Source organism: Tachyglossus aculeatus, chromosome 11 (assembly GCF_015852505.1).
Source record: "Tachyglossus aculeatus isolate mTacAcu1 chromosome 11, mTacAcu1.pri, whole genome shotgun sequence".
Lineage (NCBI taxonomy): Eukaryota > Metazoa > Chordata > Mammalia > Monotremata > Tachyglossidae > Tachyglossus > Tachyglossus aculeatus.
The window spans coordinates 20,598,647-20,670,735 of NC_052076.1; the positions used below are offsets into that span (position 1 = coordinate 20,598,647).

At 47.8% G+C, this 72,089-nt stretch overlaps 1 long non-coding RNA gene and 1 other non-coding gene across 2 annotated transcripts; both read left to right on the plus strand.

Moving 5' to 3' along the window:
- Window positions 1-8,629: 8,629 nt before the first annotated feature.
- Window positions 8,630-29,063, plus strand: LOC119935201. The gene is made up of 3 exons (XR_005453111.1): window positions 8,630-8,702; window positions 28,350-28,447; window positions 28,949-29,063. It is a non-coding gene; the product is annotated as an uncharacterized LOC119935201 (long non-coding RNA).
- A 3,131-nt stretch (window positions 29,064-32,194) lies between these two features.
- Window positions 32,195-32,332, plus strand: LOC119935338. The gene has a single exon (XR_005453224.1). It is a non-coding gene; the product is annotated as a small nucleolar RNA SNORA7 (small nucleolar RNA).
- The last annotated feature ends 39,757 nt before the right edge of the window (window positions 32,333-72,089 follow it).

Consider the following 72,089-nt stretch of genomic DNA (forward strand, 5'->3'; position numbering starts at 1 on the left):
CCCATCTCATAATCTAAAACTTATAAATCTTTATAATTTTAAGGGGAGATACATTTTTTTCCATGTAAAAATTAGCCTTTGGGTAGAATGAATAATTCATCAAGAGAAAAATGTCTGTTTTCAGACCCTTTCCCATACTGAACCGCGGAGTTTGGTAAGAAGTGCAAAGTTCGCTGAGAAAGTATGACTATAAATGGCTGTTCATAACTAAGTATTCTCATGGTGAACCTGCTTTATTTTAGATGGGACTGAATGAACTGGGCTTTAGCCAGACCCTTGAAAATGAATATTGTAGGAAGGAAATTTTTCGAACAGCATTGTCCTACCACACTCCTCTCTGGGCTACGTCGAATACAGCCTTGGCCTAAAGTATGAACCTGGGAATTGTGGGTAAGCAGTTGAGAGATGCCCGGGTTGCCGCCTTCCTTTCTCCATGCCCTCCTCTCGCTGTCTCCCAAAAGTTTTCTGTGTTGTTTGGGTTGCTTCTGTTTGTGGACGTGGCAGGGACCGGTTTTGTCACCTGCCTCCTCACTAGAATGGTTCGTCGTCCTGGGTGAACGGCGAGCGGCCGGGCCTCGCTCATTTCCGATGTTTGGAAATCCAGCTTGTCGGAAGAAGGTAAGCACAGGCCGGGGGCTGGACTCCCAGCTTCCACTCAGATGGCTGCTACCGCAGTTGGAGCCTGTGCTCACCTCATGAGAAGGGAACCCCATTCAGGTCAGTGCTTTAGCGTAGTGCCACAGGAACACTTTGGCTTGCACACTCAAGGCCCTCGCCTTGAGGGTCTTTAGAAGGAGCGTGGCCTATTGGAAAGAGCGTGGGCCTGGGAGTCAGAGGACCTGGGTTCTAATTCTGCCTTTGCCAGTTACTTGCTGTGCTTTCCAGCCTTGGCTTCACAGACTCTGTCCTCTGCCGGTTCTCCCCTTATCTCTCCGACCGTTCATTCTCAGTCTCTTTTGCGGGCTCCTCCTCCCCCTCCCATCCCCTTACTGTAGGGATTACTCAAGGGTCAGTTCTTGGTCCCCATCTGTCTCTCTACACTCACTCCCTTGGTGAACTCATTTGCTCCCACGGCTTCAACGATCATCTCTATGTGGAGGACACCCAAATCTACATCTCCGCCCCTACTCTCTCTCCCTCCCTCCAGGCTTGTATCTCCTTCTGCCTTCAGGACATCTCCATCTGGATGTCTGCACACCATCTAAAACTCAATATGTCCAAGACTGAGCTCCTTATCTTCCCTCCCAAACCCTGTCCTCTTTCTGACTTTCCCATCACTGTTGACGGCACTACCATCCTTCCCATCTCACAGGCCTGCAACCTTGGCATCCTCCTCGCTTCTGCTCTCTCATTCACCACCCCCCCACCTCCAATCCATCCCCTAAACCTGCCGGTCTCACCTCCACAACATTGCCAAGATCTGCCCTTTTCTCTCCACCCAAACCACCACCTTGCTGGTTCATTCTCTCCTCCTATCCCGACTGGATGACTGCATCAGCCTCCTCTTTGACCTCCCTTCCTCCAGACTCTCCCTGCTTCAGTCTATATTTAAGTCTTCTGCCCGGATTATCTTTGTACAGAAATACTCTGGGCCTGTCACTCCCTGCCTTAAAAATCTCCAGTGGTTGCCTGTCAACCCCCGAATCAAGCAAAAACTCCTCACTCTCAGCTTCAAAGCTGTGCATCACCTTGCCCCCTCATACGTCACCTCCCTTCTCTCCTTCTACAGCCCAGCCCAAACCCTCGGCTCCTCTGCCGCTCACCTCATCAATGTGCCTCGTTATCGCCTGTCCTGCCGTCGACCCCCGGCCTACATCCTCCTCCTGGCCTGGAATGCCCTCCCTCCACACATCCGCCAAGCTAGCTCTCTTCCTCCCTTCAAAGCCCTACTGAGAGCTCACCTCCTCCAGGAGACCTTCCCAGACTGAGCCCCCTTTTTCCTCTCCTCCTTGCCCTCCCCACCTCCTTCCCCTCCCCACAGCACTGGTATATATTTGTACAGATTTCTTACTCTATTTTACTTGTACATATTAGCTACTTTATTTTGTTGATGATGTGCATATAGCTATGGTTTTGACACCTGTCTACATGTTTTGTTTTGTTGTCTGTATCTCCCTCCTAGACTGTGAGTTGGTTTGGTAGCGACCGTCTCTATATGTTGCCGACTTGTACTTCCCAAGTGCTTAGTACAGTGCTTTGCACACAGTAAGCACTCAGGAAATACGATGGAATGAATGAATGAATTTGGAGAGTCCAATAAGGCACTGGGTCACACAGCAGACAATTGGCGGAGCTGAGATTTGAACCCATGACCTCTCACCCCAAAGACCATGCTCTTTCCACTGAGCCACGTTGCTTAATCTTAATGGGAATTAAGATTATGAGCCCCATGGGCAACTTGGACTATGTCAAATGATGATTACCTGGTATGTACCCAGGGTTCAGAACTCTGCCTGGCCCATAGTAACCAGTACCATTCATTCATTCATTCAATCGTATTTATTCATTCATTAATTCATTCCATTGTATTTATTAAGTTCTTCATCAGTGCAGAGCATTGTACCGAGCGCTTGGGAGAGTTCAATACAACGTTGGGCAGACACATGCCCTGCCTACCTCCAATTTAGACTGCGCCCTATGTGGGACCCAGACTTGGCTTAACTATTATTATCATCATCATCATTATCATCACCATCATCATCATGATTCTGAGCCCCACACGAGAGAGGGACAGTGTCTGACCCGATCATCAGATAGGTGCAGTGCTTCTCCCACAGCCTGAGTTGGAGAAAAAGCAGGGATCGAATCCCTGTTTTCCAGATGAGGGAACTAAGGCTCTGCTAAGTGAGGTGATGATGATGGAATTTGTTAAGCACTTTGTGTCCAGCACTATTCTAAGGGCCTGGGTAGATACAAGCTCATTAAGTTGGACGCTTCCCTGTCCCACAGAGGTCTCACAGTCTTAATCCCCATTTTACAGATGAGGCTACTGAGGCCCAGAGAAGTAAAGGGACTTGCCCAAGGTCACCCAGCAGATGAGATAAAAAGCCAGAACCTCTGACTCCCAGCCTGCAGTCCTTTCACTAGGCCAACTGTGGGTTATGTTGCTGGTGATTCAATGCGTAGACTTGTCCATCTTATCATTCAGAGGTTTTATCAAACCCCTACATCACCCCAGTCGAAATCAACCAAGAATTGCCCCAATAAAATCAGCCTGGAGGTTCAATTATACATAGACATTAATTTAGGATTGATCTCCATTTTGCAGATGAAGTGATTGAGGCCCAGAGAAGTGAATGGACTTATCCGAGGTCACCCAGCAGACCAGGGACAAAGCTGGAATTAGAACTCAGGTCCTTCTGACTTCCAGGCCTGGGCTGCAGCCTCTAGGCTTCACCGCTTCTCCTGATAGAGTATTCCCCTTCCTCCCTCTAGCCCCAGGGTTGTTGGCCAGACTGGGAATGGAGCTCAGTTCCTCTTCAGCCTGGCTTCCTCTCTCTTTTTCTTCTAATTCTTAGAAATGGCATTTCTTCAGCGCTTACTTTCTCAGGCACTCTTCTAAGCACTGGAGTAGTTACAAGATAATCAGGTAGGACAGTCAGTCATTCGTATTTATTGAGAGCTTACCATGTGCAGAGCACTGTACGAAGCACTTGGAAAGTACAGTTCAGCAACAGAGGCAATCCCTGCCCACAATGGGCTCACAGTCTAGAGGCAGGGATACAGACATCAAAAATCAGTAAATTGGCATCAGTAGCATCAATATAAATAAATAGAATTAGAGATAGGTATAAACATCAGAACAAGTAAACCAAGTAAAACAAGTAATGATCAATCATTCAGGCATATTTAGTAGGTTCTTCCTGTGTGCAGAGCACTGTACCGAGTGCTTGGGAGAGTCCAATATAGCACTGGGCAGACCTGTTCCCTGCCTACCTCCTACTTAGGCTACACCCCATGTGGGACACAGACTTCATTTAATTACTATCATCATCGTCACTATGATTATGAGCCCCACACAGGACAGGGACTGTGTCCATCATCAGATGGATACAAGTGCTTCTCCCACAGCCCTAGTAGGAGAGAAAACAGGAATCGATTCCCCTTTTACAGATGAGAGAAGTAAGGCTTTGCTAAGTGAGGTGATGATGTTGGTATTTGTTTTGCAGTTAGTATGTGTCAAGCACTGTTCTAAGGGCCGGGGTAGATAAAGGCTCATCGAGTTGGAAACTTCCCTGTCCCACAGAGGTCTCACAGTCTTAACCCCCATTTTACAGATGAAGGTACTGAGGCCCATGAAGTGAAGTGACTTGCCCAAGGTCACACAGCAGACATTTGGTGGAGCTGAGATTAGAACCCAAGTCCTCCGACTCCCCGGCTGGTGATCTGCACACAGTAAGCCCTCAAGTGTGACTGATTGATTGGCTGCTTTTTCCACTAGGCCATACCCCTTCCACCACATACTATTTAAACATCAATCAAAGATATTTATTGAATGCTTATTATGTGCAGGGTGCACTGTACTAAGCACTTGGGGGAGTAGGATGCAATAGAATTAGCAAGAAGTTCACTGTCCATAAGGAGCTTACAGTTCGGTATCTAAAAAACCATCTTTTTGATTATACAAATTAATCAGGTAGGAGACTCAGTCAGTCACTTGTATTTATTGAGCATTTACTGTGTGCAGAGCACTGTAGTAAGCACTGGGAATGTCCAATTCTGCAGCAGAGCGAATCCCTGCCCAACAAGGGTTTACAGTCTAGAAGCAGGAAGACAAACATCAAAAACATACTTGTTTTTGGCATCAGTAGCATCAATATAAATAAATGGAATTAGAGATAAGTGTACACACCAGAACAAGTCAAACAAGTAATGGTAGATCATTCAGTCATATTTATTAAGTTGTTCCTCTGTGCAGAGCACTGTACCGAGCACTTGGGAGAGTCCAGTACAGCGCTGGGCAGACAAGTTCCCTGCCTACCTCCTACTTAGACCATGCCCCATGTAGGCCACAGACTTTGCTTAATTGTGATCATCATCATGATTATGATCATGAGCCCCACATGGGACAGGGACTGTGTCCAGCTCAATCATCAGACGGCTACAGTGCTTGTCCCACTGTCTGAGTACGAAGGACAACAGGGATCAAATTCCCGTTTCATAGATGAAGTATCTAAGGCTCTGTTATGTGAGGTAATTATGATGGTATTTGTTATACCCTTACTATGTGTCAAGCACTGTTCTAGAAATGTAAATCAAGGGAATTATAGATATGTACCTACATCCACAAGTGCTGCAGGGCAGGGCCGGGTAGAGCAAAGGGAGAGAGTCAATGTGGGGTGGGAGGGAGCTGATGAAAAGGGAGGATTAGTCGGGGAAGGCCTCCTGGAGGAGCTGAGCCTTCAGTTGGCCTTTGAATCAATCGTATTTATTGAGCACTTACTGTGTGCAGAGCACTGTACTAAGCGCTTGGGAAGTACAAGTTGGCAATATATAGAGACGGTCCCTACCCAGTAGTGGGCTCACAGTCTAGAAGGGGGAGACAGAGAACAAAACAAAACATATTAACAAAATAAAATAAATAGAATAGATATGTACAAGTAAAATAGAGCAATAAATACGTACAAACATATATACATATATACAGGTGCTGTGGGGAAGGGAAGGAGGTAAGGCGGGGGGATGGAGGTGGGGGAGGGGGAGAGGAAGGAGGGGGCTCAGTCTGGGAAGGCCTCCTGGAGGAGGTGAGCTCTCAGTAGGGCCTTGAACGGAGGAAGTGAGCTAGCTTGGCAGATGTGGGAAGGGAGGGCATTCCAGGCCAGGGGGATGACGTGGGCCATGGGTCGACGGCGGGACAGGCGAGAACGAGGCACGGTGAGGAGATTAGTGGCAGAGGAGCAGATGGTGTGGGCTGGGCTGTAGAAGGAGAGAAGGGAAGTGAGGTAGGAGGTGGGGAGGTGATGGAGAGCCTTGAAGCCGATGCGTAGGTTGATTGGTAGCCACCGGAGATTTTTGAGTAGGGGAGTAACATGCCCATAGCGTTTCTGGACAAAGACAGTCCGAGCAGCAGCGTGAAGTATGTATTGAAGTGGGGAGAGACAAGAGGATGGGAGATCGGAGAGGAGTCTGATAGAGTAGTCCTGACGGTATAGGATAAGAGCTTGAACGAGCAGGGTAGTGGTTTGGATGGAGAGGAAAGGGCGGATCTTGGCAATGCTGCAGAGGTGAGACCGGCAGGTTTTGGTGACGGCTTGGATGTGAGGGGTGAACGAGAGAACGGAGTCGAGGATGACACCAAGGCTGCGGGCTTGTGTGAAGGGAAGGATGGTAGTGCCATCAACACTGATGGGAAAATCAGGGAGAGGGCAGGGTTTGAGAGGGAAGACAAGGAGTTCATTCTTGGACAGGTTGAGTTTTAGGTGGTGGGCAGACATCCAGATGGAGATGTCCTGAAGGCAGGAGGAGATGCGAGCCTGGAAGGAGGGGGAGAGAGCAGGGACAGAGATGTAGATTTGGGTGTCATCAGTGTAGAGATGATAGTTGAAGCCGTGGGAGCGAATGAGGTCACCAAGGGAGTGAATGTAGATCAAGAACAGAAGGGGACCAAGCACTGAACCTTGGGGAACCCCCACAGTAAGGGGATGGAAAGGGGAGGAGGAGCCTGCAAAAGAGACTAAGAATGAACGACCGGCGAGATAAGAGGAGAACCAGGAGAGGACAGAGTCTGTGAAAACAAGGTCGGATAGCTTGTTGAGGAGAAGGGGGTGGTCCACGGTGTCGAAGGCAGCTGAGAGGTCGAGGAGGATTAGGATACAGTATGAGCCGTTGGATTTGGCAAGCAGGAGGTCATTGGTGAAGGGGTCATTTGAAGGGGGGAAGGGTGATTGTTTGGCAGATATTGGGCTCTTCCCTGTCCCATATGGATCTCACAGTCTTAATCTCCATTTTACAGATGAGGGTACTGAGGCCCAGAGAAGTGTGGTGACTTTCCCAAGGTCACACAGCAGACAACAGGCGGAGCTGAGATTAGAATCCAAGTCCTCCGACTCCCCGGCTGGTGATCTGCACACAGTAAGCCCTCGATATATGGGACTGATTGATCAGCTGCTTTTTCCACTAGCCCCTTCGCCCACATATCGATTAAACATCGGTCAAAGGTATTTGTTGAATGCTTACTATGTTCAGAGTGCACTCTACTAAACACTTGGGGTAATGGGATGCAATAGAATTAGCAAATAAGTTCCCTGTCACAGTCTGGTGTCTAAAAAACCAGCTTTTTGATTTTCCTATTTCCGCTGAATAGAACTTCAATATTTTTGGCTTTATAAATGCAACGAATGTGAGGCAGGGAAGACACATGAGAAGGTTTGCCTTTAGGAACTGGGATTTTGCGGCTCTTCTTCCACTCAGTTTGTTCCTTAGCAGATAGGGCAAGGGCCCGGGTGTCGGGAGGACATGGGTTCTTTTCCCGGCTCTGCCTCTCATCTGTCATGAATTGATTTCTATTAATGTCCGTCTCCCTGTCTAGACTGTAAGATTGTTGTGGGCAGAGAATGTGTCTATCATATTGTTCTATTGTTCTCCCCCAAGTGCTTAGTACAGTGCTCTGCACGTCGTAAACGCTCAGTAAATGTGATTGACTGACTGAGGAGGACAAAGGGCAAGTCACTTTATTTCTCTGGGCCTCAGGGACCTTATCTGTAAAGTGGGGATTAAGATTTTGAGCTGTATGGGGAACCTGGACTGTGTCAAACCATGAATACCTCGTATTCAACTAGTTTTCAGAACAGTGCCTGGCCTGTAGTAACCAATACCATTCATTCAATCGTATTTAAGTTCTTTCTCAGTGCAGAACTCTGTACTGAGCACTTGGTAGAGTTCAATACAATGGTGAGCAGACACATTCCCTGCCTACCTCCAACTTAGACTATGCTCCATGTCTTAACTATTATCATCCTCATCATCATTCTCATCAATATCATCATTATGATTCTGAGCCTCAGACGAGAGAGGGACAGTTTCCAGCCCGATCTTCAGATGGGTGCTTGTCCCACAGCTAGAGTAGGAGAGAAAGCAGGGATCGAATCCCCGTTTTCCAGATGAGGGAACTAAGGCTCCGCTAATTAAGGTGATGATGATGGTATTTGTTAAGCATTTACTGAGTGTCCAGGTCTGTCCTAAGGGCTGGGGTAGATACAAGCTCATTGAGTTGGACACTTCCCTGTCCCACAGAGGTCTCCCAGTCTTAATCCCCATTTTACAGGTGAGAGTACTGAGGCCCAGAGAAGTAATTTGCCCAAAGTCACCCAGCAGACGAGTGAAGCCGGGATTCAAAGCCAGAACCTCTGACCCCCAGGCCTGCGTTCCTTCCATGAGTCCAACTGTCATTTATGTTGCTGGTGATTCTGTGGGCAGACTTTTCAGTCTTTACTTATCTTTGAGAGGTTTAATCATACCCCTAGATCACCCAAACCCAAAGCAACAAGAATTGCCCCAATAAAATCATCCTGGGGGTTCAGTTATAAATAGGCATTAATTTAGGATTGATCTCCATTTTACAGATGAAGTGACTGAGGCCCAGAGAAGTGAAGAGACTTATCCAAGGTCAGCCAGCAGACCGGGGACAAAACTGGAATTTGAACTCACATTCTTCTGACTTCCAGGCCTTGGGCTCTACCAGCTAGGCCTTGCCGCTTCTCCTGGTAGAGTATTCCCCTTCCTCGTTCTAGCTCCAGATTTGTTGGCCAGACTGGGAGTGGAGCTCAGTTCCTCTTCAGTCTGGCATCCTCTCTCTTCCTTGTGTTTCTTTGAAATGGCATTTCTTTAGCGCTTACTCTTTGTCAAGCACTGTTCTAAGCACTGAAGGAGGTACAAGTTAATCCGCTAGGATTGTCAGTCTGTCGTATTTATTGAGCACTGAATGTGTGCAGAGCACTGTACTAAGCCCTTGGGAGGCCTTCCCTGACTAAGCCCTCATTTCCTCTTCTCCCACTCCCTTCTGCGTCACCCTGACTCGCTCCCTTTATTCATCCCCTCCTCCCGGCTCCACGACACTTATGTCCGTATCTGTGATTTATTTATTTCTATTATAGTCTGTCTCCCCCTCTAGGCCATAAGCTCTTTGTGGGCAGGGAATGTGGCCTTTTATTCTATTGTACTCACCCATGCGCCTGGCCCAGTACTCTGCACACAGTAAGCCCTCCATTAATTTGACTGACTGATTGGATTTTCAGCCTGGTTCCCTCCCTCCCTCTCTTTCTTTTAAATGATGTTCATTAGGTGCTTACTCTGTTTCGAGCACTGTTCTAACCACCGGAGTGGGTACAAGCTAATGAGGTTGGGTACAGTTCCTGTGCTACATGGAGCTTACAGTCTTCATCCCCATTTGCCAGAAGAGGCTCAGAGAGGTGAAGTGACTTGCCCAAACAAGTCACAGCAGATAAGTGGCTGAGCAGAGCTTTGACCCCAAGTCCTCTGACTCCTCAGATGGTCATCTGCACACAGTAAGCCCTCAGTAAACATGACTGATTGCTCAGCTGCTCTTTCCACCCTTTCCCCACATAGTGGTTAAACATCCATCAGAGGGATTTATCGAATGCTTACTAGGTGCAGAGTGCACTGTACTAAGCCCTTGGTTGAGTACAATACAATAGAATTAGCAAACACATTCCCTGCCCATGAGGAGTTTACAGTCTGGAGTCTAAATAAACCAGCTTTTTTGATTTTCCTATTTCCGCTTATTAGAACTTGAATATTTTTGGCCTCATAAATGTGACAAATGTGAGACAAGGAAGAGAAATGAGAAGGTTTGCCAGTAGGAAATGGAACATTCAGGGTTTTTTGCTGCTCAGTTTGTTCCCTAGAGGCTATGGCACGGGCCTGAGAGTCAGGATGACCCCGTTGTACTCCCGGCTCTGCCGCTCGTCTGTAATGTATTTATATTACTGTCCATATCCCCCTCTATGCTGTGTTTATTGTGTGCAGATATTGTGTCTCTTATATTGTTCAATTGTACTCCCTCAAGTGGTTAGTACAGTGTTCTGCACGTAGTAAGCACTCAGGAAATGTGATTGACTGAGGGGGGCATGAGGCAAGTCACTTCACTTCTCTGGGCCTCAGTGACCTCATCTGTAAAATGGGAATTCAGATTGTGAGCCCCATAGCGGACACTGACTGTTTCAAACCATGATTGCTTTGCTTGTCACCCAGTGCCTGGGACGGAGTAAATGATTAACAAATACCATTCATTCATTCAGTCAGTTGTATTTAAGTTCTTCCTGTGTGCAGAGCACAGTGCCGAGCACTTGGGAGAGTCCAATACAATGGTGGGCAGACATGTTCCCTGCCAACTCCAACTTTGACTTTGACCCAGACTTGGCTTAACTATCTTCATCATCATCATCATGATTATGAGCCCCACATGGGACAGGGACTGTGTCTGACCCAATCATCAGATGGGTTCAGTTTATGTCCCACTGGTTAAGTAGGAGTCAAAACAGGTATCGAATCCCCTTTTACAGATGAGGGAACTGTGGCTCTGATGAGTGAGGTGATGATGATGGTATTTAAGAACTTAAAATACGTCCAGCACTATTCTGAGGGCCAGGGTAGATAAAAGGTCATCACGTTGGACACCTCCCTGTCCCACAGAGGCCTCACAGTGTTAATTCCCATTGTACAGATGAGGGTACTGAGGCCCAGAAAAGTTTAGTGACTTACCCAAGGTCACCCAGCAGATGAGTGAAGACGGAATGAAAAGCCAGGACCCCTGACTCCCAGCCCTATGTTCCTTTTATGAGGCCAACTGTTGAATATATAATAATAATAACAACAATAATGACATTTTTTAAGTGCTTACTATGTGCAAAGCACTGTTCTAAACTCTGGGGTAGATGCAAGGTAATCAGGTTGTCCCACATGGGGCTCACACTTTTAATCCCCATTTTACAGATGAGGCAACTGAGGCCCAGAGAAGTTAAGTGACTTGCCCAAAGTCACACAGCTGACAAGTGGCAGAGCAGGGATTAGAACCCATGACCTCTTACTCCCACGCCCGTGCTGGTCCTTCTATGGGCAGACTTTTGGGTCTTCTCATTCACATGTTTTGTCAAACCCCTAGATCACCCCCATTGAAATCAACCAAGAATTACCCCAATAAAATAATCCTGAAGGTTCAGTTATAAATAAGCATTTATTTAGGATTGATCTCCATTTTCCAGATGAGTTGATTGAGGCCCAGAGAAGTGAAGAGACTTATCTAAGGTCACCCAGCAGACCAGGGCCAAAGCTGGATTTAGAACTCAGGTCCTTCTGACTTCCAGATCTGAACTGTAGTCCCTAGGCCCCTAGGTCACTCAACAAGCAAGTGGCAGAGCCCAGGTTAGAACCATGACTCCCAGGCCTGTGCTTTTTCCACTAGGCCACACCACTTTCCATGTCATCGTCATCATCATCATCGATGGTTGAGGGCTTACTATGTGCAGAGAGTGCAATATAAGAGTGGACAGGCACATCATCAGAATTATAAGCAGCGTGGCTCAGTGGAAAGAGCATGGGCTTTGGGGTCAGAGGTCATGGGTTCGAATCCCGACTCCACCACATGTCTGCTGTGTGACCTTGGGCAAGTCACTTAACTTCTCTGCACCTCAGTTACCTCATCTGTAAAATGGGGATGAAGACTGTGAGCCCCACGTGGGACAACTTGATCACCTTGTATCCCCCCAGCTCTTAGAACAGTGCTCTGCACATAGTAAGTGCTTAATAAATGCCATCATCATCATCATTACTGCATCAGTATAATATCCATCCTATTTCCCCTCCAAAGGCTAGCATAAGTGCCTGGAAGAGATCCAGGCTAGAGAAGCTCCAGGGAAGCGTTGGAGGGGTTGAGGGAGAAATTCACCTCAGGGGAACTGAGAAAACCAGGCTTCCCCCAGCCAGTTCTCTCCTATCCCTCCTGCCTCTCTTCTCTCAGGTTTCCCTGGACTGTTTCTTTCCCCCTAAGTTTCCCACTACCCCTGCTCTAGCTGCTCTCACCACAACTCCCACCATTACCACTAATGTACTCCTCTATCCCCTTTATCTGATTGGGTATTTAGATTAGTATGCAAATAATATACGAGGTATGTGTGCATGATCATTTTGGCTAGCATGATCTGAAGTCTTTAATGAAATGCAAGATGTAGTTCCTATTCTTTGACAGCTAGAGGTTCCCGGCATTTGTAGCTGAAGAATATTATTTCATCTTACCATTCTAGAAAATAATTTCTGGAGCTGTGCCTTGCAGAGAGCTTGATGATTTAGTAGTAGAGCTGGTCACAGTAGATTTCAGTGACTTGGTTGACTTAAAGGATCGTAATGATAACTGGGGTTTAAGAGTCCTATTTGGTTTTTCTTGTTTATAACCCGTAGTTCATCCCGATTTACTGCTCCAATCTGAAAGCAGAGAGAATACAGACTTGGAATAAACTATTGGGCTAAATAGCGGCCAAAATACTTTCAGTTGATTGGCTCCAGAAGCTCCCTTTTCTGCATCACTCCTAGAAGTACTCTATTCTGTGACACACTATTAGGGTATTCAGCAGAGGGCACTAGATAGCTATAGACCTGGGGGGATCATCTTCATACAGGGCAAGCAAGTTCAGCTAGACTGTGAGCCGGTTGTTGGGTAGGGACCGTCTCTGTATGTTGCCGAATTGTGCTTCCCAAGCGCTTAGTACGGTGCTCTGCACACAGTAAGTGCTCAATAAATACGATTGAATGAATGAATTTTGTATTCTAGAGTTTAATTCACTGCTCTGCCTACTCTGGGGGCTCAGGAAACACTACAGATGGATGGGTATACTCCTATCTCTGCCAGAAGGTGTATTTTCACCCTGCATTCTGGCTAGAGGACGTTTAGGAAATTAACAAAGGTCCGAGTGACAGCAAGAGCATTTAGAGCGGCAGCACTTTACCCGATCAGAAGAGACAGAGATTGTTGAGCGACGTGTGGTGTTTTCCCTTATCAGTGAGTCACTTGTATTTATAGAACACCTACTCTGTGCAGAGCACTGCACTAAGACCTTGGGAGAGTACAATAGACTAGGTAGACCTGATATTTGCCCTAAAGGAGTTTACAGTCTACTGTGGGAAGAAGAACTAGGAGAGTACAATAGAGTGAGTAGATATGATTCCTTCCCTTATGGTCTTGTGCTTACAGTCTTCAGTTCAATCAGATCAGACACTGTCCATTTCCCAGATGGGGCTCGAAGTCCAAGGGGGAGAGAAAACAGGTATTTAGCCCCCATTCTACAGGTGAGGAAACTGAGGCAAAGGGTAGTGAGGTGAGTTTGAGAAAGTTACTCAGTAGGGAAGTGGCAGAGCTGGGATTAAAACCCAGTTCTCCTGACTCCCAGCCCCATGGTGCTTCCACTCGACCACACTGTTTCTCTACTTGATTAATTTTAATGTATAAACGGGACCTCACCCCCTCTATTCTGTTCACTCATTGTGGGCAGGGAACACGTCTCCCAACTGTTATATTGTACTCTACCAACCTCTCAGTGCAGGGCTCTGCATCCAGTGAGCTCTCAGTAACTACGATGGATTGATTGGGAGCAACCTTATTGGAGGACTCAGAGCTCTGAAGGATCATGAAGGATCAGGACAAACTATTTCTCTTCCCTTATTGACACCCATGCCCATCGTCCCCGTCAGCTCTTCCTTATATTTAACTCCCTTCTCAGGCCTCCTGTTCCTCCCCCTCCTCCTTCCCTCACCCCCAACGATCTGGCCTCCTACTTCATTACTAAAATTAACTCCATCAGGTCTGAGCTCCCCAAAGTCACTCCTCCCCCTTCTCCAACCCCCCCGGCTCTCAACCCTCTCCACTATTCTCCCATCTTTCCCAGCAGTATCCTCAGATGAGATCTCCTCCCTCCTCTCAAGTGCTACTCCGGCCACCTGTGCTTCTGACCCCATTCTCTCTCATCTTATGAAATCTCTCACCCCGTCCCTCCTCCCCTCCTTCACTTCCATATTCAACCGCTCAATCTCCACTGGTTCCTTCCCCTACTGAGCGCTCACCTCCTCCAGGAGGCCTTCCCAGACTGAGCCCCCTCCTTCCTCTCCACGCCCCCCGGCCCTACCTCTTTCCCCTCCCCACAGCACCTGTACATATGTTTGTACAGATTTATTACTCTATTTTACTTGTTCAGATTTACTATTCTATTTATTTTGTTTTGTTAGTATGTTTTGTTTTGTTGTCTGTCTCCCCCTTCTAGACTGTGAGCCTGCTGTTGGGTAGGGACCGTCTCTATATGTTGCCAACTTGTACTTCCCAAGTGCTTAGTACAGTGCTCTGCACACAGTAAGCGCTCAAATACAATTGAATGAATGAATTATGTCCTGTAATTCTCTCGTAACTCTATTCTGCCCCATCCAGCACTCCGCACACAGACACTTAGTAAGCCACACCGGTGGGTGACGACAGAATATCTGGGAGAACCATATTGGCCCTCTACATCGTCACACATGCCGTCCCGACATCCCAACCTTAGAAAGTTGTCTTCGGAAAGGTGTCGTCTCGTGTGAGGGTACGGTGTTTTATTTTTTGTTTTTTTTAAACTCGTATTTGTTAGGCAGTAACTTTCATCATCATCATCAATCATATTTATTGAGCACTTACTATGTGCAGAGCACTGTACTAAGCCCTTGGGAAGTACACATTGGCAACATATAGAGACAGTCCCTACCCAACAGTGGGCTCACAGTCTAAAAGGGGGAGACAGAGAACAAAACCAAACATACTAACAAAATAAAATAAATAGGATAGATATGTACAAGTAAAATAGAGTAATAAATATGTACAAACATATATACATATATACAGGTGCTGTGGGGAAGGGAAGGAGGTAAGATGGGGGGATGGAGAGTGGGACGAGGGGGAGAGGAAGGAAGGGGCTCAGTCTGGGAAGGCCTCCTGGAGGAGGTGAGCTCTCAGCAGGGCCTTGAAGGGAGAAAGAGAGCTAGCTTGGCGGATGGGCAGAGGGAGGGCATTCCAGGCCCGGGGGATGATGTGGGCTGGGGGTCGATGGCAGGACAGGCGAGAACGAAGTACGGTGAGGAGATTAGCGGCGGAGGGTGCGGGGTGGGCTGTAGAAGGAGAGAAGGGAGGTGAGGTAGGAGGGGGCGAGGTGATGGAGATCCTTGAAGCCCAGGGTGAGGAGTTTCTGCCTGATGCACAGATTGATTGGTAGCCACTGGAGATTTTTGAGGAGGGGAGTAATATGCCCAGAGCGTTTCTGGACAAAGATAATCCGGGCAGCAGCATGAAGTATGGATTGAAGTGGAGAGAGACACGAGGATGGGAGATCAGAGAGAAGGCTGGAGCAGTAGTCCAGACGGGATAGGATGAGAGCTTGAATGAGCAGGGTAGCAGTTTGGATGGAGAGGAAAGGGCGGATCTTGGCAATGTTGCGGAGCTGAGACCGGCAGGTTTTGGTGACGGCTTGGATGTGAGGGGTGAATGAGAGAGCGGAGTCGAGGATGACACCAAGGTTGCGGGCTTGTGAGACGGGAAGGATGGTAGTGCCGTCAACGGAGATGGGAAAGTCCAGAAACTTTATGACAGGCACTCTAAGCACTGGGGTAGATACGAGCTAAACAAGTTGGACACAGTCCATGACCCACATGGGACTCACAAATCTTAACCTCCCATTTTACAGATGAGGTAACGAGCAGAGAGAAGTTTTCTTTTCCCCAATAAATGGTCTTTGTTAAGCACTTATGTGCCAGGCACTGTATTATGCACTGAATAGATAGGAACTATTTAGGTTGGACATAGTCCCTGTCCTCCTTTGGGTTCACCGTCTCAATCCCCTTTTTACAGATGAGGTAACCGATGCCCAGGGAAGTGAAGTGACTTGCCCAAGGTCACTCAGCAGTTACATGGTACAGCTGGGATGAGAACTCATGACCTTCTGACTTGCGGGCCCGGGCTCTATTCACTAGGCCATGGTGCTTCTCCTAGGTATTCAGTAATGAAAATTTCACAGTCAACCTAGTTCTCCATGAGTTTAGTTTAAACAAGAGACATAGCACCCTGGGCGTGAGGGACTCGAGCCTTCCTTTGCAAGGTAATTAATTACTTTAAGAAAATGTCGACTTGTTTCTGATTGATTTCCATAGGAATCTTTACTCTTTCATTTTCTAAGTACTTCTATTGCCACTGAGCAAACTTTTTTCCCTCTCTAAACACAAGGGAGTTTCAAATGAAATAAACAAGGAAATGATGTAGAAAGTTTAAAACAATAACTTTGAGAAGGTTGAATGTGGGGTATGCATTATTTTAAATCTCTTTTTAATACTTTTTTTGTTTTTAGAGGTTATTATTATTATTATTATTATCGTTATTAAGTGTTGTTGAGTAGTTTCCGATTCATATAGACTCCACAGATATCCTTTTCCAGAATGTCCTGTCCTCTGCCATAATCTGCAACCTTTCGAATTAATGGTGGCATTTGTTAAGCACTTACTATGTGCGAAGCACTGTTTTAAGCGCTGGGGATGTTACAAGGTGATCAGGTTGTCCCACGGGGGGCTCACAGTCTTAATCCCCATTTTACAGATGAAGTAACTGAGGCCCAGAGAAGTTAAGTGACTTGCCCAAAGTCACACAGCTGACAAGTGGCAGAGCCGGTTCTAATGGTTCTTTCATTTTCATTGTTATGGTTTCTATCCATCTAGTTGCTGGTCTGCCTCTTCCACCCTGAAAAAAAAAAATGTTTGACATCCCGATGCCTCTTATCTTCTGACCAAATGTCTTGCCATCACTGGAACATTCCGCCTGCTGAATGTTTGTATTTATTGAGCGCTTACTGTGTGAAAAGCACTGTACTAAGTGCTTGGGAAAGTACAATATAAACTTAATAATGCTTCATCAGTTCTGAGTACTGGACCAGAGGCAAGATAATCAGTTCCGGCACAGATTAAGAGTTCTGTGTGAGACAGGAACTGAGAAGTGGGGACAGTGGGTTTCTCCTTGTCAGATGAGGTGATGGAGGCCAGAGAAGTTAAGCGATTTACCCAAACTCACACAAGATCCAAGCACGCGCATCATCAGAGTTAAGACCCAGCCGCTGTCTGCCTCCAGTACGTCCTGCCACTAATAGTGGTATAAGTCTCCCACCCCTCTAGGACAGTGCTCTGAAGACCTTAAGTGCTCCATAACTACTCTTGATTATTAACCCAAACAGAACCCACTGGAGCAGAGCCCTGGACTGGAGTGAGAGTCGACAGGGCCCCTGCCTTCAACTGCCTCCCATTGTATTGGCGCTGGGTGTAAGGAGCCAATCTCTCCCCCAACCTTCCCAGCTGTATCTCCTTGGAGACAGAAGGCCCCGCCCCTTCTAAGCCTGGTGCTGTTTTCTCTTTTGCCTCATTGTCATTCATCCTTTAATAATAATAATGGTATTTGTTAAGCAGTTACTGTGTGCCAAGCACTGTTCTAAGTACTGGGGTAGATACAAGGTAATCAGGTTGCCCCACGTGGGGCTCCCAGTCTTAATCCCCATTTTACAGATGAGGTCACTGAGGCACAGAGAAGTTAAGTGACTTGTCCAGAGTCACAGAGCTGCTAAGTGGCAGCCTTAGATCCCATAGAAACTTTGGCTCCAAAAGAGTCAATCTGGTTGCAAAGGATCTTTTCTGAATGCCTTTCTTTTTCCCTGGGGGCATGCTTCAGTGGTGGATGGCCACTCCTCCCCTGGCCCTCTTGCTAATGGAGCTCATCAAAAATGACCTTTTTAATAGAGGATCGGTGCTATTCAGGATTTAAAAAATAAGTAGGCTATTCCATATAGCTCTGAGCAGGATATAGCGACTGTCTTGATTCCTCTCCTCTCTCTGCCCTGACACGTGCACCCCCCTCCTCTACCCCAATCTCCCCCCAAAGCTGTATCTCCATGTAGACAGGGGGCCCCGCCCCTTCAGGGCCCGGAAGATTCTGGGGCCTCCCTGCCCCATCATAATAGTAATGATAGGGATGGTAGGGACAGTTCAGCACTGCCAGACACTGTACTGAGAGGCCTCAGATGGCCCAATCAGCATTTGGGAAGGAGATGGAGCTTGCCCCCCAACACCACCCCGTTTGAACTTGGTGAGTTGGTTGGGGATGTCGCTGTCCAAGCTGCCCCCCCTTTCCTTCTCTCTGAGGGGTTGGAACAACTGATGTCCCCAGCCTTGTTGATGGTGGTGGTGGTGATTGATGGGTGTTGCAGCTGGGAGGTGTTGTGGGAGTGCATGAGGAGGGAGCTGAGGAGAGTGAGTGAGCCCTGACTGGGGAGGGGTTCCTTCTGGTGCTGGAGAAACCATTTGGATGTTGGATTTTAGATGAAAATGCTGAATGGTGGGTGACTGAGGGCTGGGCTGAGCCCAAGTGTTGGGATGGGCAGTCCCTGGAGGGGCCTGGTGGTGAGGGTTGTGTCACTAATAATAGTAGAGAAGCAGCATGGCTCAATGGAAAGAGCATGGGCTTTGGAGTCAGAGGTCGTGGGTTCAAATCTCGGCTCTGCCAATTGTCAGCCGTGTGACTTTGGGCAAGTCACTTCACTTCTCTGTGCCTCAGTTACCTCATCTGTAAAATGGGGATTAAGACTGTGAGCCCCCCGTGGACAACCTGATCACCTTGTAACCTCCCCAGCGTTTAGAACAGTGCTTTGCACATAGTAAGTGCTTTACAAATGCCATTATTATTATTATTATTTTGTGGCTAGATAAACCTCTAGCCACCCTTCTTGTCAGAAGACACCATTCACTAGGGTGAACTTCAACTCTGGATGCAGGTGGGAGGGAAAAGCCCAGTGGGAGACCCAAAGTTAAGACCACATTGTATTGAGAAAGGTTGCCCCTTACTATATTGCCATACTTCATGTTTTTAACCTCTGGTGCTGTTTTCTCAGTATCTCTCATCCCTTAGAAACACTGGCTTCAAAAGAGCCATTCTGGTTGCCCAGGATCTTTTCTGAATGCCTTTCCTTTACCCACAGGGCATGCTAAGCTGGTGGAATGCCACTTGTCCTCTGGCCCTCTTGCTAATGGATCTGATAAAAAGAACTTTAAAATAGTAGAGCTCAGACAATCGGTGTTCTTCAGGATTTAAAAAATAAGTAGGTGATTCCATATGGTTTTGAGCAGGATAAATGGACTGTTTTGAGTCCTCTCCTCTCCCTGCCCTGACACTGCTCCCGCCTGCCCCCCTCTCCCCCCCCGCCCCATCCCACACCTAGACACACACCCAACCCTTCCCTCCCAAGGAATGGGTTTTTGATCAGGAGTTTGACTCTTCTTTGGCCCCTGTTAGATATGGGGATTTGGCCAGGTTAGGGGAAATGGCATTTCATTGGATATAGCTGTTTGGTGAAGGAATTTCACGGAGTAGTAACAATAATTGTGGTATTTGTTGAATGCTTACTATGTGCCAAGGGTCATTAAGGCCTATTAGATTGTCCTGGTAGTGTTGCTTTCTCCTGAGGGCTCATTCTCAACAGTGGGCTGTGAATTGGGGGGCTATGACATTAACTCCTCGGACTGGGGCTCATTCTATGCAAATGCATTCCCCCAAATTGTAAAAGAAACATGCTCTTCCCATCAGTTGCCCTCCTACAAAGGCAGCATCAAATGCACTGTTATGATGAGAGAGTTAACTGGCCAATTAAGGTTGAAAGGACCCCAAATGGCAAGTTGCTGACCTTTGAGGGCAGGGATTTTACCTACTAACTCTAGTGGAATCTTCCAGTTGCCCAATACAGTGCTTAACACAGAGTTGGCCAGTTAAGGCTGAAAGGACCCCCAAATGGCAAGTTGCTGACCTTTGAGAGCAAGGATTTTATCTACTAACTCTAGTGGACTCTTCCAGTTGCGTAATACAGTGCTTGACACAGATTAAGTGCTCAGTAAGTACCGTTCATTGATGGACTGTTGATGGATTGAAGCCTGTCCCTTATAATAATAATAATAATAATAATAATAATAATAATAATTGTGGTCCATTTAAGCACTTAATATATGCCAAACACAGCTGGTGTTGTGTGCCAGAGGATACACACTGCTTCCTGGTTAAAGGCCATACTGCTGTTGCAGCTGTGTTTGTTTTCCTGGTGTAAGTCTATAGCCCTTTTTTATGGTATTTGTTATGCACTTACTATTTGCCAGGCACTGTACTAAACGCTGGGATAGATACCATAATAAAACTATTATTATTATTAAGAGAACTAGGAGACACATTCCCTGGCCACGCGGAGCTTAGAGTCTAGAGGCTATCCCTTAATTCTACATTTTCTTCCTCACGGTTTCCAGCCATCATCAGAGGCATCTTTTAGCGACATCTTTTAGACTGTGAGCCCAATGTTGGGTAGGGACTGTCTCTATATGTTGCCAACTTGTACTTCCCAAGCGCTTAGTACAGTGCTCTGCACACAGTAAGCGCTCAATAAATATGATGGATTGATTGACATCTCTAAGTTATGACACACTTCGTGGCATTGATGTACAATACAGGGTTAACTATTTTCCAAGGTGAGGTTTACACCATGTTATAATATTCTGTTTTCCGCTTTGCTTTCTTTGCATTTCCAGGGTCTCTGTACCCTGCTAGAAGACACTTTCATCCCAAATTGGCCTCGTTTATTCAGAGTTAAATCTCTAACCACTTTGACCATAACCAGTGAGCTGTCACAGCTCACATCTTAGGGGCCTCCTGGGTGCTTTTCATTTGAAGGAATGTGGAAGATGTTGTGATGAGCCTGAGATGGGTTTGGGCACGTACTTCCCAAGCACTTAGTACAGTGCTCTGCACACACTAAGTGTTCAGTAAATATGATTGAGTGAATGAATAAAGGCTGAACATGACTGATTAGACTAATAATAATAATAATAATAATTGTGGTACTTGTTAAACAAACGCTTACCATGTGCCAAGCACTGTTCTAAGCTCCAGGGTAGATATCAGGTAATGAGGCTGGACCCAGAGGCTGTCCCACATGGAGCTCACAGTCTTAATCCCCATTTTGCAGATGAGGTAACTGAGGCCCAGAGAAATGAAGTGACTTACCCAAGGTCACACAGCAGACATGTGGCACCTCAGTCCTTCCTCTGCACCCTAAAACTGGAAACCTGTCCTATAGTAAGTTCTGAGGGGCCTTGTGTGGCACGTCCCAACCCCAAGGCATTCTGGGAGGGGAGGCCGGAGAACCCCACGGCAGACCTGCTCCGTGGCCTCGGGCAAATCACAGACATGGTGGCAGGTAGAACGGCCATTTGTCCAATCTGACCCCTCACCTGATCCGATTCTCAGCCGACCCGGCCAGTGTGGTATGGGTCAGGACTGAACGCCTTCCCGTCCACCATTTTTATTTTCCATGCCCCGCCTCCCTCCGCTCCTTTACTCTGACTGCAGGGTTCCACGGAGCGGAAGCAGTGCCCATGATCCCAGGGACCGGAGAGGGGAATGCCACTGGAGTAATGCCCCAAGATAAAGGCATACTTCCGAGAAGCGGCGTGGTCTTGTGGAAAGAGCCCGGGCCTGGGGGTCCAAGGACCTGAGTTCCAGTCGTGGCTCCACCAAATGCCCGCTGTGTGACCTTGGGCAAGTGGCTCCACTTCTCTGGGCCTCGGTTCTCCTACTTAAACTGTGAAGCCCACCAGGGACAGGAACTGTCTGAACTAATTCACTTGTATCTACCCCAGTGCTTAGAATGGTGTTGAACACACATGTTACCAACTTGTACTACCCAAGCGCTTAGTACAGTGCTCTGCAAACAGTAAGTGCTCAATAAATACGTTTGATTGAATGAATGAATGAATGAACAATAACAAGTAGCCTAAAAAGTGTTGCGTGAAACGTGTGACATCCTGGGCACCAGCACTTAGTATAGTGTTTGGCATATAGTAAGCGCTTTAAAAATACCATTGTTATTATTGGTTGGTACAAGATCTGCAAGGGCAATCAGCGGTTACCCCGGTGGCCAGCCTTAAAGCTGACTCGCCGTTCTTTCCTGTCTTCTCCACCCCTTCCCTACCTTTTCCCTCCAGTCTCCTCAGGCTCCTGGGTTGAGCCCCCTCAAACCTTGGCATCCTCTACCTACTTATTACACCAACAGTCCTTCCCTGGAAGCCACATGGGCCAGAAGCAGGGAGGAGGGGAGCAGTGTGGCCTAGTGGAAAGGGCCCGGGCCTGGGAGGCCAAAGACCTGGGTTCCAAGCCCGACTCTGCCACCCATCTGCTATGTGACCCTGGGCAAGTAACTTCACTTCTCTGGGCCTCAGTCACCTCATCTGTAAAATGGGGGATCGAGAGTGCGAGCTCTACACGGAACGGGGACCTTGTCCAACCCAATTATCTTGTGTCCACCTTGGGGCCCAGCACAGTGGCTGGCACTTAGAAAGTGCTTAATACCGTTGAAAAGCAAACAAAAAGGGAAAAAGAGATGCAGACAGTGGGGCCTGGGACCTGGGGAGGCCTCAGTGAAGAGCTTGAGTTCATTCATTGTTCCATTGATTGATTCATTGGTTCTTATTTACTCAATACCCCCCTGGATGCAAAGCACTGTATTCAGCTCCAGGAAAGCACCGGATGAGCATTAGAACCGATCCTCAAGGAGAATGTGAATGGGTTGCTTGCAGGTGTCTATAATTGAGTCTGCTTTTCCAAATCCTTTTAATGATGGGCAGCTGCAGATCCCCTTATCCTTAATAGCCTTCTGCCTCTTCCTTCCTTGATTCTCCAACCCCTCCCCCTGAAACCCAGTCTCTCCATTAGGTGCCCTTCAAGGGGGGCAAGTGGTACTGGGCCTTTAAAGCCCCAGGGGCTTCTGGGTATTTTTGTGCACCATTTTGTGACCCGTGGAGTCTGGTTCCTGTAGGCGGTTTCCTGAGCTGGGCCTGTGATTATCCCTTGGTTATCTTATCTTTTGCTTATTCATTCAGTTGTATTTTTTGTGTGTTTATGGTGGGCCGAGCATCAGTGCTTATTGAATTGGTGCTAATAGGTTGATTTTGATTGCTCAGAACTGACTTGGGTTGATGGTTTGCGGGGAAAATTTCAGGCTGGGCTAATTGATGTTGACTACATGGGTGAGGGCGTGGTTTGCCGGGGGCTTTGTTTTTTTATGGAAGATTCAGAAATGATGTGGGTATTTACGCTTGCCATACCTGGTGACTTGACTGGGGACAACAAAATATCTCTGGAATAGAGAAAGTTGAGGGGTTGTGATGCTATGAATTCTTTATGCTCTGTGTCTTGAGATGATGTTTGTGTTGGGGGACAAAGGGATGGGGCAGAAACCCTGGGGTGAATAGTTACTGTCTCTGTGTGTGTCTGTCATTGTATCCTCTTCCGTGTGCTCTTGCCAGCCCCTAGTTAGCTAGGATTTTCTACTAAACTATAAGGTCACCAAGGCCACTGTCCTTCCCCGCATGGCACCCTGCACGTGGAATGCGGTAGAATCAATCAATCAATCATATTTATTGAGCGCTTACTTTGTGCAGAGCACTGTACTAAGTGCTTGGGAAGTACAAGTTGGCAACATATAGAGATAGTCCCTACCCAACAGTGGGCTCACAGTCCAAAAGGGGGAGACAGAGAACAAAACCAAACATACTAATAAAATAAAATAGAATAGATATGTACAAGTAAAATAAATAAATAGAGTAATAAATACGTACAAACATATATACAGGTGCTGTGGGGAAGGGAAGAAGGTAAGATGGGGGGATGGAGGGGGGACGAGGGGGAGAGGAAGGAAGGGGCTCAGTCTGGGAAGGCCTCCTGGAGGAGGTGAGCTCTCAGTAGGGCCTTGAAGGGAGGAAGAGAGCTAGCTTGGCGGATGGGCAGAGGGAGGGCATTCCAGGCTCGGGGGATGACGTGGGCCGGGGGTCGATGGCGGGACAGACGAGAAGGAGGCACGGTGAGGAGATTAGCGGCAGAGGAGCGGAGGGTGCGGGGTGGGCTGCAGAAGGAGAGAAAGGAGGTGAGGTAGGAGGGGGCGAGGTGATAGAGAACCTTGAAGCCGAGGGTGAGGAGTTTCTGCCTGATGCGCAGATTGATTGGTAGCCATTGGAGATTTTTGAGGAGGGGAGTAACATGCCCAGAGCGTTTCTGGACAAAGACAATCCGGGCAGCAGCATGAAGTATGGATTGAAGTGGGGAGAGACACAAGGATGCGAGATCAGAGAGAAGGCTGATGCAGTAGTCCAGACGGGATAGGATAAGAGCTTGAACGAGTAGGGTAGCAGTATGGATGGAGAGGAAAGGGCGGATCTTGGCAATGTTGTGGAGCTGAGACTGGCAGGTTTTGGTGACGGCTTGGATGTGAGGGGTGAATGAGAGAGCGGAGTCGAGGATGACACCAAGGTTGCGGGCTTGTGAGACGGGAAGGATGGTAGTGCCGTCAACAGAGATGGGAAAGTCAGGAAGAGGACAGGGTTTGGGAGGGAAGACAAGGAGTTCCATCTTTGACATATTGAGTTTTAGGTGGCGGGCAGACATCCAGATGGAGATGTCCTGAAGACAGGAGGAGATGCGAGCCTGGAGAGAAGGGGAGAGAGCACGGACAGAGATGTAGATCTGGGTGTCATCAGCATAGGTAGAAGGTGCTGAGCTGCTTCTGCAAGACTCGTGAGCCCCCTTACCATTCCCAAGTGGGTGACTGAACTCCTTGTCTTCCCTCCCAAACCTTGTCCTCTCCCTGACTTTCCCATCTCTGTTGACGGCACTACCATCCTTCCTGTCTCACGAGCCCGCAATCTTGGTGTCATCCTCGACTCCGCTCTCTCATTCACCCCTCACATCCAAGCTGTCACCAAAACCTGCCAGTCTCAGCTCCACAACATTGCCAAGATCCGCCCTTTCCTCTCCATCCATACTGCTACCCTGCTCGTTCAAGCTCTCATCCTATCCCGTCTGGACTACTGCACCAGCCTTCTCTCTGATCTCCCATCCTCGTGTCTCTCTCCACTTCAGTCCATACTTCATGCTGCTGCCCGGATTATCTTTGTCCAGAAACGCTCTGGGCATATCACTCCCCTCCTCAAAAACCTCCAATGGCTACCAATCAATGTGCGCATCAGGCAGAAACTCCTCACCCTGGGCTTCAAGGCTCTCCATCACCTCGCCCCCTCCTACCTCACCTCCCTTCTCTCCTTCTACTGCCCAGCCCGCACCCTCCGCTCCTCCGCTGCTAATCTCCTCACCGTACCTCGCTCTCGCCTGTTCCGCCATCGACCCCCGGCCCACGTCATCCCCCGGGCCTGGAATGCCCTCCCTCTGCCCATCCGCCAAGCTAGCTCTCTTCCTCCCTTCAAGGCTCTGCTGAGAGCTCACCTCCTCCAGGAGGCCTTCCCAGACTGAGCCCCTTCCTTCCTCTCCCCCTTGTCCCCCTCTCCATCCCCCCATCTTACCTCCTTCCCTTCCCCACAGCACCTGTATATATGTATATATGGTTGTACATATTTATTACTCTATTTATTTATTTTATTTGTACATATCTATTCTATTTATTTTATTTTGTTAGTATGTTTGGTTTTGTTCTCTGTCTCCCCCTTTTAGACTGTGAGCCCACTGTTGGGTAGGGACTGTCTCTATATGTTGCCAATGTGTACTTCCCAAGCGCTTAGTACAGTGCTCTGCACATAGTAAGCGCTCAATAAATACGATTGATTGCACATCCAGCCCCAATCCACTGGTGACCTTCCCCCTGCCCTCCACTATCCTTCCTTGATTCAACACCATGGGTCGGTCCTGGAAGCGTCGGTATCGTAGCATCAGATTGTGAGCCCCTCCAGGGCAGGAACCGAGACCCGCCAACCAGACAGGGGTGGGGTGGCAGTACTGTTATGCACCCCTTTGTAGGCAGGATTGCGCCGACTTTTGGGGCTTCCCAATTTCTCCACCCCAGGATACGACTTGCCCCTTCACCCCTGTGGGACTCCATTATGACGCCTCAAAAGCCCAGCACTGAGTTGGGGTTCACTAGCCACACACCTGTGGAGGAGACTGGAAGCTCATTTTGGGCAGTGGGATGTGGCTGTCATTAAATTGTACCCTTCCAAGTAGCTTAGTGCTGTGCGCTTAAACAGGACGAACTGACCCGTAGCACCACAGACACAAGTGCCTTGTAGCAGCAGAAGCTGTGTTGTCCACAGTATTCCTTGAGTACTTGGTAGATGTGGAACACTGTACTGAGCACCTGAGAACTGAGTGTCATTCTCGCCTTGAGTTGGAACCTAGTCTGTAGAATGTTTCCAGATGACTCCTCCCCCCAATGCATCATGGTTCCTACTTAAATGGGTGTAATGTATATCTGTTATCTGCCTTGTGATACTGTGCTTGGCCCATAGAAAGTGCTGGATAAATGCAAGTAACTGAAATGGTTGTCCTTAGCAATCAAGGTCTCTCCCCCTATCCTTATCATCGTACTGTGCTCCGACAAATAGCGTTCAGTAAACACTATTGATGTCTTAATGCAATACTGCCATCCTTAACTTTATGTACTCATTTACTCTGTTCTTAATGTCGAACTGCCAATTCGAGCTTACGTTAGGTTCAGCTAGCATTACTCCGTGTACCAACCTCGTATATGCCATTCTGCCTGTGTACCTCAGCTTTAATGTCTGTCGCAGACTGGATGCTTCAACTATCATCTCTACGCTGATGACACCCAGATCTACATCTCTTCCCCTGCTCTCTCCCCCTCTCTCCAGGCTCGCATCTCCTCCTGCCTTCAGGATATCTCCATCTGGATGTCTGCCCGCCACCTAAAGCTCAGCATGTCGAAGACTGAACTCCTTGTCTTCCCTCCCAAACCTTGTCCTCTCCCTGACTTTCCCATCTCTGTTGACGGCACTACCATCCTTCCTGTCTCACAAGCCCGCAACCTTGGTGTCATCCTAGGCTCCACTCTCTCATTCACCCCTCACATCCAAGCCGTCACCAAAACCTGCCAGTCTCAGCTCCACAACATTGCCAAGATCCGCCCTTTCCTCTCCATCCAAACTGCTACCCTGCTCATTCAAGCTCTCATCCTATCCCGTTTGGACTACTGCACCAGCCTTCTCTCTGATCTCCCATCCTCGTGTCTTTCTCCACTTCAATCCATACTTCATGCTGCTGCCCGGATTATCTTTGTCCAGAAACACTCTGGGCATATTACTCCCCTCCTCAAAAACCTCCAGTGGCTACCAATCAATCTGCACATCAGGCAGAAACTCCTCACCCTGGGCTTCAAGGCTGTCCATCTCCTCGCCCCCTCCTACCTCACCTCCCTTCTCTCCTTCTACTGCCCAGCCCGCTCCCTCCGCTCCTCCGCCGCTAATCTCCTCACCGTACCTCGTTCTCGCCTGTCCCGCCATCGATCCCCGGCCCACGTCATCCCCCGGGCCTGGAATGCCCTCCCTCTGCCCATCCGCCAAGCTAGCTCTCTTCCTCCCTTCAAGGCCCTGCTGAGAGCTCACCTCCTCCAGGAGGCCTTCCCAGACTGAGCCCCTTCCTTCCTCTCCCCCTCGTCCCCCTCTCCATCCCCCATCTTACCTCCTTCCCTTCCCCACAGCACCTGTATATATGTATATATGGTTGTACATATTTATTACTCTATTTATTTATTTTACTTGTACATATCTATCCTATTTATTTTGTTGGTATGTTTGGTTTTGTTCTCTGTCTCCCCCTTTTAGACTGTGAGCCCACTGTTGGGTAGGGACTGTCTCTTTGTGTTGCCAATTTGTACTTCCCAAGCGCTTAGTACAGTGCTCTGCACATAGTAAGCGCTCAATAAATACGATTGATGATGATGATGCTTAATAGCAGGGGCCATGTAGCATTGAACTCTTGGAGGTGCTCGTACCATGTTTTTCCAAAGTCAATGCTTCCCCTTCTCGGCTTGTTTTGGGTAGGGCAGGTGTCTGTTACATTAGAAAAATTTATGCTTAGTACAGTGCTCTGCACACAGTAGGATCTCAAATCCTATCAACTGACGGTCTGAGTGACTTAGACTGTGAGCTCCCAGTGGTCAGGGACTGTGTCTCTTACCCCCAGCTGGCCAAAGAGGGGGCTTAATGGGGTGTGGTCTCACTCAAGTCCGGCCAAACTTGAAGTGGGGAAGAGGGACAAGCGTGAAGGAATGAACAGACGGTGCTGGATAGGGCTCATCTCTTCCATGAGGCCTTCCCTGACTAAGCCCTCTTTTCCTTTTCTTCAACTCTCTTCTGCATCGCCCTGACTTACTCCCTTTATTCATCCCTCTTCCCAGCCCCACAGCACTTCTGTACATATCCATGGTTTTATTTATTTATATTAATGCCCGTTTCCCCTCTAGTCAGTAATTTCAGGGCCTTGGCTGCATGAGGAGAAAAGACAGAAGTCCAGCTTATTTCTGCCTCCCTGGAGAAGCTTTCCAGACCGGCCCGCTCAGAGGTGAGACCCTGCGGAAGTGGGTTTGGGTGAGTGTATTGGGGAGGAGGTCTGCAGGGGTAAGACTCTGTCGAGGGAAACCCAGATTGTTCACCCCAAAGCTGGACCCCCTCCCCCCCCAGGCTAAGCCAGCCAGGGCTTCCGCTGCAGGTAGTGTGAGTGACGGCTGCTCTGTTTCTGTCTCAAAGGGGGTCTCCCCTGTGTCTCCCTCTCTGTCTCTCTCTCTGTCTCACTCTCCTCTCTGCTCTCTCCAGTGAGTGTGCAGGGATCAGTCCAGCTGAGGGGTGAGGGCACAGGTGGGGCTGGGCACAGGAGGCAGTACCGCCTGACCTGAGCAGGGGGCAGAGTGAGATTGCCCTGAGGCCTGACCAGGTAATAATAATAATAATGGTCGTATTTGTTAAGTGCTTCCTATGTGCCAAGCACTGTTCTGAGCACTGGGGTAGATACTAGGTAATTAAGTTGTCCCACAAGGGGCTGACGATCTTGATCCCCATTTTACAGATGAGGTAACTGAGGCACAGAGAAGTTAAGTGACTTGCCCAAAGTCACACAGCTGACAAGTGGTGTATCCTAAGACCAAGGAAGGAGCCTGAGCCCCCGATGAGTCATGGGAGACCTGGCCTCCCCAAGGACGTCAGGGTGTGGACAGGATGGTGAGTGTCACATTTTAGGCCTGGGGCTGTTGGGGCTCTGTTTTGGGCAAGTGGGAGGAATTCATGATGTTTATTGAGCACTTAGCTCTGGAGCACTGCACTGCGTGCTTGAGAGAGTGTATAGTGAAGGGATCCTTATCCCCCGCTACAATCCACTGCATTCTTATCATCCACAACTCAGCGCAGTGACCGAGTCCCACCTGGCCCCGGAGTGACCCCTGGCCAGGCTCCTATCCAACGTACAACTTCCTGCTCCCCGGCTGGAGGTCTGGGCTCCCCGTTGGAGAGCCACCCACGCTTTCTCCCCTCCAACGGCCTAAGCTGTAATGGGCCTGCACTTTCCCCGGGGGTGGGCCGGGGCACACCTCATCATCCAATCAATGGTCACATCTGTCCCCAGGAGGCTGTGGCGCAGAATCAGTCGGGTCCGTCAGCCCCCCTGGATGGCCGAGGACTAACCGGCCACTCTTGGGTTTCTACGAGTACTGCACCAGCCCCCACGTGAGGGTGTCGGTGGGCACCAGGCTGTTGCCCCCTGGATTCCCCTTCCCACCCTCTTATCCCATGATTGTATCCCCTTCCTTCAGACAATGCCATTTCTTTCGGGTAGGGGTCAAGGTTCAAACACTGCATCATGGGTGCCACACGAATCTCTGGCGATTCCTGGAGGTGATGGATGTGTGTGCGTCTCTGGTGTGAGAACGAGGGTCAGGACCAGAGCAGGGTGAGGGGACCGCCCCTCTTTGGATGGAGATATGGGTTCTGGAAACAGGGGTCTAGGGTTCGGGACAGATGCTCTGAGAATGGACCTCAAGACCGGGTGTGAAGTCACCTGGGGCCCTTAATTCTATAGACAGGCTTCCTCTGGGTCTGGTCTATCTGGAGTCATCAGCCCTGTCTCTGGCTTCAAGAGGACAGACTCGCCTGCCTGCCCGAGGGGGGTGCCCCTGGGGGAGCGGGGTACAGGGACAGGAGTAGTCGGGGGTGTGTGTGTCTATCTGCATGTATGTGTGTGCGACTGCCATGTCTCCCGGAGGAGCCGAATGATGGGTGGGGAGCATCTGTAGCAAATCCTAGAGTGGGAAGGTGCCAAGTGGTTTCTCTCGGCACACTACCCAAAGAAATGGCACAGTCTGGCCCTCTCCTTCCCTTGTCCTGTCTCCATCCCCTTGGCAGCTTGGCCTCTGTCAGGCCACCTGCATCCACATGGAATAAAATGTCTGTGTTATGCATCCCACCTGAGTCTCCTTGAGCCAGTGGCAGCGGGCCTGCTCCACAGAAGGGTTCTCATTTGGGGGAACCAGCTGTGTACTCCAAACAGAGGCAGCCCACCAGCTTCTAACTTGGAGTTTGGCAGGCTAGAACTCCCACTCCTCCCTCCCCACCCCCAGATCTCATTCCTTTGGTCTCACCCGGTCTGGGTAAGGGGGCGGGAGTCTTGAAAATCAAACGGAGGGAGTGATAATACCTCTTGGTCTCCTGCCCACTCTGCCTCTCCAGCCTGAGGGTCTCTAGAGGAAGGGACGAGAATTGTGTGGCTTCCATTGGTTGGAGAGCCTCTGATGTCTCCCTGACCCTATTGGCTGGGCTGGGCAAGCCTGGGAGGCAGGACCCTCTAGGCCCAAGAGCCAGGAACGGGGCAGCACAGGGCCAGGGTGTGCTGTGGCTCAGACTGGAGGTTGTCCCAGTTTCCACCACCCAGTCTGTAAGTCATTCGGTCATGTTTAAGCAACTAAAGTTCATTCACTCAATTGTATCCATTGAGCACTTACGGTGCATAGACCACTGTACTAAGTGCCTTGGAGAGTATACTACCTCAATAAGCAGTCATGATCCCCACCCACAATGAACCTATAGTTTAGAGGAGGGGAGACAGACATCAATACAAATAAATACAACGATAGATATGTACACAAGTGCTGTAGGGCCGGATGTGGGGGAAGAGCAACGGGAGCAAGTCAGGGCCACGTGGAAGGGAGTGGGAGATGAGGAAAAGTGGGACTTAGTCTGGGAAGGCCTCTTGGAAGAGATGTGCCTTCGAGGCTTTGAAGGTGGGGGAGAAGAATCTTTTGTCAGATTTGAGGCGGGAGGGCGGGCCAGGCCAGAGGCGGGACAGGGGCTAGGGGCTGGCAGCGAGATGGGTGAAATGGAGGAACAAGGAGAAGGTTAGCATCGGAGGAGCGAAGTGTAGGGGCTTGGTTGTAGAAGGGGAGAAGTGAGGTGAGATGAGGTAGGACAAGGTGGTGGAGTGCTTTAAAGGCGACGGAGAGGAATTTTAGTTTGTGGCAGAGGTGGATGGGCAACTACTGGAGTTTTCTGAGGAGCTGGGTGACATATTCTGAATATTTCTCTAGAAAAATGATCCATGCAGCAGAAGGAAGTATAGACTGGAGGTGGGGGGACACCAGAGGCTGGGAGGTCAGCAAGGAGGCTGATGCAGGAATCCAGGTAGGTTACGATGAGTGAAGGAATTAACTTGGTATTTGCTTGAACAGAGAGGGAAAAGGGTGCATTTTAGTGATGCTGCAGAGGAGAGACTGACAGGATTTAGCAAGGGATCGGATACGTGGGTCGAATGACGGAGAAGAGTCGAGGGTGACTTCAAGGTGATGGGCTTGCGAGTCAGGAAGGATGGTGGTGCCGTCTCTGGTGATAGGAAGGCCGGGGTTTGGGTGGGAAGATAGGGAGCTCTGTTTTGGACATGCCAGGTTTGAGGTGACAGGAGGACATCCAAGTACAGATGTCTCGAAGGCGGCAGGAGTTGCGAGATTGGAGAGAGGGGGAGAAATTAGGGCCAGAGATAGAGGTTTGGGTATTGTCGGCATAGAGGTGCTATGTGAAGTCATGGGAGTGAATGAGTTCTCCAGGGGAGCGTGTGTAGATGGAGACTAGAAGGGGATCCAGAACTGAATCTTGAGGGACCCCCCACAGTGAGGGGGTGGGAGACGGAGGAGGAGCCCGCGAAGGAGCCTGAGAATGAACGTGTGACTGTCTGAGTGTCCCCCAAACTCTCTGGGTTTCTGCTTTCCCCTCTCCATTTTTCTAAGAATAATCACAATAATGGTGATATTATGCACTTGCTAAGTGTTAGGATCCCTTCTCAGGGTCGCAGCTGGAGAGTTTCCATTATTCTACCAGTCTCGACTACTGGAGGGAGAGTCAAGCAGAGGCCTGTCCATTCCATTCCTAGCTTGGGCAGTGGCTTGCGAGTGGAAGGCAATGTGCTACAAGTCAAAACTTACCTGTGTTTGGCAGCGACGTCACGGAAAAGCGTTGTGGGCAGACGCTCAAGTTTACCATGCAGAAGGAGGTGATGGTAAACTGCTTCTGTATTCTTACCAAAACAACTCTACAGAAATGCTACCAGAATGATTGCTGATGGAGGTGTGGGGCATTCTGGGAGAGATGTGTCCGTGGAGTTGCTGTGGGTCGGGGAAGACTGGATGGCATAAGGCAAGATGAGTGTCAGGGTAGCTGTTGTTTGTGTATGTTTATGTCTGTCTCTCCTAGTCTGTGAACTCGTTGTGGGCAGGAAAGTCTACTAACTTTGTTGTGTTGTAATAGTAGTACTAATAATAATTGTAGGATCTGCAAATAACTTACCATGGGCCAAGCACCGCGCCAAGTCCAGGGATAGATAAAAGGCAGTCGGATTGGACGCAGTCTTTGTGCCCCACAGGGCTCACATTCTCCATCCCCATTTGACAGGTGAGGTAACTGAGGTCCAGAGAAGTTTCGTGACCTGCCCAAGGTCACCCAGCAGACAAGTGGCAGAGCTGGGATTAATTAATCATGGTATTGGTTAAGCTCCCACAACCAAGCACTGGGGGGAATAATAATAATAATAATAATAATAGTGATGGCGTTTAAGCGCTTACTATTTGCGAAGCACTGTTCTAAGTGCTGGGGTGGATACAAGGTTATCAGGTTGTCCCACGTGGGGCTCACAGTCTTAATCCCCATTTTACAGATGAGGTAACTGAGCCCCAGAGAAGTGAAGTGACTTTCCCAAGGTCAGAGGGCAGACCAGTGTCGGAGGCACGGAGACACCCTAGCTGGGCATGTACACCCACCACAATACAGACAACTCAAAATATCTATTTACACAGCCATGCACAGATAGCTCATGTGGGCACGCACGTTTGTCCATACAAATATATCTTGTGCCCCAGAAATCCCCCCCGACCTGTAATTTTATTTTAGTGTCTGCCTTTCCCAGTAGAATGTAAGACCCTTGAAAGCAAGGACTGTGTCTACCACCTCTGGTGAATGCCACTAAGTGCTAGGTAAAGTAGTCTGCATAAGATAAACGCTGTTGATTACTCTCCCAAGTGCCCATTTGGGCAATGTGCAGTCTGCCAAGCCAAATGACCCTCCTCTACTTATCAAGGCAAAAGGAGGAGAGGATGGAAATCTGTTGAGAAATCTCCTGCCTCCCACCCCCTCCTGAATCATCATAATAATAGCATTTGTTAAGCACTTACTGTGTGCAAAGCACTGTTCTAAATGCTAGGGAGGATTCAAGGTGATCAGGTTGTCCCACGTGGGGCTCACAGCTTTAATCCGCTTTTTACAGATGAGGTAACTGAGGCGCAGAGAAGTTAAGTGACTTGCCCAAAGTCACACAGCTGACACCTGGCGGAGTTTGGATTTGAACCCATCACCTCTGACTCCAAAGCCTGTGCTCTTTCCGTTGATCCATGCTGCTTCTCTATAGTAATAATAATCGTGATGGCGTTTAAGTACCCACTACGTGCCAGGCCCTGGGTAGATTCGAGGTGATCAGATCAGACTCATTGCCCATCCCACATGGAACTCACAGTACAAGAAGGAGGGGGGAACAAGTATTGAATCCCCATTTCATTATTATAATAATTAACAATGGTATTTGTCAAGCACTTAGAATGTGCCTGGCACTGTACCAAGAGCTGGGGTGGACAAGAGCAAATCGAGTTGGACACGGTCCCTGTCCAACATGAGGCAGATATCTTGAGTTCTGATTACTTTTTTTTCTTTCCCCAGCTCTGAATAGCAAAATCTCCCTATTATAACCACTTTTTTGGATGCTGGTACTTCTGGATGCCTCAGTGAGTCTATCCAAATCTTTGTGGAAGTGTCATAATTGTCACATAATAATGATAAGCTCATTAGTCATTCAGTGGTATTGAGTGCTTACTGTGTGCGGAGCACTGTACAGAGCACTTGGGAAAGTCCCGTACTACCGAGTCAGAGACCCGTTCCCTGCCCGCAATGAGTTTACAGACAGAGATCAATCTAAATTACAGAGAGGGGGTATACTAAGGTGGAAGCATCACTGATGACCTGATGATCTTGTCCTGAAAGAAAAATCTTTCGCTCGGCAGACTCTGAGAGGAGATCCAGCGAAGCCTTGTCATTCATGTGGTATTGAGCGCTAAATGGTGTGCCTTTACGGAGAGAGCCTGGGCCTGGGAGGCAGAAGGACCTGGGTTCTGGTTCCATCTATGCCACTTGTTCACCATGTGATGTTGAGTGGGTCACTTTGCTTTTCTGTACCTCAGTTTTCTCATCTGTAAAATGTAATAATAATAATAATAATAATGGCATTTATTAAGCACTTACTATTTGCAAAGCACTGTTCTGAGCGCTGGGGAGGTTACAAGGTGATCGGATTGTCCCTCGTCGGGCTCACGGTCTTAATTCCCATTTTACAGGTGAGGTAACTGAGGCACAGAGAAGTTAAGTGACTTCCCCAAAGTCACACAGCTGACAGTTGGTGGAGCCGGGATTTGAAGCGATGACCTCTGACTCCAAAGCTCGGGCTCTTTCCACTGAGCCACGCTGCGTCTCGTGAATAAAATGTGGATAAAGACTGTGCGCTCCATTTCAGACATGGGCCGTGGACTGATTAGCTTATATCCTCAGTACTTGTAACAGTGCCTGGCACATGGTAAGCGCTTAACGAATGCCATCACAACTATGCTACTAAATGCTGGGGTAGATAAAAGTTAATCCAATCCCGTATTTCATGTCCTCGATGAGCTTAATTTGGGGAGTAAGACCAGGAGCCCCATGTGGGACATGGACTGTGTCCAGACTCATGGGCTTTTACCTGCCCCAGCACTTAGAATGGGGTGCGGCACATAGTCAAGGACTTAACAAATACCATTTAAAAAAAGGGAGCGGTCAGAAAGGTCGAATGAAGAGACCAGTCAGTGAAGAGAACTTCCAGGTGATGTCTCATCCTCTTCTCCGCTAAAAACATCTGGGTAAGTTCGTCGTGGGCAGGGATTGTGTCTACCAACTCTGCTGTATTGTCCTCTCCCAAGTGCTCGGTCCAGTGCTCGGCACAGAGGAAGTGCTCAATAAATACCACTGATTGAGTTGAGACTGTCCCTCTAAACTGTAAGCTCGTCGTAAGCAACCGACACTCTGCTGCCCCGATTATCTTTCTACAGAAACGCTCTGGGCATGTGACCCCTCTCCTCCAAAATCTCCAGTAGTTGCTTACGAACCTTAGCATGAAGCAAAAACTCCTCACTCTCGGCTTCAAGACTTTCCACCACCTCGGCCCCTCCAACCTCACCTCCCTTCTCTCCTTCTACAGCCCAGCCCGCACACTCAAGCAACTCCCCTCCCGCTTCCAGTGTAGGGTGGATTATCGGCCTCCCGGTGGCTTTTTATTCATTTGTTTGATCTTACTGAGCGCTTGCTGTATGCGGGGCACTGTATTAAGTGCTTGAGAAAGTACAGTATAACAGAATTAGCAGTCAAATTACCTGCACACCGTGAGCCTACCGATATGTGTCAATCACAGAGGGTTTGAGTGGGGATTCGGTACCTGTTCTCCCTCCTGATTGGACTGGGAGCCTCAGGTGGGGCCGGCATATCTAGTAGCTTCTCTTGCACTTAGGAGCCGTCTACAAGATTGTAAGCTCCTGGTGAGCAGGTTTGAGGCCTACCTACACTACTGTACTTTCCCAAGTGCTCAGTACAAGGCTCTGTGCATGGTAGAAGCTCACACAATACCATCGCGTGTTACTAGTGTTAGCCCCAACGATGGCATCCTACTAATGGAGCGAACTTGGTTCTACCGGTGTTAAGATTAATAGCCTTCAGTGCGTCCCTTTTCTACACCTGAGAGAGCTTGGCACCTGGGAGAACGGAGTCGGCTACTCCCTGACTTAGCCTTGGTCGTCGAGCAGTTGCAGAGAGCTGAGAGCGGAGAGCAGGTGCTGGCCGGAGAGCTCGGAGGGCGGGGGACTCCGGTTTGGGGGAAATTGGAAGGGGACTTGAGGGAAGCGGGGAAGGGGAGAGGCAGGGCAACTTGGAACAGGGGCACATTTCAGCATCTGAAGAAGCAGTGTTTCCTAGGGGCCGGGACACGGACCTGGGAGTCAGAAGACCCTGTGTTCTAATCCCTGTTCCGCCACTTGTTTCCTGTGGGACTTTGGGCAAGTCGTTTCACTTCTCTGGAACTCAGTTAATTCATCTGTAAAACGGAAATGATGAAATGATTTAAAACAATGGATTGAAATTGGTAGCCCCCCGGTAGGACTTAGAGCAAGCCAACCTGATTAACTTGTATCTACTCCACTGCTTAGTATAGTGGCTGGCATATAGTCAGTGCTTACCAAATACCATACGAATGAAACAAACAAAACTTCAAGCTGCTAAAGTAATATAAACTCTCAGGCCAGGTCCCTCAGGCCTCTCGGTTTCTCTCTCATCCACCTACCATTCTGGCACAGTCCTCCGATCACACACATCTTCCTTTCTCTGCTCTGCCCACTCGATAAGCACCACTGATCGATCGATTCTCTTCCCAGCCCGTCTTTCTTTTCCAGTACCTGTTCACTGCATACTATGTGCAAAGCCCTGTTTTAAGCCCTGGGGTAGTTGCAAGCTAATCAGGTCATACACATGGGGCTCACAGTTTGAGTAGATGAGAAGTAGGATTTAATCCACATTTTTCAGATGAAGTAGTCAAGGTCCAGAGAAATGAAAAGACTTGCCCAAAGTCACCCACCAGGCAGCTGGCAGATTTGGGATTAGAACCCAGGTCCTGTGACTCCCAGGCCCGGGCCTCTCTCTACTAGGGCCCGCTGTTTCTGCCAAGCCCCATCCTCCCGATTATGCTCTCGATCTGGGTGGTGGGCCCTTCGTTGTTTGATTATTCGTTGATGATGACAGCAGGCCCTTTGTCGTTTGATCAGGACAGTGGGCCCTTCAGTGACTGAGTGATTGCTCGTTAAGGACGGCGGGACTGTCGTTGTTTGTGATGTGGTTTTTACGGCCGGAGAGGTCCGGTAGGGAGAGCCCAGATCTGGGAATCGGGAGACCTGGGTTCCAGCCCCGGCTCTGCCTGGCGCCGGCCGACAAGGGCTGACACGACAAGTGCGTATTCTGTCACAAGCTGTACTCCTGCCTGCCGAGCCCCCAGGGCCGGAAGCCACTCCTCCACGTGGGGTCCCAAGGGATCGCCCATCGTTTCTGCGAGTCCCCTGTGGGACGGGACCATGTCCAACCCGATAAGCTGGCATCTACCCCAATGCTCCGTCTGATCGAATTCTGGCTGTGCCACTCGTCTGCTGTGTGACCTCGGGTAAGTCACTTGGCTTCTTTGTGGCTCAGTTCCCTCGTGTGTAAAATGGTGACTAAGAGTGTGAACCCCATGTGTGACAGGGACTGTGTCCAACATGATTAACTTGTTTGTACCACAGTGCTTCCTACAGTGCCTGGCACAAAGTAAGGGCTTAACAAATAGCCTTTTTTTTTTAAAGAAAAGGAGTGACGTAAGAGATATTTGGCAGTCAGGCTTTAGTTCCAGAAAGCGGGCGATCCTGGGTATCATCCATGTTTGCCTGGCTTTCGAAAGAATTTTCTCATTTTGAAGCGTTTACATCATAAACAAAATCCTGCTGAATCATGTAATCAGAGTCAGTGCAGGTGATAACATGGGAATCCTGTAATTAAATCATCATTAAGTGTGGTGGTATAATCCTGTGGTATTCTAGCAAGGAGAGACATATTAAACTCATAGAACTAACAAAAAAAAAAAAATCCTTGGAGTATTACATCTGACCTCTAGAGTCGAAACCCTTGAAGTCATAGATTCAGCTTGCTTTCGCTACCCAGATGGTTTTTGATTCTGTTACATGTCAGAATGAGGGCTTTTCGAGAGGGACCCGACATGTGCTCAGGGGAGAGATCTCCCTCCATTCTGAGGGCTGGTTTCCCGAAAGCATGGTGTTCATCAGACCTTTGACCTCCTGCCCTTTAGAGTGTTTTGATGGGGTGTGAAGCATCAATTTATTCTGTGGAGGTTGTGCTGGAGGGTCGCTTTTTCCTCAGGAACCTGGTCCACCCAGAAGTTCTAAAAGGGAAAAGTGCCTTTTAATTTGGGGGAGAGGGAATGTACGGTGCTAAGAATTGGAGTTTTGAAGGAGAGGGATTTGAGAAGCAGCAGTGGTCTATAGGATAGAGAATGGGCTGGGGAGCCAGAAGGACACGCGTTCTCATCCTGACTGCCACCTTTCTGCTGTGTGACCTCAGGTGAGTCACTTCATTGCACCAACGGGGATCTGTGAAATGGAGATTAGGAACCTGAGCCCCGTGTAGACCCTGGGCTGTGTCCAACCTAATTAGATTGTATCTACCCCAGCCCTCACCAGAGTGCCTGGAACATAGTAAGCACTGGAAAAATACTATTAAAAAAAAAAAGCCACCACAAGCCAAGTACAGTAATCAGTTACTGGCATTGACTGGTGGTTTATTGACCTCTAAGCACTAAATGCTTAGGAAAGTACACTACAACAGAATTAGCTTGCAGGTTCCCTGCCCATAACGTGTCTAGATGAGGACAAGAGGCTACCTCCTAAATAATGACATTACCTTTGTTTTTTTTAATGGTATTTGTTAAGCGCTTACTATGAGTCAGGCAATGTTCTAAGCGCCGGGGTAGATACCGGTTAATTAGGTTGGACACAGTCCCTGGCATACATGGAGCTTAGGTTCTTACTCCCATTTTCACAGTTATAGAGGCCCAGAGAAGTCAAGTGATTTGCCCAAGGTCACCCGGTAGACAAGTGACCCAGAGCTGGGATGAGAACTCAGGCCCTCCTGGCTCCCAGGCCTGGGCTCTATCCACTAGGTCATGCTGCTTCTGATCAAAATGGTTTTCTCATTGACGACAGAAGGAGTTTGAGGGCTCCAGTAAGCAGCTAGTACAGTGCTCTGCCCCCAGTAGGAGCTCAGTATTACAGAGCTGTACATCAGGAGGCATAGACTACAGCACTCTGCAAAGATTCGGTGCCCAGTACAGTGCTCTGCGTAAGGTAGGCAACTGGTACAGTGTTTTCTATACAACAGGTGCCCGGTAGAGTTCTCTGCATACATTAGAGCCCAATTAGACTTTTTTAGATATAGCTGTCAAAGCACATGGTAGATGGCTAGGTCAAGTGGTCTGCATATGGCCGTCTACCACAGTGCTCTGTACATGGTAAGCATCTCCCCCTCTAGGTTATAAGATCTTTGAGGGCAGGGATCATGTCTTCCGACGCTATGCTATTGCACTGTCCCCAGCGTGTAGCATAGTCCTCTGTACACAGCTGATTGTAAGCTTTCTGAAGGCAGGGCTTACGTTTACTAAGTCTCAGTGTGCTCTCCCAAGTCCTTAGTACAGTGCTTTGCCCATAGTAGACTGTAAGCTCTTGGAAGGCAGGGACCGTGGCACCTAATGCTATCGGACTCTCCCAATTGCTTAGGACAATGCTACTCACACATTTGACCATAAACTCCTCAAAGGCAGGGATTGTTTCTACAATTTCTCACGCACTTGGCAAGAGACAGAATCGACAGTCCTCGGGATGATTGTTCAGCTGTGAGAAGAGAGTTAAAAGCAAATGGAAATGAATTTAAAATAAGAATTTTCTCTGGCAATTGGAGAAGGAGAATTCGTTCATTCATTCGTTCAATTGTATTTGATGATGACATTTATTAAGTGCTTACTATATGCAAAGAACTGTTCTAAGCACTGGGGTGGTTACCAGGTGATCAGGTTGCTCCACAAGGGGCTCGCATTCTTCATCCCTATTTTACAGATGAGGGAACTGAGGCACAGAGAAGTTAAGTGACTTGCCCAAAGTCACACAGCTGACAAGTGGCGGAGCTGGGATTAGGACCCACGACCTCCGACTCCCAATCCCGGGCCCTTTCCACTGAGCCACGCTGCCTCTCTGATTTTTTGAGTGCTTACTATGTGCAGAGCACTGTACTAAACACTTGGGATTTTACAATACAACAATAAACAGACACATTCTCTGCCCACAGTGATCTTACAGTCTAGGGTGGGGGAGACAGACATTCATAGAAATAAAGAAAATGACAGTTATCTACATAAGTGCCGTGGGGCTGGGAGGGGAGAAGAACAAACCGAGCAAGTCAGGGCGATGTAGAAGGGAGTGGGAGAAGAGGAAAAGAGGGCTTAGGGAAGACCTCTTGGGGGAGATGGGCTTTGAACTTGATGGCGATACCGAGGGGAGTTTTGAACACCAAAGACTTCTATTGCTGTTTTGGGAACAGGTTTTGGGCTTTTTTTTCTTGATCCCCTTCCCTTTGCACTATAAGCTCATGTCTGCCCCAAGAACCGTGCTTCAGAAGCCCCCTTCCCTGGGCTCAGCGGTGAGACCCCTGCCTCCCTAAGGAAGGAAGAAACCCTTCCCCAACCCCTGGTATAATAATAATGATGGTGTTTAAGTGCTTACTATACACGAAGCACTGGTCTAAGCGCTGGGAGGGATGCAAGGGGATCAGGTTGTCCCACGTGAGGCTCACAGTTTTAATCCCCATTTAACATATGAGGTAACAGGCCCAGAGAAGTTAAGTGACTTGCCCAAAGTCACACAGCTGACAAGTTGAGGAGCTGGGATTAGAACCCATGACGTCTGGCCCCCAAGCCCAGGCCCATTCCAATGAACCACGCTGCTTGTCAATTGTATTTACTGAGCACTTCATGTGAGCAGAGCACTGTACTAAGCACTTGGGAGGGTACAGCAGAACAGATCCATTCCCAGCTCACAATGAGCTTCCAGTTTAGAGAGGGAAACAGACATTAATGTAAATGAAGAAATTACAGATCCATACACAGAGCGTGGAGGTAAAGAGTTGAAGTTTCCAGCAGAGAAGTCATCCCCGTCCCCAGCCTGGAAAACAGAAAGGCAACTCACAGCAGACACAGAGGGGAAGGGACTTGGGGAGTAGTCAGCCCACCTAGCAGTGGGGAAGGGAAGCAGGGTGGCCTAGCGGATGGAGGCCGCACCCAGGAGACAGGACGACTCGGGTTCTCATCCCAGCTCCGCTGCTTGTCTGCTGGGTGACCTTTGGTAACTTGCTTCACTACTCTGGGCCTCCATTTCCTCACCTGGAAAATGGGGAAGCAGACTACGAACCCCAAATAGGACACGGATTGGGTCCAACTTGATGAGCTTGTATCTAGTACAAGCATCTAGTACAGTGCCCGGCACATAGTAATGCCTTAACAACAGATACCACCCCTTTTTTTTCCTTCTTTAATTGTTTTTTTTCAAGGGCCCAAAGAGTTGACATGGGTCCATGGGTTTGGACTTGGCAAAACAGGATTAATCTCGTACTTCCCAAGCGCTTAGTACAGTGCTGTGCACACAGTATGCGCTCAATAAATACGATTGAATGAATGAATGAATCTCTCCTCTGTTCTTTCTTTCCACAGAAAATCACCAAATGGGTCTTGGGAAGAAAGTTCCCGTAGGAGTAATGACAAGGAACGATACTACTGGCCTCCAAAGAGATGCTTATTCTAGGGATCCAGCACTGATCTGGGGGTGAGCATTCTGTTTTTATGTATCGCATTGATGTGTGTTGCGGGAGATTCGCTGTGCTTGGGTTTCTCTAGGCAGGGATCGATTTGATCATAATAATCAAGGATGGTCAGGTTGGAGGGGGGATATCTGAAGAGGGAAGGAAAGACATTGTTTCCTTGGTGTCGGGTTTGTGACGGCAATTTTACCATATTGTTTCCTGCCTTAAACTGAACCCTCTTTTGTACGTTTGTATAGTTCTAGAAAAGAAGCTAAGTAACTTTTGACTGACACAGAGCCAAGAAAAGAGACCATCATTTCCTCCCCATCCTGATACGTGTGTCATACACCACCAAGGAATTCCCAGGGTAAGCCTCGGCCTCAGGGGTGTCAGGTATGGGGTCCCCCCGGGGGGGGACAGGGAATCTGGCACTGTCCTGCAGACCCAGGGACCTCAGTCTAGGCAGTGGAACCGGACACGGACCGGCCCAAGAGGGTGCTCGAAATCCACCCGGCCTCTCGTTAGTGGCTGGGGGCCTTCACTCTTATGCATTCATTTGTTCAATTGTATTTATTAAGCACTTACTTTTTGCAGAGCACTGTTCTAAGCACTTGGGAAAGGACAGCACAACAATAAAGAGTGACGATACCTGCCCACAACGAGCTCACAGTTTGGAGGAGGTGACAGACAGCCATCCAAATGAACAGACTTCAATACAAATAAATAAAATGACAGCTATAGACAGAAGTGCTCTGGGGCTGGGAAAGGGGGGAAGAGCAAAGGGAGTAAGTCAGGGTGATGCAGAAGGAAGTGGGAGATGAGGAAGAGTGGGGCTTAGTCTGGGAAGGCCTCTTGGAGGAGATGTCCCTTAAGGCGTTGAAGCGAGGGGAGAGTCATCATCTGGTGGATTTGAGGAGGAAGGGTGTTCTAGACCACAGGTAGGATGTGGGCCAGGGGTCGTCGGCGAGACGGGTGAGATGGAAGCAGAGTGAGAATGTTAGCACCAGAGGAGCAGAGTGTGAGGTTCTGGGTTGTAGGAGAGAAGCAAGATGAGATAGGAGGGGATGGAGTCCTTTAACACCAACGGTGAGGAGTTTTTGTTTGATACAGAGGTGGATAGGCCACCTTTAGAAGTTTTAGAGGAGGGAGTTGATATGACCTGAAGGTTTCTATAGAAAGATGATTGGGGAAGCTCAGTGAACTTTGGACCGGACTGGAGAGAGGCAGGAGGTTGGGAGGTCAGCAAAGAGGCTGATGTAGTAACATAGGCAGGATAGGAAGGATGAGTGATTATATGAACATGGTAGCAGTTTGGGTTGGAGAGGAAAGGGCAGATTTTAGCGATGTAGTCAAGGTGGTGGGACTGACAGGATTTTGTGATTAAGTGCGTGGGTTGAATGAGAGAGAGGGGAGTCAGGTACGACACCACGGCCATGGGATCATGGGACGGGAAGGACAGTGGTGCCATCTCTAGCTAGGGCAAAGTCTGGGAGAGGACTTTCCGTTTCTGCTACTGTGAGCGGATGGTGTCCCAGGAAAGACATGCCTTTTTTAATATATTTTTAAACGGTCTTTTTAAAAGCCCATACATATGGGCTATGCGTTGTACCAAGTGCTGGGTTAGATACAAGCTAGTCAGGTTGGAAACAGTCCCTGTCCCCCATGGGGCTCAGAGCTTTAATCTCCATTTTCCAGATGGGAACAGAGGCGCAGAGAAATGAAGCGGCTTGCCCTACGTCACACAGCAGATGAGTGGCGGAACCAGGATTAGAATTCAGGTACTTCTGATTCCTGGACCCATGCTCTATCCAGTAGGCCATGCTACTTCTCAGTACTTATTGCATAATAAGCGCTTAATAAATACCACAATTATTAATTATTCCAAGTATTATTATTATTATTACAATGACTAAAAGATAAGTTGACAGTTTCCCCCACTTACCTTCCAAAAACCTATTTTAGTGGGTGAGAGAGATGGTATTTGTTAAGCGCTTGCTATGTATCCAGCACTCTTCTGAGTCTTGGGGTTGATACAAGCTAATCAGGTTGGACACAATCGCTGTCCAACATGGGGCTCACAGTCTTCATCTACATTTTCACAATGTAGCTAAGTAAAGAGAAGTGAAGTCACTCGCCCAGGGTCACCCAGCAGATGGGTGGCAATGCTGGATTAGAACCCATTTCCTTCTGACTCCCAGGCCTGTGCTCTGTCCACTAGGCCATGCTGCTTCTCAGTTCATCGCACATAGTAAGCACTTCACAAAGACCACAATTATTGATCATTACAATTATCATTACAAGAGAAGTATAAGATGGTTTCTCCCACTTACCCTCACAAAATTTAGCTTAGCTGTGGGGGAGGGGGGAGGGGAGGAGGGGGAGAGATGAATAAACAAGATGAAAAGGATGGAGAGAAAAGTCTCCTGTTGAAGTTGGCTGGTGACCCTGGGCCCTGAGACTTTGAACCCTTGAATCCGTGAAGGAGTTGATGATTGGGAATGCTGGTGTCTTGCACGGTGCCATCTACACTGTCTTGGTCCTTCCAGGAGGCATCTTTTTACTGGGGCATGGAACAGGAGGAGGAGGAGAAGGGGGAGAAGAAAGTGGAAGAGGAGCAGTAGGGTTGAGAGGGGGATGTGTGATGTGCAGGAGGAAGACTACTATGTGTCTCTGTCTCCTTTGTGCGGAGGAGCAGTAGGGTTGAGAGGGGGATGTGCAGGAGGAAGACTACTATGTGTCTCTGTCTCCTTTGTGCAGAGGAGCAGTAGGGTTGAGAGGGGGATGTGCAGGAGGAAGACTACTATGTCTCTCTGTCTCCTTTGTGCGGAGAGAGTACCGTGCCAAGTGCTGGGAAAGAATGAGCAGGTGAGAGCTGAAAGGAATCCTAGTAGTAATTGTGGTATTTGTTAATCACCTAATATGTGCCAAGCTCTGTGGTAAGTGCTGGGGTGGATTGAAGTTAATCAGGTTGGGCATAGTCCCCATCTCATGTAGGGCTTAGACTCTTACTCCCCATTTTACTCAGATGAGGTAACCGAGTTGTGGTGGATGGAGCACAGGCCTGGGAGTCAGAAGGTCATGGGTTCTAAGCCCAGCTACACCACTTGTGTGCTTTGTGGCCTTGGGCAAGCCACTTCACTGCTCTGTGCCTCAGTTATCTCATCTGTAAAATGGGGATCAAGAATGAATATGAGCCCTGTGTGGGACATGCACTGTGTCCAGCTGGATTTGCTTGCATCCACCCCAGCACTTTGTACAGTGCCGGCACATACTAAGTGCTTAACAAATACCATTCATGTGAATATTATGATTTATAATTACCCAAGCAGCAGACATTGGATGGAGCAGCCAGGATTAGAATCCAGGTCTTCAGACTCCCAGGCCCGTGCTCTATCATTGATTCAATCATGTTTTTGGAGCACTTACTGTGTGCAGAGCCATAGTAAGCGGTATCCACTAAGCCATGCTTTAACTGCCATCTCTATGTGACTGATTCCTAAATCTCTTTCTTCCGGCCCTCTTCCCCTCTCTGTTTCTCCTGCCCCCAGTGCTTAGTACAGTGCTGTGCACACAGTAAGAGCACAATAAATACGATTGAATGAATGAATAAATGTTTCTCCTGCCCCCCCTTGCCCTTTATGTTTCTTCCTGCCCCCCTCCCCCTCTCTGTTTCTTCCTGCTCCCCTTCACCCTCTCCTTTTCTTCCTGTCTTCCCTTCACCCTCTCTGTTCCTTTCTGCCGTCCTTCACCCTCTCTGTTTCTTCTTGCCCTCCTCCCCCCTCTTTGTTTCTTCATGCTCCTTCTCACCCTCTCTGTTTCTTTTGGGCACCCCCAGTCCCTGTTTCTTCCTGCCCCCTTCCCCCTCTCTGTTTCTTCATGCTCCCTTCATCTCTCTGTTTCTTCCTGCCCCCTTCACTCTCTTTCTTCCTTCGCCCACCCCTCTGCCTTTCTTCCTGCATCTCTCCCCCCTCTCTTTCTTCCTGCTCCCCATCCTTCTCTGTTACTTCCTGCTCCTCATCCCCTCTCTCTTTCTTCCTGCTCCCCTACCCTTTCTCTTTCTTCCTGCCCCCCATACCCTTTCTCTTTCTTCCTGCCCCCTTCCCCTCTCTTTCTTCCTTCCTCCCTCCCCTTTCTCTTTCTTCCTGCTCACCTTTCTTCCTGCCCCATCCCCATCTCTCTTATCTTCCTCCCCCACGTTTATTCCTGCTCCCCTTCACCGTCTGTCTTTCTTCCTGCTCCCCTTCACCCCCTGTTTTTCTTCCTGCCCCCCTCCTCCTCTATTTCTGACTGCCTCCTCCCACCTCTGTTTCTTCCTGCTCTTTCACCTGCTCTCTTTCTTCTTGTCCCCTCTCCCCCCTCTCTTTCTGACCCCCTCCCCCTCTGTTTCTTCCTGCCCCCTTTCAACGTCTTTTGTCTTCCTGCCCCCTCCTGCTCTCTTTCTTCCTGCTCCCCCTCCCCCTCTCTTTTTCACCTAGTTAGCACTTAACAGATAGCATCCAAAAGAATGTTCCCTGAGACATGTGATACCCTGGGCATCGATGCTTAGTACAGTGCTGGGCCCTTAGTAATGACCAACAAATACCCCAATTATGATCAGTCGGTCCAAGATCTGCAAAGGCCCTTGGTGGCCACCCTAGTGGCCAGACTTATAGCTGACCTGCCTTTCCTTAGCCTGTTCCTTCCCACTTCTGACAGCTCTTTCAGCGCTTAGAACAGTGCTTTGCACATAGTAAGCGCTTAATAAATGCCATTATTATTATTCCCACTCCCCACCCTTTCCCTCCATTCTCCCCAGGTTACTGGGTTAAGAGCCCCCCAAATTTGACTTCCATTACTTCTTACACCAACGGTTCTGGAAAATCATGGAATACAATTGCAATCATTGAGCTGAGGCACTGCCATTGGGTGAAAACCTGGCCTTAGCCGAAGTAACGCCACTTTGAGGACCGGAGGAGAACTTTGCAAATACCCTTTTGAAAAGCAACTTCATTCATTCAGTCAATCGTATTTATTGAGTGCCTACTGTGTGCAGAGCACTGTACTAAGCGCTTAAGGTTTGTGAGGGAACTTCTGGTTTACCAAATCCTTTGTAAATGATGAATTGTACTGCAGTATTGAGACCCTGTCAACAAGCTCTGGCCTCTTAGAGAGCCTTATCTGGGAATCAAGTCACCTATGCAAGTGTTTGCCATGCGCATGTGAGGTGCTGTATTGTTTGGATAGAAATGTCAATGAAAAAGTGCCTTCAGGAGTCTTGCATGAATCACCTCCCCAGGTGTGCTGTTTGACTTTGTGCAAAAAAATAAAATAAAATGGGGAGACCCTCCAAATCATGTATGCCTCTCACTGACCATGCAGAGCAGCGAATTGGCATAATTGGACATGCAACACGGCCTTTGGGCAGAAACTGAACGGGACAGAAGCGGGGAGAAGAGAAGCGAGAAGCACCCCTGCCTAGTGGAAAGTGCCGGGGCTTGGGAGTCAGAGGCCCTGGGTTCCCACCTGGGAGATCCTGGCATGTAGCTTCACTTCACTGGGTCGCAGTCACCTCATCTGTAAAATGTGGGGGATCAAGAGTATGAGCCCTATGAGGGACAGGGAAGGTGTCCAACCCGACTCTCTCGTATCCACCAAGGTTCCCGGCACGGTACCTGGCACCTAGCAAGTTCTTAACAAATACCATGAGAAAGGAAACCAAAAACCCAAAGGAGAGACAAAGTGGAGGAGAGAGTGGGGCCTCCTTGAGTCATTCATTGTTATGTATTAGATATCCTCCTGGATGCAAAGCATTGTACTAAGCACTGGGAAAGCATTGGAGAATTACACCTGATCCTCAAGGAGTAGGGGAATGGCTCCAATTAAGGAGGTTTGACCAGATCCTTTTAATGACAAATCCCTGCAAATCCCTTTCTCCATAATAGCCCTCGCTTCTTAGGTCCCTCCTCCTAAAGCCCCACTCCCAGCAACCCAGTCTCTTCACTAGGTGCCCTTCAATGGGGTAAGTGGCACTGCCCCTTTCCCTCCCCCTTTAGGGCCCGTGGGCTATGGAGAGGCGGCAGGCTTGGCTGCTCTGAGGGTTTGGGGAGCAGGGCCTGTGGTGACCCCTCAGTTAGCCAATTATTGGTTCAGCTGTGATTGTTGATGTTTACTGAAGTGGGGTTGCTGATGGGTGACTGTTCTTTATAGTGCAGGAGGTATAGAGGAATGGGCTGATCTCAAAGGTTTGAAGTTTAGGGGTGGGAAGGGGAGGCCCAAGTCTGGGATAATTAACTGAAGTTGTGGTGGTGATGTACTGGGGGTAGGGGAGGGGGCGGCAGTGTAGAGTTATAGTGTCCTCATTAAACTGCTCTATTCCCAGTAATGACTCCCTAAATAGGATTGACTTAGTGTGTATACTGATATCACTGATTTGGGTTGATAATCTGGGGTTGGGACCATGGATATGTATCAGTTAATTCAGAAGGGAGTGAAGAAAGGTGGAGTTGGGGTGTTGGTGTGTATCTGGGTGGGGAGGGATGGAACACTAATAATAATAATAAGAAGAAGAATGTCATTTATTAAGCACTTACTATGTGCCAATCACTGTTCTAAGCACTGAGGAGGTTACAAGGCGATCAGTTTGTCCCAGCTGGGGCTCACAGTCTCAGTCCCCATTTTACAGATGAGGTAAGTGAGGCACAGAGAAGTTAAGTGACTTGCCCAAAGTCACAGAGCTGACCAATGGCAGAGCTGGGATTTGAACCCGTGACCTCTTACTCCAAAGCCCGTGTTCTTTCCACTGAGCCACGCTGCCAAGGATGTGGGGGTTATGAAGAGAGCTGAGAGTGGTATGGGGAATGTGTTTTGATACCACTGACTCATCCATAGTAGTGCTGTGCAGATGATGGTACATGTTAAGCATTTAATTTGCATGAAGTATTTCTCCAAGTGCTGGAGTAGGTACAAAATATTCCTATTATACTGTGATTGTTCTCAGGACTTGACATCTGTCCACATGTTTTGTTTTGTTGTCTGTCTCCCCATTCTAGACTGTGAGCCTGTTGTTGGGTAGAGACTGTCTCTCTATGTTGCCAACTTGTACTTCTCAAGTGCTTAGTACAGTGCTCTGCACACAGTAAGTGCTCAATAAATACGATTGAATTAATGAATGTGTGGTGTTAACAGGGATTGTGACCCCACCTCTGATGTGGCTACAATACTCACACCCTAGAGGGGCAAGGCGTGCCACAGGCTATACAGGTTTGGATTTTTGCTGCCTGGGTGAGAAGTCTAGGATCCAGCTCGGGAAGTGTCTCGTTGAGACAGCCAGAGATTTCTGGATTGGACAGGTTGGGTTGCTCTGAAATTTCTTGAAGGGGGATTATTGGTGCGTGTCTTGAGATGAGGGTTTTGGTGGGGGGAGAAAGGGAGGGGGCAGAAACCATGGGATGCATGGGGGTACACGCTCACTGTCTTGGGGTGTGTGTGTGTGTGTCCCCATTCAATTGTATTTATTGAGTGCTTACTGTGTGCAGAGCACTGTACTAAGCCCCTGGCAGGCCTTCCCTGACTAAACCTTCCTTGCCTCTTCTCCCACTCCCTTCTATGTCACCCCGACTCACTCCCTCTATTTATCCCCTCCTCCCAACCTCACAGCACTTATGTCCATATCTGTCGTTTATTTCTGTCACTGTCCATCTCCCCTTCTAGACCGTAAGCTCATTGTGGGCAGGGAATGTGTCCATTTATTGTTCAATTGTACTCACCCAAGCCCTTGTCTTAGTGCTCTGCACACAGTAATTACTCCATAAATATGACTGACTGATTGACTCTTCAGCCTGGCTCCCTTCCTTCTTTTTTATTTTTTTTATCCGTTTAAATGACATTCGTTAGGTGCTTACTCCGTGCCGAGCACTGTTTTATGAACTGGAGTAGGTACAAGCTAATTGGGTTGGGCACGGTCCCTGTTATTCATTCATTCATTCAGTCGCCCATTTATTGGGCATTTACTGTGTGCAGACCACTGTACTCAGTGCTTGGAAAGTACAGTTCAGCAACAAAGGGAGACAGTCCGTGCCCACTATGAGCTCACAGTGTGGAAGGGGGAAGACATACATCAAAAACAAATAAACAGACATCAGTAGCATCAATGTAAATAAATAGAAATAGAGATGTATTCACATCAAAACAAGTAAAACAAGTTCTGGTAGATCATTGTCGTATTTACTGAGTTGTTCCTGTGTGCAGAGCACAGTACAGAGCGCTTGGGGGAGTCCAGTACAATGATAGGCAGACACATTGCCTGCCTACCTCATACTTAGACTACAACCCATGTGGGGCATAGACTTCGCTTAATTATTATCATTATCATCATTATGATTGAGCCCCACACTGGACAGGGACTGTGTCCGACCTGATCATCAGATAGCCATGGTGCTTGTCCCACAGCCCGAGTAGGAGAGAAAGCAGGGATAGAATCCTCGTCTTACAGACGAGGGAACTAAGGCTCCGCTAATTGAACTGATCGTCAGATGGATGCAATCTACATCTCTGCCCCTGCTCTCTCTCCCTTCCTTCAGGCTCGTGCCTCCTCCTGCCTTCAAGACATCTCCATCTGGATGTCAGCCCGCCATCTAAAACTCAATATGTCCAAGACTGAACTCCTAATCTTCCCTCCCAAATCCTGCCCTCTCCCTGACTTTCCCATCACTGTTGACAGCACTACCATCCTTCCCATCTCGCAAGCCCCCAACCTTGGTGTCATCCTCGACTCTGCTCTCTCATTCACCCCTCACATCCAATCCATCACCAAAACCTGCTGGTCTCACCTCCACAACATCGCCAAGATCCGCCTTTTCAATCAATCAATCAATCAGTTGTATTTATTGAGTGCTTACTGTGTGCAGAGCACTGTACTAAGTGCTTGGGAACTACAAGTTGGCAACATATAGAGACAGTCCCTACCCAACAGTGGGCTCACAGTCTCAAAGGGGGAGACAGAGAACAAAACCAAACATACTAACCAAAAATAAATAGAATAGATATGTACAAGTAAAATAAATAAAGAGTAATAAATATGTACAAACATATATACATATATACAGGTGCTGTGGGGAAGGGAAGGAGGTAAGATGAGGGGGATGGAAAGGGGGACGAGGGGGAGAGGAAGGAAGGGGCTCAGTCTGGGAAGGCCTCCTGGAGGAGGTGAGCTCTCAGTAGGGCCTTGAAGGGAGGAAGAGAGCTAGCTTGGCGGATGGGCAGAGGGAGGGCATTCCAGGCCCGGGGGATCACGTGGGCTGGGGGTCGATGGCGGGACAGGCGAGAACGTGGTACGGTGAGGAGATTAGCGGCAGAGGAGCGGAGGGTATGGGGTGGGCTGTAGAAGGAGAGAAGGGAGGTGAGGTAGGAGGGGGTGAGGTGATGGAGAGCCTTGAAGCCGAGGTTGAGGAGTTTCTGCCTCCACCCAAACTGCTACCCTACTGGTTTAATCTCTCATCCTATCCTGACTGGATGACTACATCAGCCTCCTCTCTGATCTCCCATCCTCCTGTTTCACCCAACTTCAATCTATACTTCACGCTGTTGCTCAGATCATCTTTGTGCAGAAACGCTCTGGGCATGTTACTCCCCTCCTCAAAAATCTCCAGTGGCTACCAATCAACCTGCGCATCAGGCAAAAACTCCTCACTCTCGGCTTCAAGGCTCTCCATCACCTTGCCCCCTCCTACCTCACCTCCCTTCTCTCCTTCTACAGCCCAGCCTGCACCCTCCGCTCCTCTGCTGCTAACCTCCTCACTGTGCCTCGTTCCTGCCTATCCCACTGTCGATCCCTGGCCCACGTCCTCACCCTGGCCTGGAATGCCCTCCCTCCGCACATCCTCCAAGCTAGCTCTCTTTCTCCCTTCAAAGCCCTACTGAGAGCTCACCTCCTCCAGGAGGCCTTCCCAGACTGAGTCCTGACTTCCTCTCACCCTCCTCCTCCCCATCCCCCCACCTTACCTCCTTCCCCTCCTCACAGCACCTATATATATGTTTGTATATATTTATTACTCTATTTTACTTGTACATACTTACTATTCTATTTATTTTATTTTGTTAATATGGTTTGTTTTGTTGTCTGTCTCCCCCCTTCTAGACTGTGAGCCCGCTGTTGGGTAGGGACTGTCTCTATGTGCTGCCAACTTGTACTTTCCAAGCACTTAGGACAGTGCTCTGCACACAGTAAGTGCTAAAAAAATATGACAATGAATACAAGTGCTTTTCCTTGTCGGAGAAAAACAGAAATCGATTCCCCTTTTACAGATGAGGGAACTAAGGCTCTGCTAAGCGAGGTGATGCTGATGGTACTTGTTTTGCAGTTAGTATGTGTCAAGTACTGTTCTAAGGGCCGGGGTAGATAAAACCTCATCGAGTTGGAAACTTCCCTGTCCCACAGAGGTCTCACGGTCTTAATCCCTATTTTACAGATGAAGGTACTGAGGCCCATAGAAGTGAACTGATGTGCTCAAAGTCATACAGCAGACATTTGGCAGAGCTGAGATTTGAACCCAAGTCCTCTGAGTCCCCAGCTGGTGATCTGCACACAGTAAGCCCTCAATAAATGTGACTGATTGATCAGCTGCTTTTTCCACTAGGCACTACCCCTTCCCCCACATACGGATTAAACATCGATCAAAGATATTTATTGAAGGCTTATTATGTGCAGAGTGCACTGTACTAAGCACTTGAGGAGTAGGATGTAAGAGAATTAGCTAAAAGTTCCCTGTCCATAAGGAGCTTACAGTCTGGTGTCTAAAAAACCAGCTTTTTGATTTTCCTATTTCCGCTTATTAGAACTTCAATATTTTTGGCTTCCTAAATGTGACAAATGTGAGGCAGGGGAGATAAATGAGAAAGTTTGCCGGTAGGAGCTGGGATTTTGCAGCTCTTCTGCCATTCGGTTTGTTCTTTAGCGGATAGGGCACGGGCCTGGGTGTCAGGAGGATCTGGGTTCGATTACCGGATCTGCCGCTCATCTGTCATGTTTTGATTTCTATTAATGACTATCTCCCCCTTTAGACTGTATGTTTGTTGTGGGCAGAGAATGTGTCTATTATATTGCTCTATTGTATTCTCCCAAGTGCTTAGTACAGTGTTCTGCATGTCGTAAGCGCTCAGTAAATGTGATTGACTGAGGGGGACATAGGGCAAGTCACTTTACTTCTCTGGGCCTCAGTGACCTGATCTGTAAAATGGGGATTAAGACAGTGAGCCCCATGGGGAACCTGGACTGTTAAACTATGATTACCTCGTATGTAACCAGATTTCAGAAAAGTCCCTGGCCCGTAATAACCAATACCATTCATTCAATCGTATTTATTAAGTTCTTCCTCAGTGCAGAACACTGTACCGAGTTCTTGGGAGAGTTCAGTACAATGGTGGGCAGACACATTCCCTGCCTACCTCCAATTTAGACTGTGCCCCATGTGGGACCCAGACTTGGCTTAACTGTTATCATCATCATCATCATCACCATGATCATTATGATTCTGAGCCCCACACAAGAGAGGGACAGTTTCCGGCCCAATCTTCAGATGGGTACAGTGCTTGTCCCACAGCCAGAGTAGGAGAGAAAGCAGGGATTGAATCCCTGCTTTCCAGATGAGGGAACTAAGGCTCCCCTAATTGAGGTGATGATGATGGTATTTGTTAAACACTTAATAGGTGTCCAGCACTATCCTACAGGCTGGGGTAGATACAAGCTCATTGAGTTGGACACTTCCCTTTCCCACAGAGGTCTCACAGTCACCCATTTTACAGGTGAGGGTACTGAGGCCTATAGAAGTGAAGTGACTTGCCCAAGGTCACCCAGCAGAAGAGTGGAGCCGAGATTAAAAGCCAGAACCTCTGACTCCCAGCCTGCATTGCTTTTACTAGGCCAACTGTCGTCTCTGTTGCTGATGATTCTATGGGTAAACTTGTCGATCTTATCATTCAGAGGTTTTATCATACTCCTAGATCACCCCAATGGAAAGCAACCAAGAATTGCCCCAATAAAATCATCCTGGAGGTTCAATTATAAATATACATTAATTTAGGATTTATCTCCATTTTACAGATGAAATGATTGAGGCCCAGAGAAGAGAAGAGCCTTATCCAAGGTCACCCAGAATCAGGGACAAAGCTGGAATTTGAATTCACATTTTTCTGACTTCCAGGCCTTGGGCTTTACCAGCTAGTCGTTGCCGCTTCTCCTGGTAGAGTATTCCCCTTCCTCCTTGAAGCCCCAGATTTGTTGGCCAGACAGGGAGTGTAGCTCAGTACCTCTTGAGCCTGGCTTCCTCTCTCTTTTTTGTGTTTCTTTGAAATGGCATTTCTTTAGCACTTACTCTTTGTCAAGCACTGTTCTAAGCACTGAAGTAGGTACAAGTTGATCCGCTAGGATGGTGTCAGTCAGCCAGTGGTATTTATTGAGCACGTAGTGTGTGCAGAGCTCTCTACTAAGCCCCTGGGAGGATTTCCACGACTAAGCCCTCATTTCTTCTTCTCCCACTCCCTTCTGCGTCACCCTGACTCGCTCCTTTTTCATCCCCTCCTCCCTGCCCCGGCACTTATGTCCATATCTGTCATTCATTTATTTTTATTTTACTCTGTCTCCCCCTCTAGACCATAAGCTATTTGTGGGCAGGGAATGTGGCCTTTTATTGTTCTAGTGCACTCACCCAAGCTCTTGGCCCAGTGCTCTGCACACAGTAAGCACTCCATTAGTACGACTGATGGGATTTTCAGCCTGGTTCCCTCCTTCTCTTTCTTTGAAATGATGCTCGTTAGGTGCTTACTCTTTCGAGCACTGTTCTAAGCACCAGAGTAGGTACAAGCTGATGAGGTTGGGCACAGTTCCTGTCCTACATGGGGCTTACAGTCTTCATCCCCATTTGCCAGAAGAGGTACCTGAGGCTCAGAGAGGTGAAGTGACCTGCCCAAACAAGTCACAGCAGACAGGTGGCGGAGCAGAGCTTAGACCCTCTGACTCCTCGGGTGGTGATCTGCACACAGTAAGCCCTCAGTAAATGTTATTGGATTGATCAGCTGCTCTTTCCACTAGGGCACACCCCTTTCCCCACATACTGGTTAAACATCCATCATAGGTATTTATTGAATGCTTACTATGTGCAGGGTGCACTGTACTAAGCACTTGGAGTACAATACAATAGACATTAGGCAAGTCACTTCACTTCTCTGGTCCTCATTGACCTCATCTTTAAAATGGAGATTGATATTTGACTGTGTCATACCATGATTGCTTAGCTTCATTGCTTTGCCCAGTGCTTAGAATAGTGCCTGGCACATAATAAGTGGTTAACGAATACCATTCATTGTGTCATTTAGTCATTCATATTTATTAAGTACTTCCTGTATGCAGAGCACTGTGCCGAGCACTTGGGAGAGTCCAATTCAGCAGTGGGTAGACACGTTCCCTAACTACCTCTAACTTAGACTATGCCCCATGTGGGACCAAGACTCAGGTTAACTGTTATCATCATCGTCATCACCACATGATTCTGAACCCCACATGAGACAGGGACTGTATCGGACCCGATCATCAGTTGGGAATAATGCTTGTCCCACAGCCCAAGTAGGTGACAAAGCAAGTATCGAATCCCCTTTAACAGATGAGGGACTATGGCTCTGCTAAGTGAGGTGATGATGATGGAATATGTTAAGCACTTACTTTGTGTCCAGAACTATTCTAAGGGCCAGGGTAGACACAAGCTCATCGAGTGGGACACTTTTCTGTCCCACAGAGGTCTCACAATTTTAATCCCCATTTTACAGATGAGGGTACTGAGGCCCAGAGAAGCGAAATGACTTGCCCGAGGTCACCCATCAGATGACTGGAGACAAGATTAAAAGACCTCAGATGCCCCACCCTGCATACCTTCCAGAGGCCAACTGTCAGCTATGTTGCTGGTGATTCTATGGGCAGACTTGTAGGTCTTAACTTTTTATTCAGAGGTTTTATCATACCCCTACATCACCCCAATTGGAATCAACCAAGAATTACCCCAATGAAATCATCCTGGAGGTTCATTTATAAATAGGCATTAATTTAGAATTGATCTCTTTTTTACCGATGAGGTGATTGAGGCCCAGAGAAGTGAAGTGACTTATCCAAGGTCACCCAGCAGGCCAGGGATAAACTGGAATTAGAACTCAGGTCCTTCTGACTTCCGGGCCTGGGCTGTAGCCCCTAGGCCTTGCCGCTTCTCTTGGTGGAGTATTCGCCTTCCTCCCTCTAGCTTCAGGGTCGTTGGCCGGACTGGGAATGGAGCTCAGTTCGTCTTGAGCGTGGCTTCCTCTCTCTTTTCTCTGTTTCTTTGAAATGGCATTTCTTCAGCGTTTCCTCTTTGTCAAGGACTGGAGTAGATACAAATGAATCAGGTAGGAGAGTCAGTCACTTGTATTTATTGAGCATTTACTGTGTGCAGAGCACTGTACTAAGCACTAGGCAAGTCCAATTCTGCAACAGAGAGAATCCCTGCCCACAATGTGCTCACAGTCTAGAAACAGGGAGACAAACATCAAAAACAAGTAAATTGGCATCAGTAGCATCAATATAAATAAATGGAATTAGAGATATGTGTACACACCAGAACCAGTAAAACAAGTAATGGTAGATCATTCAGTCATATGTATTAAGTTCTTCCTGTGTGCAGAGCGCTTTACCAAGCACTTGGGAGAGTCCAATACAGCACTGGGCGGACAAGTTTCCTGCCTACCTCCTACTTAGACTACGCCCAATGTATGAAACAGACTTTGCTTAATTGTTATCATTATCATCATCATCATTATGATCATGAGCCCCACATGGGACAGGGACTGTGTCTGGCCTGATCATCAGATGGCTACAGTGCTTAGCCCACTGTCTGAGTAGGAAAGACAACAGGGATCAAATCCCCGTTTCATAGATGAGGTATCTAAGGGTCTGCTAATGAGGTAATTATGATGCTATTCTGCCCTTACTATGTGTCAAGCACTGTTCTATAAATGTAAATAAATAGAATTATAGATATGTACATAGAAAAACAAGTGCTGTGGGGCAGGGCCAGGTAGAGCGAAGGGAGTGAGTCAATGTGGGGTGGCGGGGGAAGCTGATGAAAAGGGACGATTAGTTGGGGAGGGCCTCCTGGAGGAGGTGAGCCTTCAGCAGGGCTTTGAAGGGAGAAGGGTGATTGGCGGATATTGGGCACTTCCCTGTCCTGCATGGGTCTCACAGTCTTAATCTCCATTTTACAGATGAGGGTACTGAGGCCCAGAGAAGTGAAGTGACTTGCCCAAGGTCACACAGCAGACAATTGGCGGAGCTGAGATTAGAACACACATCCTCCAACTCCCCGGCTCGTGACCTGCACACAGTAAGCCCTCGATAAATGTGACTGAATGATCAGCTGATTTTTCCACTAGCCCCTTCCCCCACATACCAATTAAACATCGATCAAAGATATTTATTGAATGCTTACCATGTGCAGAGTGCACTGTACTTAGTACTTGGGGGAGTAGGGTACAATAGAATTAGCAAATACGCTCCATGTCGATAAGGAGCTTACAGTCTGGTGTCTAAAAAAACAGTTTTTTGATTTTCCTGTTTCCACTTATGAGAACTTCAATATTTTTGGCCTCATAAATGTGACGAATGTGAGGCAGGGAAGAGACACGAGAAGGTTTTTCTGTAGGTACTGAGATTTTGAGGCTCTTCTGCCTGCGCTCGGTTTCTTCCTTAGCATATAGGGCACGGGCCTGGGTGTCGGGAGGACCTGGGTTCTATTCCCGGCTCTGCTGCTAATCTGTCATTTATTGATTTCTATTAATGTCTGTCTCCCCCTCTAGACTGTAAGATTGTTGTAGGCAGAGAATGTGTCTATTATATTGTTCTATTGTTCTCTCCCAAGTGCTTAGTACAGTGTTCTGCACGTCGTAAGCGCTCAGTAAATGTGATTGACTGACTGAGGTGGACATAGGACAAGTCACTTCACTTCTCTGGGTCTCAGTGACCTCATCTGTAAACTGGGGATTAAGATTGTGAGCCCCATGGGGAACTTGGACTGTGTCAACCCATGATTACCTCCTATGTACCCCAGCACTTAGAACAGTGCCTGGCTTAACAAATACCATTCTTTCATTGTCAGTCATATTCATTAAGTTCTTCCTGTATGCTGAGCACTGTGCTGAGCACTTGGGAGAGTCCACTACAGCGGTGGGCAGGCACGTTCCCTGTCTCCCTCCACCTTAAACTATGCCCAACGTGGGACCCAGACTTGGCTTAACTATCATCATCATCATTATCATTATGAGCTCCACATGGGACAGGGACAGTGTCCAACTCGATTATCAGATGGCTACAGTGTTTGCCCCACAGCCCGAGTAGAAGAGAAAACCAGGATCAAATCCCGATATTATAGATGAGGGAACTAAGTTTCAGCTCAGTGAGGTGATGATGATGGTATTTGTTAAACACTTACTGTGTGTCCAACACTGTTCTAAGGGCCAGGGTAGATCCAAGCTCATCGAGTCGGACACTTCCCTGTCCCACAGAGGTCTCACAGTCTTAATCCCCATTTAACAGATGAGGGTACTTAGGCCCAGAGAAGTGAAGTGGCTTGCCTGAGGTCACCCAGCAGACAAATGGAGCTGGGATTAAAAGCCAGAACCTCTGATACCCAGCCCTGCGTTCCTTCTTTGAGGCCAACTGTAAGATATGTTGCTGGTGATTCTGTGGGCAGACTTGTCATTCTTTACTTCTCATTCAGAGATTTTTGTCATTTGGCTAGATCATGCCAATCAAAATCAACCAAGAATTACCCCAATAAAAGCATCCTGAAAGTTGTTATAAATAGGCAGTAATTTAGGATTTATCTTGATTTTACAGATGAGGTGATTGAGGCCCAGAGAAGTGAAGAGACTTACCTAAGGTCGCCCAGCAGACCAGGGACAAAGCTGGAATTAGAACTCAGGTCCTTGTGCCTTCCAGTCCTGGGCTGTAGCCCCTAGACTTCACCACTTCTCCTGGTAGAGTATTCCCCTTCCTCCCTCTAGCTTCAGAGTTGTTGTCCAGACTGGGAATGAAGCTCAGTTTTTCTTCAGCCTGGCCTCCTCTCTCATTTATCTATTTCTTTGAAATTACATTTCTTCAGTTCTCTCTGAGTAGAAGAGAAAACAGGGATTGAATCCCCGTTTTACAGATGAGGGATCTAAGGCTGGGCTAAGTGAGTTGATGATGATGGTATTTGTTAAACACTTACTACATGTCAAGTACTGTTTTATAAATGTAAATAAATAGAATTCTAGATATGTACATATAGACACAAGTACTGTGGACAGGGCTGTGTAGAGCAAAGGGAGTGAGTTGGGGCAATGTTGGGTAGCGGTGGGGGCTGATGAAAAGGGGGGCTCAGTCTGGGAAGGCCTCCTGGAGGAGGTGAGCATTGAGTAGGGCTTTGAAAGGTGGGAAGCGTGAATGTTTGGCAGACACTGGGTACTTCCCCATCCTGTATGGGTCTCTTAGTCTTCAGTGTTTCTGGCTTCGTAAATGTGAGGAATTTGAGGCAGGGTAGAGCAATGAGGAGGTTTGCCAGTAGGAAATGAGAATTTGAGGGTTTTCTGCTGCTTAGTTTGTTCTCTAGAGGATAGGGCATGGGCCTGGAAGATGGGAGCACCTGAGTTCTAATCCCGGCTCATCAGCTCGTCTGTAATGTCCATCTCCCGCTCTAGGACTGTTTTCTTGTTGCGGGCAGAGAAGGTGTCTATTATATTCTACTGTACTCTCCCAAGTGCTTAGTACAGTGTTCTGCAAGTAGTAAGCACTCTGTAAATGTGATTGACTGACTGAGGGGGACATTAGGCAAGTCACTTCACTCCTCTTGGCCTCAGTGACCTTACCTGTAAAATGGGGATTGATTGTGAGCTTCACGGTAGACATTGACTGTGTCAAATCATGACTGCTTTGCTTGTAGCCCAGTGCTTAGAATAATGCCTGGGTTGTAGTAAGTGCTTGACAAATACCATTCATTCATTAATTCAGTCAGTCGTATTTATTAAGTTCTTCCTCTGTGCTGAGCACTGTGCCGTGCACTTGGGGGAGTCTAAATCAGCAGTGGGCAGACACATTCCCTAACTACCTCCAACTTAGACCATACCCCATGTGGGACCCACAAATGGATTAACTGTTATCATCACCATCACCATATGATTCTGAGCCCTACATGAGACAGGGACTGTGTGTGACCTGATCATCAGATGGGTGCAGTGCTTGTCCCACAGCCCATGTAGGAGGCAAAATAGGTATCAAATCCCCTGTTACAGATGAGGGAACTATGGCTCTGCTAAGTGAGGTGATGATGATGGAATTTGTTATGCACTTTGTGTCCAGCATTATTCTAAGGACCAGGATAGATCCAAGCTCATCGAGTTGGACAATTTCCTGTCCCACAGTGGTCTCACAATTTTAATCCCCATTTTACAGATGAGGGTACTGAGGCCCAGAGAAGTATAGTGACTTGCCCGAGGTCACCCTGCAGACGAGTGGAGCCATGATTAATGCCAGAAACTCTGACTCCCAGCCTGTGTTCCTTTTACGAGGCCAACTATCGGATATTGTGCCAGTGATGCTATGGGCAGACTTGTCAGTCTTTGCTTATCATTCAGAGGTTATATTCAGTCATTCATTCATTCAATCATATTTATTGAGTACTTACTGTGTGCAGAGCACTGTACTAAGCGCTTGGGAAGTACAAGTTGGCAACATATAGAGACGGTCCCTACCCAATAGCAGGCTCACCGTCTAGAAGCGGGAGACAGACAACAAAACAAAATAAATGGAATGGTAAATCTGTACAAGTAAAATAGAGTAATAAATCTGTACAAACATATGTACAGGTGCTGTGGGGAGGGGAAGGAGGTAGGGCCAGGGATCGTGGAGAGGATGGAGGGGGCTCAGTCTGGGAAGGCTTCCAGGAGGAGGTGAGCGCTCAGTATGGGAAGGAAACAGTGGAGAGGGAATATGGAAGTGAAAGAGGGGAGGAGGGACGGGGCGAGAGATTTCATAAGATGAGAGAGAATGGGGTCAGAAGCACAGGTGGCCGGAGTAGCACTTGAGAGGAGGGAGGAGATCTCTTCTGAGGATACTGCTGGAAAAGATGGGAGAATAGTGGAGAGGGTTGAGAGCCAGGGGGTTGGAGAAGGGGGAGGAGTGACTTTGGGGAGCTCAGACCTGATGGAGTTAATTTTACTAATGAAGTAGGAGGCCAGATCACTGGGGGTGACAGAAGGAGGAGGGGGAGGAACAGGAGGCCTGAGAAGGGAGTTAAATATAAGGAAGAGCTGACGGGGACGATGGGCATGGGTGTCAATAAGGGAAGAGAAGTAGTTTGTCCTGATCTTTCATGATCCTTCAGAGCTCTGAGTCCTCCAATAAGGTTGCTCCCAATCAATCCATCGTAGTTACTGAGAGCTCACTGGATGCAGAGCCCTGCACTGAGAAGTTGGGAGAGTACAATATAACAGTTAGGAGAAATGTTCCCTACCCACAATGAGTGAACAGCCTAGAGGGGGTGAGATCCCGTTTATACATTAAGATTAATCACATAGAGAAACAGTGTGGTCGAGTGGAAAGAGCATGGGGCTGGGAGTCAGGAGAACTGGGTTTTAATCCCAGCTCTGCCACTTCCCTACTGAATAACTTTCTGAAACTCACTTCACTACACTTTGCCTCAGTTTCCTCACCTGTAAAATGGGGGCTAAATACCTGTTTTCTCTCCCCCTTGGACTGCGAGCCCCATCTGGGAAATGGACAGTTTCTGATCTGATTGCACTGAAGACTGTAAGCACAAGACCATAAGGGAAGGAATCATATCTACTCACTCTATTGTACTCTCCTAGTTCTTCTTCCCACAGTAGACTGTAAACTCCTTTAGGGCAAATATCAGGTCTACCTATTCTATTGTACTCTCCCAAGGTCTTAGTGCAGCGCTCTGCACAGAGTAGGTGTTCTATATAATACAAGTGAATCACTGATAAGGGAAAACACCACACATAGCTCAACAGTCTCTGTCTCTTCTGATCGGGTAAGGTGCTGCTGCTTTAAACGCTCTTGCTGTCACTTGGATCTTTGTTAATTTCCTAAACGTCCTCTAGCCAGAATGCAGGGTGAAAATACACCTTCTGGCAGAGATAGGAGTGTATCCATCCATCTGTAGTGTTTCCTGAGCCCCCAGAGTAGGCAGAGCAGTGAATTAAACTCTAGAGTACAAAATTCATTCACTCATTCAATCGTATTTATTGAGCACTTACAGTGAGCAGAGCACTGTACTAAGCGCTTGGGAAGCACAAATCGGCAACATACAGAGACGGTCCCTACCCAACAACGGGCTCACAGTCTAGCTGAACTTGCTTGCCCTGCATGAAGATTATCCCCCCAGGTCTATAGCTATCTAGTGCCCTCTGCTGAATACCCTAATAGTGTGTCACAGAATAGAGTACTTCTAGGAGTGATGCAGAAAAGGGAGCTTCTGGAGCCAATCAACTGAAAGTATTTTGGCTGCTATTTAGCCCAATAGTTTATTCCAAGTCTGTATTCTCTCTGCTTTCAGATTGGAGCAGTAAATCGGGATTAACTATGGGTTATAAACAAGAAAAACCAAATAGGACTCTTAAACCCCAGTTATCATTATGATCCTTTAAGTCAACCAAGTCACTGAAATCTACTGTGACCAGCAGCTCTACTTCTAAATCATCAAGCTCTCTGCAAGGCACAGCTCCAGAAATTATTTTCCAGAATTGTAAGATGAAATAATATTCTTCAGCTACACATGCCGGGAACCTCTAGCTGTAAAAGAATAGGCAGTACATCTTGCATTTCATTAAAGACCACAGATCATGCTAGCCAAAATAATCATGCACACACACCTTGTATATTATTTGCATACTAATCTAAATACCCAATCAGATAAAGGGGATAGAGGAGTACAGTTGTGGTAATGGTGGGAGTTGTGGTGAGAGCAGCTAGAGCAGGGGTAGTGGGAAAAGTAGGGGGAAAGAAACAGTCCAGGGAAACCTGAGAGAAGAGAGGCAGGAGGGATAGGAGAAAACTGGCCAGGCGAAGCCTGGTTTTCTCAGGTCCCCTGAGGTGAATTTCTCCCTCAACCCCTCCAATGCTTCCCTGGAGCTTCTCTAGCCTGGATCTCTTCCAGGCACTTTTGCTAGCCTTTGGAGGGGAAATAGGATGGATATTATACTGATACAGTAATAATTCTGATGATGTACCTGTCCACTCTTGTATTGCACTCTCTGCACATAGAGACCATCGATGCTGCTGCTGCTGCTGATGATGACATGGAAAACGATGTGGCCTAGTGGAAAGAGCACAGGCCTGGGAGCCATGGTTCTAACCTGGGCTCTGCCACTTGCTTGTTGAGTGACCTAGGGGCCTAGGGACTACAGTTCAGATCTGGAAGTCAGAAGGACCTGAGTTCTAAATCCAGCTTTGTCCTTGGTCTGCTGGGTGACCTTAGATAAGTCTCTTCACTTCTCTGGGCCTCAATCAACTCATCTGGAAAACGGAGATCAATCCTAAATAAATGCCTATTTATAACTGAACCTTCAGGATGATTTTATTGGGGTAATTCTTGGTTGATTTCAATGAGGGTGATCTAGGGGTTTGACAAAACAGGTGAATGAGAAGACCCAAAATTCTGCCCATAGAAGCACCAGCACGGGCATGGGAGTAAGAGGTCATGGGTTCTAATCCCTGCTCTGCCACTTGTCAGCTGTGTGACTTTGGGCAAGTCACTTAACTTCTCTGGGCCTCAGTTGCCTCATCTGTAAAATGGGGATTAAAAGTGTGAGCCCCATGTGGGATAATCTGATTAACTTTGTATCTACCCCAGAGTTTAGAACAGTGCTTTGCACATAATAAGCACTTAAAAAATGCCATTATTGTTGTTGTTATTATTATATATTCAACAGTTGGCCTCATAAAAGGAACATAGGGCTGGGAGTCAGGGGTCCTGGCTTTTCATTCTGTCTTCACTCATCTGCTGGGTGACCTCGGGCAAGTCACTAAACTTTTCTGGGCCTCAGTACCCCTAGATCACCCCAATCAAAAGCAACCAAGAGTTGCCCCAGTAAATCCTGGGGCAACTGAATCCTGGAGGTTGTTATACATAGGCGTTAATTTGATTGATCTCCATTTTATGGATGAAGTGATTGAGGCCCAGAGACGAGAACAGCAGACCAGGGATAAAGTTGGAATTTGAACTCAGATCCTTCTGACTTCCAAGCCTTGAGGTCTACCAGCTAGGCCTTGCCGCTTCTCCTGATAGAGTATTCCCTTTCCTCCTTCCCCTCCTTCCTGCCCCAGATTTGTTGACCAGACTGGGAATGGAGCTCGGTTCCTCTCCCACCTGGCTGCTTCTCTCTTTTTTCTGTTTCTTTGAAATGGCATTTCTTCTGTGCTTACTCTTTGTCAAGCATTGTTGTAAGCACCGGAGTTAGGTACAAGTAAATCGTTAGGACAGTTAATCAGTTGTATTTATTGAATGCTTACTGTGTGCAGAGTGCACAGTACTAATCATCTGGTGGAGTACAGTACAATAGAATTAGCAAACATGTTCCCTGCCCATAAGGAGCTTACAGTCTGGAGTCTAAACAAACCAGCTTTTTGATTTTTGATGTATGCTTATTAGAATTTCAGTATTTTTGGCCTCATAAATGTGACAAATGTGAGGCAAGGAAGAGAAATGAGAAGATTTGCCAGTAGGAAATGGAATTTTGAGGCTTTTTTTTTGCTGCTCAGTTTGTTCCCTAGAGGCTAGCGCCAGGGCCTGGGATTCAGGAGGACCTGGGTTGTACTCCCAGCTCTGCCACTCGTCTGTAATGTATTCATTTCTATTAATGTCCATCTCCCCCTCTAGACTGTAAGTTTATTGTGGGCAGAGATTGTGTCTATTATATTGTTCTATTGTAGTCTCCCAAGTGCTTAGTGCAGGGTTCTGCACATAGTAAGCGCTCAGGAAATGTGATTGACTGAGGGGGACATTAGGCAAGTCACGTCACTTCTCTGGGCCTCAGTGACCTCATTTGAAAAATGGGAATTAAGATTGTGAGCCCCATAGCGGACACTGACTGTGTCAAACCACGGTTGCTTTGCCTATTGCCCAGTGCTTAGAATAGTGCCTGGGATGGAGTAAGTGATTAACACATTTGCACATAGTAAGCGCTTAATAAATGCCATTATTATAACAAATACCATTCATTCCTTCAGTCAGTCACATTTATTAAGTTCTTCCTGTGTGCAGAGCACTGTGCTGAGTACTTGGGAGAGTCCAATACAACGGTGGGCAGACACGTTCCCTGCCTACCTCCAACTTAGGCTACTCCCCATGTGGGACCCAGACTTGGCTTAACTATCATGACCATCATCATTATGATTCTGAGCCTCACACGAGACAGGGACTGTGTCTGACCCAATTATGAGATGGCGACAGTGCTTGTCCCACTGCCCGAGTAGGAAAGAAAACAGGTATCAAATCCACTTTTCCAGATGAGGGAACTAAGGCTCTGCTACATGAGGTGGTGATGATGGTATTTGTTATGCACTTACTATGTGCCCAGCACTATTCTAAGGGCCAGGGTGGATAAAAGCTCATCAAGTTGGACACTTCCCTGTCCCACAGAGGTCTCACAGTCTTAATCCCCCTTGTACAGATGAGGGTACTGAGGCCCAGATAAATGAAGTGACTCGCCCGAGATCACCCAGCAGACAAGTGGAGCTGGGATTTAAAGTCAGGATCTCCAACTCCCAGCCCATTCCTTCCACGAGGCCAACTGTCGGCACTGTTGCAGGTGCTTCTGTGGCCAGACTTGTCGGTCTTTACTTATCATTCAGAGGTTTTATCATACCCCTAGATCACCCCAATCGAAATCAACCAAGAATTACCACAATAAAATCGTCCTGGAGGTTCAATTATAAATAGGCGTTTATTTAAGATTGATCACGATTTTACAGATGAGGTGATTGAGGCCCAGAGAAGTGAAGAGACTTATCCCAGGTCACCCAGCAGACCAGGAACAAAGCTGGAATTAGAACTCAGGTCCTTCTGACTTCCAGGCCTTGGGCTGTAGGCCCTAGGCTTCGCCGCTTCTCCTGGTAGAGTATTCCCCTTCCTCCTTCTAGCCCCAGGGCTGTTGGCCAGACTGGGAATGGAGCTCAGTTCCTTTGCAGCCTGGCTTCCCCTCTCTTTTTTTCTGTTTGTTTTAAATGGCATCTCTTCAACGCTTACTCTTTATCCAGCACTGTTCTAAGCACTGGAGTAGATACAAATTAATCAGGTAGGAGAGTCAGTCAGTCACTTGTATTTATTGAGCATTTACTGTGTGCAGAGCACTGTACTAAGCGCTTGGACAGTACACAGAGAGAGACAGTCCCTGCCCACAGTGGGCTCACAGTCTAAAAGTGGGGGGACAGACATCAAAACAAGCAAACTGGCATCAGTAGCATCAATATAAATAAATAGAATCTGTGATATGTGTAAACATCAGAACATATAAAACAAGTAAGGGTAGATCATTGTCATATTTATTAAGTTTTTCCAGTGTTCAGAGCCCTGTACCAAGCACTTGGGAGAGTCCAATAAAGCACTGGGCAGACATGTTCCCTGCCTACCTCCTACTTAGACTGCACCCCACGTGGGACACAGACTTCACTTAATTATCATCATCATCATCATTATGGTTATGAACCCCACTCGGGACAGGGACTGTGTCCAAACTGACCATAAGATGGAGAAGCAGTGTGGCTCAGTGGATAGAGCACGGGCTTTGGAGTCAGAGGTCATGGGTTCAAATCCCAGCTCCTCCAGCTGTGTGACTTCGGGCAAGTCACTTAACAATGTCACTTAACAAGTCACTTAACAATGCCTCAGTTGCCTCATCTGTAAAATGGGGACTAAAACTGTGAGCCACCCGTGGGACAACCTGATCACCTGGTAACCTCCCCAGTGCTTAGAACAGTGCTTTGCACATAGTAAGCACTTAACAAATACCATCATTGTTATTATAATTATAAAAGTGTTTGTCCCACAGCCCAAGTAGGAGAGAAAACAGGGTTGAAATCCCCATTTTCCAGATGAGGGAACTAAGGCTCTGCTAAGTGAGGTGATGATGGTGGTATTTGTTAAGCACTTATTATGTGTCAGGCACTGTTCCATAAATGTAAATAAATAGAATTATAGATATGTACATATATACACAGGTGCTGTGGGGCAGGGCAGGGTAGAGCAAAGGGATCGAGTTGGGGCAATGTGGGGTAGCGGCGGGGGGTGATGAAAAGGGGGGCTCAGTCTAGAAAGGCCTCCTGGAGGAGCTGAGGCTTCAGTAGGGCCTGAAGGGGGGGAAGGGGGATTGTTTGATGGACATTAGAAGCTTCCCTGTCTCGCATGGGTCTCACAGTCTTAATCTCCATTTTACAGAGGAGGGTACTGAGGCCCAGAGAGGTGAAGTGACTTGCCCAAGGTCACACAGCAGACAGTTGGAAGAGCTGAGGTTAGAACCCAAGTCATCTGACTCCCCGGCTGGTGACCTGCACACAGTAAGCCCCCGATAAATGTGAAAGATTGATCAGCTGCTGTTTCCACTAGCCCCTTCCCCCACATACCGATTAAACATCGATCAAGATATTTATTGAATGCTTACCATGTGGAGAGTGCACTCTACTAAGCACTTGGGAGAGTAGGGTGCAGTAAAATTAGCAAATACACTCCGTGTCCATTAGGAGCTTACAGTCTGATGTCTAAAAAAACCATTTTTTTGATTTTTCTATTTCAACTTATTAGAACTTCAATATTTTTGGCCTCATAAATGTGACGAATGTGAGGCAGGGAAGAGACACAAGAAGGTTTTCCTTTAGGAACTGGGATTTTGAGGCTCTTCTGCCTGCGCTTGGTTTGTTCCTTAGCAGACAGGTCATGGGCCTGTGTGTCGGGAGGACCTGGGTTCTCTTCCCGGCTCTGCCGCTCATCTGTCATTTATTGATTTCTATTAATGTCTGTCTCCCCCTCTAGACTGTAAGATTGTTGTAGGCAGAGAATGTGTCTATTATATTGTTCTATTGTTCTCTCCCAAGTGCTTAGTACAGTGTTCTGCACGTCGTAAGCGCTCAGTAAATATGATTGACTGGCTGAGGGAGACAAAGGGCAAGTCACTTCACACTTCTTTGGGCCTCAGTGACCTCATCTGTAAAATGGGGATTAAGATTGTGAGCCCCATGGGGAACTTGGACTGTGTCAAACCATGATTACCTCATATGTGACCAGTTTTCAGAACAGTGCCTGGCCCGTAGTAACCAATATCATTCATTTGAACATATTTATTCATTCATTCAATCATATTTCTTAAGTTCTTCCTCAGTGCAGAACACTGTACTGAGCGTTTGGAAGAGTTCAGTACAATGGTGGGCTGGCACAATCCTGGTCTACCTCCAATTTAGACTGCGCGCCATGTGGGACCCAGACTTGGCTTAACTATTATTATCATCATCATCACCACCACCATCATCATTCTGTTTCTGAGACCCACACGAGAGGGACAGTTTCCGGCCCGATCTTCAGATGGGTACAGTGCTTGTTCCACAGCCAGAGTAGGAGAGAAAGCAGGGAACTAAGGTTCTGTTAGTTGAGGTGATGATGATGGTATTTGTTAAGCACTTACTAGGTGTCCAGCTCTATCCTAAGGGCTGCGGTAGATACAAGCTCATCGAGTTGGACACTTCCCTGTCCCACAGAGGTCTCACAGTCACCCATTTTACAGGTGAGGGTACTGAGGCCCAGAGAAGTGAAGTGAGTTGCCCAAGGTCAACCCAGCAGACAAGTGGAGCCGGCTTTAAAAGCCAGAATCTCCGACTCCCAGCCTGCACTGCTTTTACTAGGCCAACTGTAGGCTCTGTTGCCGGTGCTGCTAAGGGTAGACTTGTCGATCTTATCATTCAGAGGTTTTATCATACCCCTAGATCACCCCAATCGAAATCAACCAGGAATTGCCTCAATAAAATCATCCTGGAGTTTCAATTATCAATAGGCATTAATTTAGGATTGATCTCCATTTTAGAGATGAAGTGATTGAGGCCCAGAGAAGTGAAGAGACTTATCCAAGGTCACCCAGCAGACTGGAGACAAAGCTGGAATTTGAACTCACATTCTTCTGACTTCCAGGCCTTGGGCTCTACCAGCTAGGAGTTGCCACTTCTCCTGGTCGAGTATTCCCCTTCCTCCTTGAAGCCCCAGATTTGTTGGCCAGACAGGGAGTGGAGCTCAGTTCCTCTTGAGCCTGGCTTCCTCTCTCTTTTTTGTGTTTCTTTGAAATGGCATTTCTTTAGCACTTACCCTTTGTCAAGCACTGTTCTAAGCACTGAAGTAGGTACAAGTTGATCCGCTAGGATAGTGTCAGTCAGTCAATGCTATTTATTGAGCACTTAGTGTGTGCAGAGCACTCTACTAAGGTCTTGGGAGGCCTTCCATGACTAAGCCCTCATTTCCTCTTCTCCCAATCCCTTCTGCATCACCCTAACTCGCTCCTTTTTCATCCCCTCCTCCTGGCCCCATGGCACTTATGTCTGTATCTGTCATTCATTTATTTTTATTTTACTCTGTCTCCCCCTCTAGACCATAAGTTCTTTGTGGGCAGAGAATGTGGCCTTTTATTGTTCTAGTGTACTTACCCAAGCGCTTCGTCCAGTGCTCTGCACGCAGTAAGCACTCCATTAATATGACTGACTGATTGAATTTTCAGCCTGGTTCCCTCCCTCTCTTTCTTTTAAATGATGTTTGTTAGGTGCTTACTCTGTTTCAAGCACTGTTCTAAACACGGGAATAGGTACAAGCCAATGAGGTTGGGCACAGTTCCTGTCCTACGTGGGGCTTATAGCCTTCATCCCCATTTGCCAGAAGAGGTACCCAAGGCTCAGAGAGGTAAAGTGACTTGCCCAAACAAGTTACAGCAGACAAGTGGCAGAGCAGAACTTAGACCCCAAGTCCTCTGATTCCCCGGTTGGTGATCTGCATACAGTAAGCCCTCTGTAAACGTTACTGATTGATCAGCTGCTCTTTCCACTAGGGCACACCCCTTTCCCCACATACTGGTTAAACATGCATCAAAGGTATTTACTGAATGCTTACAATGTGCAGAGTGCACTGTACTAAGCACCTGGTGGAGTACAATACAATAAAATTAGCAAACACGTTCCCTGCCCATAAAGAACTTACAGTCTGGAGTCTAAACAAACCAGCTTTTTTGATTTTTCCTATTTCGGCTTTTTAGAACTTCAATAATAAATGTGACAAGTGTGAGGCAAGGAAGGAGAAATGAGAAGGTTTTCCGGTAGGAAATGGAATTTTGAGGCTTTTTGCCATTCAGTTTGTTCCATAGAGAATAGGGCACGGGCCTGAGAGTCAGGAGGATCCAAGTTGTACTCCCGGCTCTGCTGCTCGTCTGTAATGTATCCATTTCTATTAATGTCCGTCTCCCCCTCTAGACTGTAAGTTCATTGTGGGCAGAGATTGTGTCTATTATATTGTACTATAGTACTCTCTCAAGTGCTTAGTACAGTGTTTTGCACGTAGTAAGTGCTCAGGAAATGTGATTGACTGAGGGAGACATTAAGCAAGTCACTTCACTTCTCTGGGCCTCAGTGCCCTCATTTTTTGAAATGGGGATTAAGATTGTGAGCCCCATGGGGAACTTGGACTGCGTTAAACCATGATTACCTCATATATGCCTCAGTGCTTAGAACGGTGCCTGGCCCATAGTAAGTGCTTAACAAATACCATTCAAACATTCATTTATTCAGTCGTATTTACTAAGTTCTTCCTGTATGCAGAGCAATGTGCTGAGTGCTTGGGAGAGCCCAGTGCAACAGTGGGCAGACACATTCCCTGCCTCCCTCCTATTTAGACTTAGCCCCATGTGGGACCCAGACTTCTCTTAACTATCATCATCGTCGTCATCATCATCATCATCATCATCATCATCATCATCATCATCATCATCATGCTTATGAGCCCCACATGAAACAGGGACTGTGTCCGACCCGATCATCCGACGGATACAGTGCTTGTCCCACAGCCCGAGTAGGAGAGAAAGCAGGGATTGAATATCCCTTTTACAGATGAGGGAACTAAGGCTCGGCTCATTGAGGTGATTATAGTGGTATTTGTTAATACCATGGTAGATAAAAGCTCATCGAGTTGGGCACTTCCCTATCCCACAGAGGTCTCACAGTCTTAGTCCCCATTTTACAGATGAGGGTACTAAAGCCCAGAGAAGTGTAGTGACTTGTCTGAGGTCACCCAGCAGACTAGTGGATCCAGAATTAAAAGCCAGAAATTCTGACTCCCAACCCTGCATTCCTTTTACAAGGCCAACGGTCAGATATGTTGTTGGTGATTCTATGGGCAGACTTGTCATTCTTTGCTTAGCATTTAGAGGTTTTATCATACTCTTAGATCATCCCAACCAAAATCAACCAAGAATTACCCCAATAAAATCATCCTGGAAGTTAAATTTTAAGTAGGCATTAATTTAGGATTGATGGTGATTTTACAGATGAAGTGATTGAGGCCCAGAGAAGTGAAGAGACTTACAATAACAATGATGGCATTTATTAATCGCTTACTGTGTATGAAGCACTGTTCTAAGTGCTGAGGAGGTTACAGGGTGATCAGGTTGTCCCACGGGGGGCTTACAGTCTTAATCCCCATTTTACAGATGGGGTAACTGAGGCCCAGAGAAGTTAAGTGACTTGCCCAAAGTCACACAGCTGACAATTGGCAGAGCTGGGATTTTAACCCATGACCTCTGACTCTAAAGCCCGTACTCTTTCCACTGAGCCACGCTGCTTCAAGCTCACCCAGCAGACCAGGGACAAAGCTGGAATTAGAACTCAGGTTCTTCTGACTTCCAGGCCTGGGCTGTGCCAGCTAGGCCTTGCCGCTTGTCCCGGTAGAGTATTCCCCTTCCTCCCTTAGCCCCAGGGTAGTTGGCTAGATTGGGAATGGAGCTCAGTTCCTCTTCAGCCTGGATTCCTCTCTTTTTTTTTTCTATTTCTTTGAAATGGCATTTCTTCGGTGCTTACTCTTTGTCAAGCACTGTTTTAAGCACTGGAGTAGATA